Source organism: Patella vulgata, chromosome 2, assembly GCF_932274485.2.
Source record: "Patella vulgata chromosome 2, xgPatVulg1.2, whole genome shotgun sequence".
Classification (NCBI taxonomy): Eukaryota; Metazoa; Mollusca; class Gastropoda; family Patellidae; genus Patella; species Patella vulgata.
Window position 1 is genome coordinate 13,021,427 of NC_065880.2, and position 72,089 is coordinate 13,093,515.

General features: G+C 36.1%; 4 protein-coding genes and 1 long non-coding RNA gene across 5 annotated transcripts in view; 1 reads left to right on the top strand and 4 right to left on the bottom strand.

The window, feature by feature from the left end:
- The window catches only part of LOC126812067 (uncharacterized), a 9,256-nt gene extending 831 nt beyond the window's left edge, over positions 1–8,425 (bottom strand). The window contains exons 1-5 of the long non-coding RNA XR_007675807.2: positions 8,402–8,425; positions 3,769–4,032; positions 2,472–2,499; positions 786–989; positions 128–243 (exon numbers count right to left, since the gene is read on the bottom strand). This is a non-coding gene — a long non-coding RNA (uncharacterized LOC126812067). The remainder of the gene's footprint in view (positions 1–127; positions 244–785; positions 990–2,471; positions 2,500–3,768; positions 4,033–8,401) is intronic.
- An 11,517-nt stretch (positions 8,426–19,942) lies between these two features.
- On the bottom strand, positions 19,943–21,478 carry LOC126810626 (uncharacterized). Its single transcript, XM_056098929.1, has 3 exons — positions 21,263–21,478; positions 20,525–20,989; positions 19,943–20,029 (listed from the first exon to the last, which is right to left on the bottom strand). Exons 1-3 carry the CDS (start codon positions 21,476–21,478, stop codon positions 19,943–19,945), a joined length of 768 nt encoding a protein of 255 aa, XP_055954904.1.
- A 2,606-nt stretch (positions 21,479–24,084) lies between these two features.
- Positions 24,085–31,147, bottom strand: LOC126812053 (mitochondrial amidoxime-reducing component 1). The gene is made up of 7 exons (XM_050538225.2): positions 30,792–31,147; positions 29,481–29,654; positions 28,165–28,339; positions 26,537–26,677; positions 26,278–26,342; positions 24,892–24,966; positions 24,085–24,339 (listed from the first exon to the last, which is right to left on the bottom strand). The coding sequence occupies exons 1-7, from the start codon at positions 31,016–31,018 to the stop codon at positions 24,228–24,230; spliced, it is 969 nt and encodes a 322-aa protein (XP_050394182.2). The 5' UTR covers positions 31,019–31,147; the 3' UTR covers positions 24,085–24,227.
- A 1,471-nt stretch (positions 31,148–32,618) lies between these two features.
- On the bottom strand, positions 32,619–44,195 carry LOC126812051 (quinone oxidoreductase-like protein 1). The gene is made up of 11 exons (XM_050538223.2): positions 43,986–44,195; positions 43,764–43,841; positions 43,007–43,130; positions 42,580–42,648; positions 42,014–42,195; positions 41,328–41,391; positions 39,727–39,825; positions 39,009–39,142; positions 38,254–38,359; positions 37,246–37,291; positions 32,619–36,070 (listed from the first exon to the last, which is right to left on the bottom strand). The coding sequence occupies exons 1-11, from the start codon at positions 44,049–44,051 to the stop codon at positions 35,974–35,976; spliced, it is 1,065 nt and encodes a 354-aa protein (XP_050394180.2). The 5' UTR covers positions 44,052–44,195; the 3' UTR covers positions 32,619–35,973.
- LOC126809742 (intersectin-1) lies at positions 44,194–60,188 on the top strand. Its single transcript, XM_050534492.2, has 13 exons — positions 44,194–44,475; positions 45,902–45,976; positions 46,793–46,885; positions 47,888–47,951; positions 49,345–49,562; positions 50,229–50,363; positions 50,739–50,778; positions 51,513–51,616; positions 52,797–52,860; positions 53,550–53,875; positions 54,595–54,857; positions 55,610–55,766; positions 60,172–60,188. Exons 2-13 carry the CDS (start codon positions 45,961–45,963, stop codon positions 60,186–60,188), a joined length of 1,497 nt encoding a protein of 498 aa, XP_050390449.2. The 5' UTR covers positions 44,194–44,475; positions 45,902–45,960.
- The last annotated feature ends 11,901 nt before the right edge of the window (positions 60,189–72,089 follow it).

Genomic DNA, 72,089 nt, shown 5'->3' on the forward strand with positions numbered 1-72,089 from the left:
AGAAAAGTCACGTGAATCAAATTTTTTGCTGGAAGTTCTGAATATATTTATGTAGCTATGAATCGTATTTCTGTACAACGCGTGACGGCAAACTGACAGTAGAAAAATCACGTGAAGAAATACCCACCCTATTAGGGATAACAGACAGGTGTTTATAGGCGTCCATGATAATACCAGCTGCTCTCAGTCTTAAAACTTCCGTAGTATAGTTTTTCATTACTTCAGTATAAGCACTTAATTCACCTGAAAATAAATTAAGAAAAACCTTTCAAACAGAGGTTACGGATATTGGGAAAAAATAGTTCAACGAACGATAGCCGCGCAAAGCGTGAAAATATATCTGATAATTAAGATGTTCACAAGCTTAAAATAAATCTGTTAAACACTGTAGAATCTATCATGTTCGCAAGGTTTTCGGAAAAACGGGAAGTTGTGTTTTTGGAGGGGGGGGGGGGAGGGCTTTAGAGAGGAAGGTCAGTGGTTTAACGTTCACTCGAAACAAACTAGGTCATTTCGTGACTAACATATGGTTTAATTTTATTTCAATAATTCGCTTGCGCATAGGGGTCTTTAGCAGTGGGGGGAAACCGGAGGACCTGGAGAAATCCACGAGGTTGGACAGGCGGCCCTACTCCTTGTCACGTACAACCGGGGATTCGAAACCACGCCAGTCGACTCAATGACAGACTTTATGATACAGCGCGCGCACGCTAACCATTCAGCCATCCACCCCCCACCCCCCACCCCCAACGATTTAATCAGACTGTATGGAGTATCTTACTTACCGGGTGACTCAACAACTGTTTCAAACATATAAACACGGGAACATGGTAGAGCTCGTAAAGGAGTGTAAGTTAAATCCCGCTGAACACCCACAAATGTGGCGAAAGCTTCAAAGGCATACATCGGGATGGTTTCTATTTCTAATCCAAAATTAGTTACTCCCATTGCAATGTCACACAATGCACCAGGTGCGGAGGCTTTTACAACTGAAAACAAATGTCAAAATTAATTTAAAATATTAATCAAGGAAAACATTAACTGGCTATCTTTTTTAATACATGTAAGGTAGGCGTAGCTGAATTAAAAACTCTCACAATTTCCGGCTCCTCCAATCAATTGGCCGTCTCCTGCTGTGAAACAGTCAATATAATTCGTTTGTGTGGTTTTAATGAATTAGATATTTAACACAATCAAAATTCTGTCCTGAACTCTAGTTTCAGGGCCGAAACTAGCTCAGAGCAACGAGGGGGGCGGGGGGCGGAAGTGTTCTCACGGGTGCTGTAAAATTGACGGACAATGTATATCTATTGTTTGTTTATGGTCGAACTTTTTTTTTACAGGGGTGCCCCCCCCCCCCCCCTTTAGTTATGGGCCTGACTAGTCTCTATCATTCAGACAAATTTTGTACGAATATTAGTCTAGATGGGCTGTCAATATTTGAGAAAAACTAGGTCATTGGCTAGATTATCCGGTCTTTTAAGCTATCGTGTATAAATATAGTCTCGGTCACCCAGAACCTCCAAGTCTTCAACGTATAGAGAGTCTTATATCTGAGAACGTTGTCAATATTTAACGAAAAGTTCCATTGCCCATGCGTAACCGGGAGTTTGGTTTTTAATGTGGTTGATTATCCATTATCTTAGGCCAAGTCAAGTAAGAGTTGCGACTCCTCCCCGCAATAAATCCCATAATTCTTGCATTAATATAAACAAACATGAATCGGACGACGAATTAGGATTAATTAAAAAATCATAGATATGACCCACGAAGAGAGAAATTTTAGAATAAAAGAAATAAGAGTGTTGGATATTAAATTGGCAATGCAATCAAATGGATTTTCTCAAAATGGCATTCTTGAATTAATTTAGCGGGGGTAAATATCTTGTTTTAGGACTAGTTACCCCCCTTAGACTTTGTTTATGATAATGTAAAAGACTGGATAATCTAGCCAATAGTGACCGAGACTCTCAAATGCTGACAACAACGCATCCAGACTAATATTTGTAGAATATTTTTGTTCTGGGTGATAGAGACTAGTATAAATCTTCTTTTTTCAGTCAGAAAGCATAATAAGGGAGATAAATACCCCTAAAACAAGATGTTGATGCCCATGCAATTAATTTAAGAATAGCCATTTCAGAAAAAATATACTTGCATTGTCTGTTCAATATCAAACACTCTTTAATTTGTTATAGTAAAATTTCACCCTTCAAGGACGGTATCTTTGATTTTTATTAATCCTAATTTGCGTCTGTTTATAATAATGCATGGATTGTGTGATTTATTTCAGGAATGGACACAACTCTTTCTTCACTAAAACCAATGTGCTAAAACTGACCAGACCCTCCGTAAGTTGAAGACTAGGCGGTTCTGGGTGTCCGAGACTAGTCCCGAACAAGTTCTGAACAAATGCACACGGACAAACGGAACAGTTGTTCACATTATATTTCAACAACGAGCATACTTACTTGCCATAATTCTTGGTTCTCCAGCAACCTAAAATGAAAGAAGAAATTAATAACTTATATGTTTGAATAAATACAAAATGTTAAAAAGAAATGGCTCTTGTTTGCGATAATACTAGAGTTGAAAGCGGTTGTGAATCTCTATACTTAATAAATATTCATTAGTGATATGAATGTAAGCTGATAAAGTTTGTCATTTAAAGGAGCTAAGTCACCAACTCAATATTTTCCATAATATTCGAAATTAAAAGCACAAATGAGAATTCAATATTGGTCCATTTCAATCCATCAAGATGTTGTTTTGTTGCCGTGAAAATGTGGGATCATAATATCCAATATTTGAGCCACCATAAACGTTTTAAAATATGGTACACGAATCGTGTACCATGTCGTTTCGGACACAAAATCAACGAGAAAAGAAAAACATATCTTAAATTACAAGACGACACTAAATATTGTAATGGCCGATTCACAAATGTTAAAATAATAAAAAAAAAACAGTTTTGAACGGACGAAGCAGGCGTAAACGACTGTCGTTCAGTTTGGACTGTTCAAGTATTTTATCGAACATAACTGATTAGAAATTACAACTTATTAAAAAAAATTGAATATAAATTACTTTATATACACTCATATAACATTAAACATACATTATGCAAGAGCTAAATCTGCCTATTTCAGGTCTTTCTTTAGGTCCGAAATGCTATCTAAATTATTAATTAGACATTAATTAACCTATCCAGGCCATAATCAACTCTAGATGGCAGCGCTAGCCTGCGATCTTTAGTGGATTGTAAGCCGATTTACTGCATAACTTTCCTTCTCTATTAAACGATTAAATGGATAATCGAGACTATGCTGTTTATCGTACTGACTTAAGTAATGATGACAGAGGCTTATGGGAATTTCCGTTGCTTAGTTCTCGGTTCATAGTGGATCAATTTAAATGAAAATTTCACCAAATTGCCTTTACATTATTTAGTTTTTAATTATTATAGTGAGAACTGCCAACTCCTTACCGAATCTCCCATAATGTATCTTTAATATGTGCTTTTAGACCCATTTATGGTTTCAAAAAATAAAGTCACACGCCCTTTAACCAGGTCCCTAAAATTACCATACGAAACTTAGGTTGACTGTCTACAATCTGGTCCGCTCGAGAACAGACACGACGCTGGCTGGCCGACATTTTAATTTCTAAATTGCCGAAAACACTATACGACGAGAAGTTTTAGAATTAATTAGTCTGCTTTCATTTAATAAAATGGAAAATGTTTATGAAAGTGTGAAACTTTCTTACCTTAAATGTGTGAATCGGTTGTACTTTAGGAGCATAATTAAATAAAAGTTGAGCCGCTGCAACATATGATGGTCTAGCATAAAGAGGCATTCCCTGTACAGGATAACTAATTGTAATCATATAATATTCCCAATCAGCGTCAATAGTAGGGGGAATAACCTGGCCGTAGCCGCCACAATTTAGGAGAATAATAAAAGATAGCGTGGTACCGATTAAAATAACTGCGGACGGCATATTAAAATGTTGGTGGTGCCAGTCGTAAACCTAGAAAAGAGAATCACATACATAAATACATGCTTATAAACCTAAAATGCTTAAAGGCGGGGGGGGGGGGGAGACAAATGGGGTTTAACGTCCACTCGACACAAACTAGTCAATGTTATTTCAAAAATTCGCTAGCGCGTAGGGGTCTTTAGCAGTTGAAGGAAACCGGGGGGTCCGGAGAAAACCCACGAGGTTGGAAAGGCGACCTCTTCTCCTTGTCACGTACAAGCTGGGAATCGAAACCATGCCACTTGACCCAATGACAGACCTTATGATCAAATGCGCACGCGTTAACCATTCGGCTACCCTCCCCCACCCCGCTTAAAGGAATCCAGATACATTTAGTAAATCTTCATTTGTGATTTGAAGCTAATGTCTAAAATTGAAACCCCAAAGAAATCTCAAGACGCCGCAATACTGTATTGTATTGAAAAATATATTATTATAAAAATTGTAAATATGCTCTACGATGTTTAAAAGTAGATACCATACATAATAAGTGCTTAACAATAAAAAAGAAACAAAACAAAAACAAAACAAAAAAAAAACCCAAAAAACAATTACTATTCACAGAGCTAAATATTTTAAGTTAATTTCGTTTCAGAAAGTTTGATCGCGGCCTATATTAATTAAAATTTTATACTATGAATAATAAAATATTGACAAATAAAAACAATGACGTGTCATCAACGTTATAAAACTCTTAAGTTTTAATCTAAATGGTCATGACAACCTTTCGATGACGTCTGTTAATTTCGTTTCAGAAAGTTTTATAGCAGCCTATAATATTAATTACCGCCGCTAAACATTTGAGGTGACGTGGTACTAATTAGGCTGGTTTAAACACGATAAATCAACCTACGGATTAAACAAGACACGTGCGGACCTATATTAGTAATACATAAAATAGAAATAAAAACTGTAAACACGTATATTGACCATTTATAAATACAAAAATAAAAACATCCTATGGCCTTAAATGTACTAATTAACCTATGGTCTGGTCATTTAGATGTGACGTCATTGGGAGTGGGGGGGGGGAAGGACACTGATTCTTTTAAAATTTAGCTTTCTGTCTGTTTGTATACACATTACAATGGGCAAATCTACCGTTTTAACATTTTTATATATAATATTTTACATTAATAAATCAATAATTTTACATTGTTTTTTTTTGTTTTTTCGTTTCGTTGAGTTCAGAACATATCATGTGAAGGGTGGCTAATATATCACCACCAATGTTGATATAATTAGTAAAGATTTAAACGATAATTAATAATAATTAGACTGATTAGCCCGAGGTAGATGTCACGTATAATTCAGGTAGCTAATGTTTATGATAGAGATCAACTGAGATTTATAATAGCAAATCTGAAATGATATTTCTTGATCAGGAACTGTTCCCTAAGCGCTTCTCATCTTCTTTTTGTTGGGGGTGACCCTCTTCAAAAAAAAAAAAAAAAAAAAAAAAAGCCTTAGACTCTCTGCCGATGAAAGTAAGATTGACATGATTGTTCCTTGGACAATTGCGCATTCTTGTCTTCTTAAAGATACATTATGGAAGATTAGATAGAACTGGCAGTTCTCACTATAATAGTTAATCAAATTGCTTCACTCTAAGTGGAGAAAACCTCATTTTAAAATTATTGAAGCCTCTATTGCCATTGTTACTTTTGTCACGATCATAAACAAAGTCTCGATTATCCATTTTTGTGTTTAATCAACAACGGACGTTGAACAGCAGATCGGATTCAAATCCAATGAAATTCAGACACATAAGTTGGCACCTTGAGTTGATTATGGTTTTTTCATGTTATTAAATGTCTAATTAATAGTTTATTTAACATTTCAAACCCAAAGAAAGACCTGCAATAAGCAAATTTACCTCTTGCATAATGCATGTTTAAATACTGAAATCACGGAGTTTGGAAAGTGAACTTCAGATAAAACAAAATGATAATAAATCGATCAAGAGCTTATGGTATCTGAACCGAAAAGTTACCCCCACCCCACCGAATTCTTATAAAATAAACAGTGTTAGCGAATACGACACAAAAATACAGAACATATAATGTTTGGTAATTCGCGAGCTACATTTATACAAAAGAAAAACCCATGAAATTGTTCTAAACGATACGAATAGAAATGAAATGAAATGAGGTTTAACGTCCTACTGTTCTGCTCCTAACCTGGGCTAATGAAGACGGGCATACGCCATACAGTGTGCTATGAGGGAAATTTTGCCCGGACAGCGGCACTACGGCCTACTCTTATATCGAATTCCAACTGCCAAGGGATCTTTTACGTGCACGCCAATGTGTACACGGGACCTCGGTTTTTCCTCCCATCCGAACGACTAGACAGCTTTCCTTGTCAGCCCCTCCGTCCTGCATCACTGAAAAGGGAGAACCACGCCGGAAAATCTGGATGAACTTTCTCGGCCAATGCAGGGATCGAACACCCGACCTCCAGGCTAGTGAGCTAGCGTCTTACCAACTTAGCCACGTGATCCCCGATACGAATAGAGGCTTCAGAAGAGTTGCACAATAAAACATAGTCAAACAAATAAGAACGCATTATATGAAATAGCAACCGACCATGACGTCATCTCAGCATCTTGGATTATGAGATTTAAGTCCGCCGATGACGAATTTTCCAAAGCACAAGTTTTATTTTGAGACCGCTCGGAATGGCGGAGCATTTGACATTTTTCAAAGAGCGTCGCCGTAAGAATAACAAGAACGACATTACGGAGTACACGGAACAGGTTTCCTGTTCAATGATGATATACAATTAAATACACAAAAAAGACATTTTTCAAAGAGCGTCGCCGTAAGAGGGGGGGGGGGTCTATAGGCTTCTGCCTGTTCTCCAATCCAGTTTCTGTGATAAATATTGTTTAGAAAAAAAAAAGATGAACAAGAGCGACATTACCGAGTACACGGAACCTTTTTCTGGCTCAAATATGATATACAATTAAACATACATTATGCAAGAGCTAAATCTGCCTATTGCAGGTATTTCTTTAGGCCTGAAATGTTATCTAAATTATTAATTAGACATTTATTAAATCCACTCTCGATGACATCGAATACTTGAGATTTTAACTAGATTAGAACGGTTCGCCATCTAAAAATTTAATTTAAAAATAGGAAAGTGAGACGAAGTCTCGAATATACCAGTACCCTGGTTACACTATGCAGAATGAAGTAATTGAATGAAATTTTCAATATTTCCATTTTACGTTATCTATTTTAGTGCTATTATAGCAAGAACGGTCAGCACTTTATCCAAATCTTACATAATGTATCTTTAAATACACAAATAGGAGTTAGTCCATTCTGTCTACTGATTAAAATGAAATAATCATACTAGAATAATCTACAGAACAGAAAATTAAGATAATATCGTGAGGCTGGTCGTAGCTTGTAATTATATTCAAAAAGTATTCATTTCCGAAAACTATCCATTTGAACAAAGATACTAAAGTTCAAGAAAAAAGGCACGTCGCTGACGCAGTTTTGACAAATTAATGGAGGGAATGTCATTAGTATTTTAAAACGATTTAATATATTTTATCAAATTATCTTTCTTTTTTTTCGTCTTTTGATTAATGCCAATTCTCTTTGAAATTAAAATATTTTCTATGAGATATTGCAAATGATGCTACAGAATAATATTAGATAACTGTAATATAACTGACTATAAAAACTGCCTTCCTACCGTAATTAATATACAGGTATCTGCTAATCCTTTTAAAGGTAAATCGGCTAATGAATAAATGAAAATGAAATGAAATGGGGTTTAACGTCCTACTGGTTAGTCAATAAATAAAATAATGAATTTAATATAACTTCTTACCAATCACACAGATCGCGAATAGTAGACGCCCCTGTTTTATATGTGTATTAAAGGGTTCGCTACCTTAATGGTAAAAGTCCTATAAATCTGTCAGTAATTAAAATAATCAATTACTTATACTTAAGTAACCTTATGGACATTAACACGCGAATCGTTTTACGTTTAGAAATTACGTAACGGTAATAAGCTCGTTAAGCCGAAATATACCGGAAATATACCGGGAATACTGATATTTGTAGATTGTAAAGATTCGAAGTATTGCAAATTACACTAACACTCGAATTTAACTTGAAAAATTATAATGCATTTCCTCTCATCCCCTTTGTGCTGTCGAATTTTTTTCTATTACCATTATGATGCTGTTTGTGCGCATTTGACTGTGCCCCCTATTAATATCAGTTACGGTATTTTTTTTAAAAAATGGCGTGTTGCCATCAACTTCCTTTAACCATACGTGCACACCAGTCCTGGTTTAGTCCTCGATAATTTTCTATTAGAAATTCCTTACCTGTTAGATCAAGGTGCGAAAAATCTGTGACGACGATGAAAGGCAAATCGCGAATTTAAGCATTCAATGATGTGACCTTTTTGACACAAACCAACCCGTCAAACGATTGATGTATGAGTTTTTCCTGATTTGTATATTACCGTGGGCATAATCTAACACTTTTATTATTCACTTATCGACACATGTTCTTTAATAAACCTGTGTAATTTTTCTTCAGGTCATTCATTTGGCTGAAGATTACCAATAATCCGTATAATCCAGTATGTCTGCATACAAGCTATTATTATGAACAACTATTTCTGTCTTACCGAATCGCCCCAGACACGGTTAACCTAGGTCGACTAGTCTAAAGGTTCAAATCATGATTTGGTTTTAACATTTCAGGTAAATTAATTTCTGTTCTGACATAAGGATTTCCGGCGGCGTGACATTTTTTCTATACTATATATATATTTCTTATTAGCTTAAAGTAGCTTCCGGTTTCCTCCCACTGCTAAAGATCCCTGCGCGCAAGCGAATTATTAAAATAAAATTGAACCATGTGTTAGTCCCGAAATGACCTAGTTTGTGTCGAGTGGACGTTAAACCTCATTTCCCTCTCCCTTAAAGTAGCTAATTCTCTAATTCAATATCACCCAAAGTCTTCGACATTGAAAACACGAATTATTTGTCAATTTAAATCAACATTGATGTTGTTATCGTATCGTGAAAAGATGGGCTTCTGATATCCAATATTTAAGACAAAATAAACATTTTACCATTGGTACACGAATCGTGTAACATAATGCGTTTCAGCGCCATTTGTAATAAGGGACTTGAAGAACGGGGCTAGACATATTCCACAAGTCATGTCAAACGGCGAGGCCATATTCTAACAGTGTATACTGGAATAACCAGACGCTAGAGATTGCCATTCGATTGACACTTCTGAAAACAATTGAATGCAAATCAGTTTATATACATTCATATTACCTTCGTCCCGTCTTCAATTAGCCCAGGTTAGGTGCAGAAGAGTAGGACGTTAAACCCCATTTCATTTCATTTCATATTACCTTCGTGGGTTTTCTCCGGGTCCTCCGGTTTCTTACCACTGCTAAAGACACCTACGCGCAAGCAAATTATGGAAATAAAATTGAACCATATGTTAGTCCCGAAATGACCTAGTTTGTGTCGAGTGGACGTTAAACCCATCTCTCTCTCTCTCTCTCTCTCTCTCTCAAATTCATATTTTATTTTATGCGTTGCGACTCATTTGTGTCAATTTCTAGGTCCCAAATAATAGCGATTTAGCTCCTTTAACATCGTTTTTTTTTGCATGTTTATTAATATTTACTAGACATGTGTATGTAATTTAAGCTAGCTCATTATTAAAAAAAAAACATTTAAAGTAGAGCAATTACTAATATTAAATTATATAATTAAGGATGGAATAAAAATGACGTATTACGTAAAATTTAAAAATATGGTTAGTTACATATACATCAAAGTTACGCCCATTTGTTAACGATTACCGATCAATATTAAACTGTTTGGGTTTTTTACATATTCTCCGTGACGTTAATTCTTAAAAGGGGCAATGAACTTCAATAAATCCAATAATTTGACATAATCTGAATGGATGGAAACAGACGAATGAATAAATACATATGTATTTCCAACATAAGAATTAATATGAAATAATACACATCTTCGTCAGAGAACAAATATTATAATAATGCAAAAGAGATATATTTTGCTCCATGGATGTCATAGGGAGAGAGAGAGAGAGAGTAATGGGGTTTAACGTCCACTCGACACAAACTAGGTCAATTCTGGAATAACACCTGGTTCAATTTTATTTAAATAATTTGCATGCACGTAGGGATCTTTAGCAGTGGGAGGAAACCCAAGGACCCGGAGAAAACCCACGAGGTTGGACAGGCGACCCTACTCCTTGTCACGTACAACCGGGGATTCGAAAGCACGGCAGTTGACTCAATCACAGACCTTACGATACGATGTCATAGGAGGGTTGTGTGCATGAAACTGGGATTGTGGCTTGTTAGATCCCATATATGTTATCAAGAAACCAATCTGATTAAAATACAGATCTATATCTCGTTTCGTTTTCTTTTATACTTTCTGTGGCCTACACTGCATGAAGATCTGAACAGTTGTATTGGGAGGTCAATCAGCGTTGACGTTTCTAGTGGTTTACCCACAGTTCCGTGCATCGCACGCCAAAAGAAGTCGCCGAAACAGATGGTTTCACTGGTTAATCCCTCACGCTATCGACCAGATCCTAGTATAGTACAAACAAATAAAACGAAATTTTGAAATATAAAAAACCCGAAACGAAATAGGATCTGTGTTTTAATCAGATTGTCAAGTAACGAAGTGTGTTGACACTCTTTCGAAGATTAAATAAAAACAAATTGAGGCTGATGTCCTAAATCGCCAAAAAGAAAGATGTCACTCATTAAATACTTGCATATTTATTTATGGATCAGGGAATGGTCCACAAGCGTTACTCATCTTGTTTTACCTCGGGCGACGCTCTTCCAAAAAAGCCTAAGGCTCCACTAATTCAAGTACGATCGACATAAAACTTGGCGTACTCGATTGAAGTACGTCAATTTTTGATATTCAAGGATGGCTAGATCCATTTGTTAAGGCCAGCTCTATTTTTGCCATGGTCGCCTAGATGTAAATAAGGTTAGGGCACGTGATTGTAGGTTAGGATAAGCATTAGGGCTAGGTTCAGGGTTAGGTTTAAGTATTTGGGGGAGAGATTGGGTCTCCACATAAGCACTGACCTAGGCTGATGAAAATTCAGTTCGTAATATTTCCTGTTAGGGTTAGCTATAGGGTTAGACCCAGGGTTAGAGTTAGGTTTGGGATTAGCGCTAGCCCTGTTTACATCTCGTGATCTATGACTAAAAATTGAGCTGGCCTTATCATTTAGCATTAACTATTCCAGGATGGCTGTGATGACGTCACACTCTCTTCCTCGCCCATAATAGTACGTTCACACTAATATCTAAACCCGAAAAACCATTATAAAATGTATTTAAAATTTTATAAAAAATAAAATGCGGTTTAATGTCCCACTGGTCTCCCCAGACTTGGCTAATGAAGACAACAGTCAAACAGTGTGCTATGAGGGAAATTTTGCCCGGGCAGCGGTACTATGGTATACTCTGCCAAGGGATCTTTTACGTACACACCAACATATACAAGGGACATCGATTTTTCGTCCCATCCGAACGACTAGACAGCTGCCCGTGTCAGGCTTTCTATTGTGCATTGTTTTTATAAAGCATCGACCAATCACATTGCTAATTACCACCCTGCGTAACTGGTGCTGAAAATGCTCATGATTGAAATTAGTCAAAGTATTGATCTAATGAAACCATATACAAAGTTTCACCACTCTCACTCCTTTCGAATCGCAGTTCCAAAACATCAATAGATCAACTCGCTGATCTCTGCTTAAACTACACATCTACTGCACCAAGTCTGAAATTTCTACCCCTTTAACTTTTTTTTCAGTGTCGCTTACAACCGGGGAATCGAAACCACTCAATGACAGACCTTATGATGCAGCACGCACACGCTAACCATTCGGCCACCTAACCCCGCCTCACTGATAGTGAAAATAGTTCTCCTGAGTAACAGAGAAAGTTAAGAATCATCGAATCATAACTGGTAGCCTGATAGGTTTATTTCCAAAATACAGTTTTTATGTCCAACCTGGTTTATAATTATAATGTTAGTCACCCTGTTTAAAACCTCTGATTGAAGGGATATTTATATTTATATTGTCTGATCAAACTGTCCCTTTGAAATCTAAACAAAACTGGACGTGGCTAGAATTGCCTGCCTCCCTTTTGCCATAGGAATTAACACTCATACATTTACACATTGTCACCAAATATCAAAAGCTCACAAGAATCAGGTTTTATACACCTTGAGTGGTTTTATGTCGGGGATTATTATTTCTAATCCTGCTAGAGGTTTCACATAATACGTCAAAAATGTTCTAGCAACATAGCCTAACAATGCCATCATCCTCAGCGGCCCAGATATACATGCGCAGTAAAGATTTTCTAATTAAGACACCGTTTCGTGTACAATTGAACGTGCGTACACGCTGGTCAATTGATGGACAGAGATCAGACCAGTGGCGGCGCCAGCCGTCATTGATTGGAGGGGCAAAGCTGGGGCAAAGTCCAAGGTTAAGGGGGCAAAGGCACGATCTTCAACTAGGGGTAGGAGGCCTCCCCCAGAAAATTTTGAAAAACAGGTTGCCGGAAATGCAGCCTGGCAGTATTTCAGGCACTGATCGATGAGGTAAAGTGTCAAACGAACGGACTTGCGAATCACGACGAAGCCCACTCACGAGCGTCAAAGTAGGGAGTCCTCCCCCAGAAAATTTTGAAAAATAGACTGCCGGAAATGCTGTTATACAGTATTCTGTCAGGCACCGATCGTCGAGATAAATATATCTGCCCAGATACCGTTCGTCGCCTGATCACAAGTTTATCCGACTAGAGAACAAAATGTCAAACGAACGGACTTGCGAACCTCAACGAATTCCCCTTGTGAGCGCCAAAGTAGCGAGTCCATTGGGGACCTCGCCAAGAAAATTTTGAAAAATAGACTGTCGGAAATGCTCTACCGTTCGTCGCCTGATCACTAGTTTATCCGACTAGAGAACAAAATGTCAAACGAACGGACTTGCAAATCTCAACGAATTCCCCTTGTGAGCGCCAAAGTAGCGAGTCCATAGGGGACCTCGCCAAGAAAATTTTGAAAAATAGACTGTCGGAAATGCTCTACAATATGCAAGTTTATGACTGAGTGGGGATGTGGGATTTATTCACCGTAGAAGGTATTGATTACCGAAACGTATCGCAAATACTTTTTTTTATTTTCTAAAATTATTGGGGGGGGGGGGCAAACAGAGGGCAGACCAGATTAGCTTTAGCTTTAGATCATAAGGTCTGGCATTGGGTCAAATGGTTTCGATTCCCAGTTTAAACACCTACGCACAAGTGAATTATTGAAATGAAATTGAACCCATGTTAAATCCGAAATGACCTAGTTTGTGTCGATTGGACGTTAACCCCACCCACCACTCCTCCCTCCCTCTCTCTCTCTACCTCTATCCCTCTCTACCTCTATCCCTCTCTACCCCCTCACTCTCTCTCTCTCTCTCTCATTTGGCACAATTAGATTGAACTGATTTTTTGTTCTGCAGATTGATTTGATTTTTACCATAAAGTTTTCTTCATTCGAAAAATATTAATCATAAACACTCTGGAAATCTGAAACGTTCAAATATTTCAACATGTCGTATCTTATACAGTTTGTCAAAAACGACCAGCGGTAATATTTAAATTAAAAAACATATTCCTACACATTTAAGCGAAAGTAAATCAGATTACTATTCATCTAGTGAGGAATCTCCCACATATCGGAATAAAAACGGCGTTTACGACGCAATTAACTGATCGATTGCAGTCGACCTACGCGTTCGGCGCTCATATCACCGCGGGTACATCGATGTCAGTGAATCAGAAAAAATAGGTGCTTCATAAGGACATGTGATTTTTTCAAAATGGCTGCCCAAGTTATCAGCTTTTAGAAAATATCAATTTTGTCCATGTGTGATAAGCCGTATAATATTTTTACTGCGAACCTTGCGTTAATTATCTCATATACCTCAAAATAGTCTTATAAATAATAAATTTCCATAGTCGGGGGATCACGTGGCTAAGTGGGTAAGACGCTGGCTCGCTAGCCTGGAGGTCGGCTGTTCGATCCCTGCATTGGCCGAGAAAGTTCATCCAGATTATCCGGCGTGGTTTCCCCTTGTCAGTGATGCAGGACGGAGGGCCTGACAAGGGCAGCGGTCTAGTCGTTCTGATGGGACGAGGTCTCGTGTACAAATTGGCGTGCACGTAAAAGATCCCTTGGCAGTTGGAATTCGATATAAGAGTAGACCGTAGCGCCGCTGCCCGGGCAAAATTTCCCTCATAGCACACTGTGTGGCGTATGCCCGTCTTCATTAGCCAAGTTTAGGAGCAAAACAGTAGGACGTTAAACCCCATTTCATTTCATTTCATTTCATTTTATATCTGACAATCTCTTGCTGTTTTAGTTCAAGAAGGATTAAGCTGAAATTTTGCAAAACTATTGGTAGTCATGTGCTGGTAGGTACACTGTGAAGTATACAGGAGGAGAGAAGGGGACTAGTGGAGATGCTGCCTGTTCTGAACAAAACACAATTCCCTATTCCGGGTAAACGAATGGTTCCAGTGCATAATTCAATCGAACAATAATAAATGACCCTCCCTTTGCAGCATCTCAATTTTAATGGCAAGACAAAATACGTATGTGATGGCGATGCGTAACCAGGAAATCAGTGATCGGAAAGCCTCCCGAATTTCGGAGGGGTGTCACCAGTGTAAAATAGTTAAGTTTAAGAGGGTGGAAGCAGGGGTGTTTCCGTGTGGGGGGGGGGGGCACCCAGCTCGGCTGCATAAAAAAAATTTGCAATACAACACTTTATGATTTCAAAGTTTTTTTTGCAATATTTTCACCGATATTCGCCGTGAAATAAAGCGACACCAGGAACCTGGCAACCCCCCTCCTGCAATAATTCCTGGATCCGCCCCTGTGATGAGAATTTTATTGGCCTTTCAATCAACATGCAACATCAATCTATATTGCAATAGTTGTGATCACTCACTGGGTGGCAATATCAATCATTCATTGCAAATACTACACTGAAGTACAGAGCGTACACTTCGGCTCCAGTGATAACCAAGTCACCCTACATACCTTAATGGTTTATACCCTAACGTGAGCTAGAACCCTAGGCAGAGACCATTGTCGTTTATTCGGATCAGTGGACTGGGAACAAGACAACTTAACACCGATGCTTTCTCTGAAATAAACATTTGTGGAAACTTATGGAGCGATTATTACAAGAAATATTCGACAGGAAATCGTCTGAACAATCTTCGACAGTGTGTCAACTTCACGATCTTGAGATCAGTTTCTCTGGTTCGCAGATAAATATGTTATGTTCCCACACCCCCGATTTGTATCTCCTATTGATCTTCAATGCCAATAATATAAGAGTTCGGTCATAGCCTCTAAAATGCGATTTTTATTTTCAATGCCAACTCCGCTCCCCGTGTACAATTGTTTTGTTTTCAACGGAGCATTATCAAAAGTTGTAAAATTTTTTCTCTCACCCGTACCCTCAGGATGGAAGTAAATAGAATCAGTCTTGCCCATAAATTAATTCCACCAGTTAACCGTAATGGTTCCTATTATCATGTGTCTTTCAAGATTTTTACTTGCTTCACCCACCCACGTGTATAATGTGAAGGTGTCCCTCAAATATATATTTCAGGTAATGTATTAATAATATATTCCAACAACTAAATGTACAGTAATATACATTATTTTAGTTACATTGATATGTATTTCGATCTCGCGGTCTTGACATATATGACGAGTCACCCAGGGGGTAAATTCAAAAATATATTAATTAATACTGGTTTGGACATGATATATACATAACACAATAAGACAACGGGCGAATTAAAAAAAGGTTACATTTTATATTTAACTTCTCACTCCTAAAAGTTCACCGAATTGGTAGAATCACCTTACTAGCGAACACGAACATGTTCGCTCGTTAGCCACTGTGCGATAAGGGCAGCACGAAGTAATTCTTGGACTATTATAAATGGATGGCGATAACTATATGGAAGCTAAATTCAGGAGAGGTGTTATATTCTGTATGGTGTTAGCAAGTTTTACTGGGCAAATAACGGAAGTGATTTAAATCTAGACAAAGATAGAGTATGGTGAAAGGTGTCAAGTGATCTTGCCGAAATGAATGAATAGGGGAGGTAATTAGTCTCACAAGAAGACGTCGACGCCCATAAAAATATTTTCAAGAATTGTCATTTTAAACAATTCTATTTGCATTGCTTATTCACAATCCGACACCTCTAAGGTTTATTGTATTGTATAATTTCTCCCTTTAAGGGTAATATTCGTGGATTTCCTTTATTTTAATTCGTCGTGACGAGAAGGGATGCAACTCTTTCTTGACTTAAGTTATTTTAATGCCCATGCGTGACCGGGAGTTTGGTTATTTATGTGATAAATTATCCAGTCACCTTTCCTGCGAAATACCGATGTAACCATGATTTTTACAATATCGCGTAGCAGCCTGTGAGATATTACGGGAAATTTGGAACCATTAGGCCTACCGAGTTTTTCAGACGATGGGATAGTCTTCTGTTTATAGAAGTATAGAAGGGTCTCGCTAGCTGGGCGGTTAGGTCCCGGTGTTAGCCGAGAAAGGTGCAGGCTGGAGGCCATGACAAGGACAGCTGTCTAGTCGTTCGGATGGCACGAAAACCGAATCCCGTTAACGCATTAGTGTGAACGTAAAAGATCCCCTAGCAGTTGGAATTCGATATAAGAGTAGGCCATAGAACCGCTGTCCGGGCAAAATTTCAATCATAGCACACCGTATACCCGTCGTCATTAGCCCAGTCAGAGCAGAACAGTAGGACAGTAAACCCCATTTCTTTTAGAAGGGTAACTTACCTGTTGTATTATAGCCGACAACACTACCCCTTTAGCATTACTTGGAGTTATTTCCCTTATAACCATTCTTTAGATTTCTTGAAGGGTCCTAGATCCTTGTGCACCTTTGTCGAAAACCTTTTTAACACGATAGAGGCTGCATTTTTAAACTGATCCGTTTTTCAAACAAAATATAAGGCTCATTGAAGGACGAACCCTATTGACCGTTCTGCGACCTCCCGTTCCCGAATTATAAGTTTGTTTTAAATAGATTTTCTTCAAATTTGTTGTGAAGCATTAGGGTCATGGGGGTGTTTGTCGGGGGGGGGGGGGGGGCACTTTCAGTATTCAGCGCTCCGCAACGTTCGGTTCTACAGTAACCTTCATTATTTCTGAAATCTTTTTTAGTGCGATAGAAACATTGTTGTCAAAAGAGGGCGATCTCTCTATCGATTGTCTACGGTCCGCGACCGCCTCTTAACACATCCTTGTTAGGCTATCGTTTTGTGGGATGATTAACTTTATTGATTTTCAAATTTAATGTGACGCACAGGAATCGAAGAGGATGAATCGCGTTGATGTTTAGCATTCTATGACTTTTTACTCCAGGAGTGTGTGCGTGTTTGTGTGTGTGTGTGGGGGGGGGGGCTGAATGGTTAGCGCGTGCGCGATGTATCATAAGGTCTGTCATTGAGTCAACTGGTGTGGTTTCGATTCCCCAGTTGTACGTGGCAAGGAGTAGGGTGGCCTATCCAACCTCGTGGGTTTTCTCCGGGTGCACCGGTTTCCTCCCACTGCTAAAGACCCCTACGCGCAAGCGAATTATTAAAAGTAAATTGAACCACATGTTAGTCCCGAAATGACCTAGTTTATGTCGAGTGGACTTTACCCCTCCCCCCCTCTCTCTCTCTCTCTCTCTCTCTTAGGAAAGCTTGTGAACACGACAGAAATAAGATATCATGAAGACATAATGGATCCGATCAGTAATCAAGTTTCCGTATAGTTTATTCGAGACAAAGCTGCTGTGTGGGTGCATTTCAACGCATTGTGTGGCTATCTTTGGATAAAATGTTTGAAACCTACACAATTACATAAATAACAGCTGTGTCATAAGATTAGAAACATTTTGTCTTTTTACTAAAGAAACTGTGTGGTTTGAATAAGCTTCTCATATTCTTATTAGGCCTATCATCTGATTCACCTCTACATATACTTTTGCCACGGCGAAAAAATCAGATGCTTTGTGTACAATCAATATGTCGCCCTTGTTTTTCGCCGTGAGTATAAATCAAATAGGGTTAAATGTCATACTTTTGTGTACCAACCGGGCTAGTGAAGCCAGACACACGCCATACAGTTGGCTATGAAGGAAATTTTGCTTGGCTATGATTTACTGTTATTTTGATTTCCTACTATCAAGACCGTATTGGCGTTCTCCGAGCATAATTTCCCTCATAGCACACTGTATGGCGCATGCCCATCTTCATTAGGACGTTAACCCATTTAATTTCCGGTTATACTGATTTGTGCATCTCAGCGCAGAGGAGGAGTTGGGGGTATTCGAACGGTCATGCATTGGGCTCTAGATTGGACGAGAAATCGGTGTTCTTCCTCATATACATTGTTGAAATCGAGGGAGAAGTAGACGGAAGCGCCGATGTCCAAGGAAAATGGAAAATTATCCCATCTCACGCTGCACATAAATCCATAGGTCAAAACTCTGACGGTACAGAAATGATTTTCCGGCGTGGTTCCCCCTTGTCAGTGATGCAGGAAGGAGGGCCTGACAAGGACAGCTGTCTAGTCCTTCGGATGTGACGAAAAACCGAGGTCCCGTGTATACATTAGAATGCACGTAAAAGATCCCTTGGCAGTTGGAATTCGATATAAGAGTAGGCGATAGTGCCGCTGCCCGGGCAAAATTTCCCTCATAGCACACTGTATGGCGTATGCCCGTCTTCATTAGCCCAGCATAGGAGCAGAACAGTAGGACGTTAAACCCCATTTCATTTCATTTCATTTCTGTTATTATAGAGAAAGCGTCTGTCAAACGTTTATAAATCTTGACGTCCCTCCCGACTAAAGGTTTTTAAAACAGAGAGTCATTCAATGCACATTACGAACAATTGTGAAGACATTATCAACATCAATATAATTTCTTGTAATATTAAACGCACAATATTCCAGACTAAAATTGGAAATATAGACGATCGGTTCATGAACATTAGAATGTAGTCTTATCAAAATGCATATATTAAAATCGACCAACCCATCGTCGACAGCCAATGTAATATTTTTTTTTATAAAAAAAATACTCATTACTTGGCTTATTTATATTTATAAAATTAAACATATATTATGCAAGAGCTAAATCTGCCTATTGCCGGTCTTTCTTTAGGCTTGGAATGTTATATAAACTATTAATTAGACATTAATTAACTTATCCAGACCATAATCAGCTCTCGATGTCAACGCTAGCCTGTGATATTTATTGGATTTTGATCCGATTTGCTGCTCAACTTTCATTCATGATTTAATAATGAAATTGATAATCGAGACTATGTTTTATATCGCATCGACTTTAGTATTGATTTTCGAGGCTAGGTCGAAATTTCAATCGCTTAATATCTCGGTTCATAGTGGATCAATTTGACTGAAATTGTCAACAAATTGCCTTTACATTATCTAGCTTTTAACTATTATAGTGAGAACTGCCAGCTCTTTATCTAATCTCCCATAATGTATCTTTAAATGATATTACTTTGAGAAATCTCACCGAGAAGTTCACTTTGCTAAATCTACTGATCCTTAACCCTTATTGAATACATTTCAATATTTGATTAGATCTTTGGATCCATAACGTGTGCATTTTGTATATTCCGTTTTAACAACTATACATTATCTGATGAACAGTTTCCGAATTAAACGCCTGTAACCAAATTAGATTTTTCCCACAGCGAAAGCCATGCGCTGTCTCCATCGATTCATTTGCAAATCTCTATCTTCATCGTTTTCTTTTGATCGGCGAACGAAAGTCAACATATCGTGATGGCTGACCCTCCTAGGAGACGAGCCTTGTGAATGGAAACCAGACTGAATTGTTGGTGGTCTCATGGACAATTCACTCCTCGGACTATCTTTAAGTCGCAATAGCGGTGTCCCATAGATTCGTTGACTTTCCGATTTGCTCAAAACGTTCCTGTTTCTGTTTTCTCTGAAACTTAGTATTTTTTCATTCTGGTTTTGATCTGAATGTTTATTAATGGTTTCATTGCCAGTAAGATAATCAACGGAATCTACTGTTTTATTTTGTGGAACGTCTGCCACTATTGACACCCGTCTCTTGTTCATCTTATGTGCATCTTCTTTGGAGTCCTGGTCCCTCTTCTCCAAGGAATTGGTCATCATGATGACAGTGTTTCTTAACTTTTCTATTGCTTGTTTCTGCAAGTCCATTTCCATTCTTGCTAAATTTTGTCTAGTCAATCTTGGAGAAGAAGCTTTGGAACTTGAACTTTTTACCTGAGGAAAGTAATTATTTCGTTTCGGGCTTTTAATATCCATGTCGGACGGTTTAGCTTCGATGTGATCATTTGTTAACTGAATCCGAAAGAGTCTCGATCGACGCTCTCTAGCACTAAGCATCACATCTCCAACAGATAGTCTGGGTGTGGAATCGTCCCCTAGCAATGATTTCTTAATTGCAACAATATTGTTCACTTTCAAGTCATGCGATAACGTTGGAGATTTATAATTCGTTTTTTCGCGTACAACAGCTAATCTCTCGGACACACTAGACCTGTCTACATCTTTGGGCATTAGGTGACTTGTACGGGACTCTGAAAGAGGGTGCATCACATATCCATTGTCTTTATTCAAAACTCTAATCTTTGCTTTACCACTAACAAGTCGCGAGAAAGCCCTTGGATTCATTTTGATCATCCTACTGCTTGCATAATCCGATTTGCTTTCCACAATTGCATCGTGCTGCTCTAATGGAAGTCGGGGAATTGTTTTATCATTCACAGAATGGATGCGCTCATTCGTCGACTTCGATTCACAATTTGCATCAGTAGAGTCCTTTCTTCGACTTTCTGCTACAGACTTAGGTCTTGGTTTACTAATTTTAATACTGCCACACGGATGTTTATTTTTGGGTCCGACATGATCATCACCAGCAGCATTATTTATGCTACTTCGAAAGCACGCCGAACTTCTGCTACTCGACATGCTGCTGTAAGAATCCCGATTTCTATTTGCAAATGCTGGATCATCGTGAATTTTACCAAGTTCCTGCTTTACCTGTTCTTCTTGGAATATATAATCCCGCATATTGAGTAGAAATTCACTATAAATTTTCCGACATTCTGTCTTATATAGCCGGTTACTAGCGGCAGATGAGAGTATTCCACCATTTGGAACCGTGACGTCAAAACCATAGTCTTTTGCCAGATCATGATCTGTAGCATTCTCCATTATTGCAGGATGTTTTCTTCGTAGAATTTTATACTTTTTACATCGAAGGGCACCCCGTTTTCGAATCTGAATCCGTATAAGGAACTTAGCATGCTGTAACTGATCTTTGGATATTTTTTGTTTATTTTAGAATCCGTATTTTCCAGCTCTCTTTGTTGACGTCTTTCTTGGTTTACGTGTATCTTACAAGCTTACCGAATACCTGCGTATGTACTTGTCCAATGTAGCAGTGTGTAACTAGAAGTGTTAAATGACATAGGATTATATATCTGTAAACGAGTCTTGCCAATGTTTTTCTTGATTCCCTTAAATCTCTAATCTTTTTGTTAATCTAGATTATCCCTAATTATTTATAACTGTTATCGTACGTTATGATCATTTTGGATAATTATTTTGCGATTTTCTCGTAATAGGGCAGTCATATATTCGGTTCTGGGTGCTTCAATCTAACCTATTATGTCATGGTTAGGAGATTTACTCTGGGCTCCCTATTGATTTCTATCGATGGATCATATGTTCATTTAATACGATTTCCTGTTTTAATTGTAAATAAATAAACACCTGTATTTAAACATCCGCCAATAAACAAAAATCCATTATACCAATTAAAACATAAGTATGGACTGAAAAGTGTTATTGAGTTAGTAATTATTATTATTATTATTATATCTAAACATTGCACTCCAAGAAATGTATATATGTTTGTAACTCACTACCTATACGTATGTCCACCATTGTTTACTGTAAACATAAGATTAAATTATTTTATATGTTTGGAGAGAACTTATATAGGCCTTTGCCTGTTGTTCAATCGATTTCAGTTTATTGAATAAAATATTGTTTAAACTAAACTAAAACTGAAGCAATATACGTATGTTTAATCTCTTGACTTGGTTCAGTGATTAAAGCGCTGACTCAATAACCAGGGGACCGGGCATCGATCCCGGTGTTAGCCGAGAAAGTTGTCCGTGGCTTCCCTTTGTCAGTGGCGTTGGACCGGGGCCTGGTAAGGACCAGCGCCTAGTTGTTCGGATGGGACGAAAAACCCAAGTCCCATGTATACGTTGGCGTTCACGAAAAATTCATTTGGAATTCAATTTCTGTTCGGGATGGAGGGGAGGGGTTAACGCGTGCGCGTTGGTCGTAAGGTCTGGCATTGAGTTAAGTGGCGTGGTTTCGATTCCCCGCTTGTCCAACCTCGTGGGTTTTCCCCGGGTTCTCCGGTTTCCTCCCACTGCTAAAGACCCCTCCGAGCTAGCGAATTGCTGAAATAAAATTGAACCATATGTTAGCCAAGAAATAACCTAGATTGTTTCGAATGGACGTTAACCCCCGCCCCCTCTCTCTCTCTCTCTCTCTCTCTCTGTGTGTCGGGCTAAATTTCCTTCATAGCACACTGTATGGCATATTCCCGTCTTCATTGGGTATAATCCCATAAAAAAAAATATATGGAAAACAATCACGAATTAGAATTCAATATTGATCAATTTCAATCAATTTTGTCATCTTGTCGTGGATCTATAGGATCCTAATATCCAATATGTAAGACACAATTAAAATTATGGTTTCGGGAGCCATTTTGTAATGAACAAATAAAAACATATCCTACGACACAATATGGAAGTAATTAGAAAAGGCTGATACACAAACTGACAAATACTAATTTAAAAAACGTATAGAATGTACGAAGCAGTTCAATTTGAATTTTTCACGTATTTCACCGAACATAATTGATTAGAAATCACTATACTGTTTTCTAAAATTGAATATAAATCACTTTACATAATGTACATTTATATTTTATTAATATGTGCTTTTAGAAGAGAGAGAGACCCTGAGAAAACCCACGAGGTTGGACATATGAACCTACTCCTTGTCACATACAACCGGGGATTCGAAACCACGCCAGTCGACTCAATGACAGACTTTATGATACAGCGCGTGCACGCTGACCATTCAGCCACCCAACCCAAAATAGAGCCATGCGCCCTTTAAGGAAAAATAAATAGGATTAAAGTAAATAACAGGATTAAAGTAAATAGTGTAATCAAAAACTGACAAACTGACATAAAGGATTAAACAATAATATAATAAATGAACAAAACAATAGATAGGACGTCGCCACCCAATGTCAGTTAGTGCACACTCTTGTTTTCTTGTCATCCAGATGTTCCTAGTGACACATGAAAGTTCAGCCAAAACAAGTTCATGTAATTCGGTAAATTCAGATGAATGATATAATATTCTAGACTGATTTAGTATTAATATCCAAAGTCTTCGACATTGAACACACGAGTTATTTGTCAACATTGATGTTGTGATATCCAGTATTTAAGACAAAATAAACATTTTACCATCGGTACACGAATCGTGTACCATAATGCGGTTCAGTGCCATTTGTAACAAGGGACTATAAGAACGAGGCTAGACATATTCCACAAGTCCTGTCAAACGGCGACGCCATATTCCTATCAGGAGAGCATGCGTAGTAAATACTATCGGTGTAGACTGGAATAACCAGACGCTAGAGATTGCCATTCGATTGAGACTTCTGGCGTATATCGCCGAACATAACTGATTAAAAATTACAGTAAAAACAGAAACGATTGAATGTAAATCAGTTTATATACATACATATTACATTAAATTTGTGTCAATATCTAGGTGCCAAAGAATAGCGATTTAGCTCCTTGAAATCAACAGTATACATTTTGTTCATTTGTTCTGGTTGGTGATCGTGTCTATTTTATTATTTTCGTAATGCACAAACTGGTTGACCTATTTGTATCAATCCCGGTTTCTCTAGCGCCACGTAAACTCCAAACAACGGTGATGTTCCATAGGGTGCAATACAGCGAAAACTAAAAAAACATATATTAAATAATACATAATAGATTAATCATATGGACACTACAGTTAAAGCTCCTGGTAATTTTATTTAAAAAAACAAAAAAACATGTAATTTTTGTATTCCATAATTTAAACAAAAGTAACTAAAGATAGCTAAATTGTACACATGTGTCATTCAGCTTGAGCTATATGTTAGCTCGGTAAATGATTTAGATAGAACTCAAATTTACGTTTCCCTGTAACTTTTTGGCGATGGGAATTTAGGATTGATACTAGAATCTATTAGCGTTTGCATAACACATACTACACATTAGAAATAAGGGAGAGGTGGTTTGGTGTAATAACATTTAGTGGACATGGTTTTAAATCGCCCAGTAGAAAGATTCATTAATGTAGTATTTACCTTCGTTAAGTGGCATTTAGTAATTGAACAGTAACACACTAACACTATTTATGGAATAACAATTACTGGTTTATTAACATGCAACGTTTCGACGATGATACTCTTGTTTTTATCAAGCAAATGGTTATTCCATAAATAGTGTTAGTGTGTTAGTATTTACCTTCTAAGATGTTTAAGAGGTTGGAAACCTTTCTCTTTGATGCCAGTTGCTGGATCAATTGTAGTTATAATACACCTGGTAATATAAATTATATGTTAACACTTTTACAACAATAACACCAAATGTATTTTGTGGCTAAGTCACTAGCCACACTTAACTTAACATTTATAGTTTTTCTGGGGTTATATTGAGAGAGAGAGAGAGAGCGAGAGAGAGAGAGAGAGAGAGCGAGAGAGAGAGAGAGGGAAATGGGGTTTAACGTCCACCCCACACAAACTAGATCATTTCGGGACTTTATTTCAACAAGTCGCTTGCGCGTAGGGGTCTTTAGCAGTGGGAGGAAACTGGGATACCCGGAGAAAACCCACGATGTTGGACAGGCGTCCCAACTCCTTGTCACGTACAACCGGGTAATTGAAACCACACCAGGTGACTCATTGACAGACCTTATGATACAGCGCGCATACGCTAGCCATTCGGCCATCCAACACCCCTGTTATATTTAGTGTCAAGTTCGTTTTGAGAAAAGGTTCTCGTCACATACAACGTAAATAAAAATTTGGCTAGAGGACGAAGTTGATTCTCCAGCAGCTGGTTATCATTGGGCTCTAGTTTTCGGCTAAATCTATTTGTTAAGGCCAGCTCAATTTTTGTCAAGGTCGTTGAGACGTAAACAAGGTTAGGGCACGTGATTGCTGGCGAGATTGTAGGTTAGGGTTAGGGTAAGCATTGGGGCTAGGTCCGGGGTTAGGATTAGGGTTGGGATTAGCGCTATACCTGTTTACATCTCGTGACCTATGACGAAAAATTGACCTGGCCTTATCATTTAGCACTAACTCTAGGTTGTTGCTGATTGATATGTCTATATCATGAGATTCAATTTTTATAAAACCGTTTTTTAATTTAATGCCACACAAAAAAAGAAAACAACACGGAGAACGGGCTGGTTTCACGTGGCTTGTACAAAAATGACACCCGAATTATTATTACTTTATGTATCTATTTATAAAGATGGCCTTAAATTCTGTAGATATAATTTCAGAACTGATCGACTTTCTCACAAAATTGATTTGATGGTATATGGTTTTAAACCTTATTTTAAAAGATACATTATGTAAGATTTACATAAAGAGCTAGCCATTCTTGCTATAATAGTTCGAAAATAGAACTGTTCTAATCTATTTAATATCGGAGAAATCAGATAAAACCGAGAGTTGATTATGGCCTGGATAAGTTAATTAATGTCTAATTAATAATTTAGAAAACATTTCAGGCCTAACGAAAGACCTTTGAGCTCTTGCATAATGTATGTTTAATATTTATATCCTTATATTTGATTTTAATAACATAAGTTAAATATTATGTGTTTATTTAATGGTTAATTACCGGCGACAAGGTTCTACAATTCGGAACTGAATGTCATTTCCAATCTTAACATATTGCCATTCATCCTGAAAATAAGATTTAAAAACCAACAAAGTGCATTTATACATCAATTTATTATTATCACCAAATTGACCTCTTTACTTTAATGATATAAAACATTCCTCTTACCAAAAATAAGTCCATAACAAAAAACATTTATAGTAAAAAATACAACCCTTATTAAACCTTATTAAAAAACAAAGTAAATATATAACTTTACCTCGTCAAAAGGAATGGTTCCGTCAATAACAATGTTAGGTCTAAATCGGAGGATTGGTACTGGTTTATCTAATCCGTTGTTTACTTCGTGTAGCGAGGATGACGATACTAGTAAGTAAGGCGTAGAATAGGTAAACACGGCCTAAAAGAAAATCATTTATTTTTTATTTATCAACAACCCTACCGACTCCTTCAAAGTACACAATACAGCAATTTATATGAACACATCAAACTTATCGACTAATATTCACAAATCAAAAGAGTTCACATCAAAAATACTGTTAAATTAATTACAGCCCTTGGCATGTAAAAGTCGTTTAATATTAATTAGTTTGTTTACATTGGAAACGTTTAGTTTAATACATGTACTAGTGTGCATTTAAGAAAAATACGATTAGATTCCGTTTCGCAATGTCTTCTAATAATGCACACGGTTCTTGCATAATTACGACCTTAGAATGATGTATCACGTGATAATTGTTAGTGATTGACTCATCCCAAAATTAGGCTGCCTCTCTACAGTTAGCCCCGCCTGAGAATAGGTATGAAGTAGATTCATCGCTGTGTGCAGTATTTGATTGATTTTTCGCTTCCGGCATTTTAATGGGATCTGAAGCACTGGGGCAATAGTAGGGTCCGAGAGAGTGAGTGGGGAGAACCGGGACGAGATAAATGTTTTGACATTTCGGCACACCTTAGAGTGAATATGGCGTATACATGTGTTTGACAAGGGCGGAGAGAATGGGACTCACTCAACGTAAACTGTCCTGTCCATAAAAATCACAAACACGACAGACACCAGAGTTAACGTAAACTAATAAGTGATAATTGCTGCATCTATCTTTTCTGACAAAGCCACGTGGCATTTTTTTCAATTTAAGTCCTACTACTTCAATCAAAATATTTGTCTACGTGACTTTGCTGCACTAAAAGAATCAATGATGTCCTAAAAGTCCAATTCCTGGACACAGTCACCTTTAATGCTTAGCAATTCCAAATTGTTCAATCTCCATCGTCACGATGGAACGCAAAATTGATTTAATTGGTCGCACATTACCGAAGGAACGTTTATCTGAGTTGAGGCTGGGGTGGGTACGTTAAAGAGAACCGCAGGTGCGCCACGTGACCCATGGTTATTCCGCCACTGTTCGCAGCTTGCGATACCGAGGACGGTCCAGGGTTGGTGATAACAGAACGGTGTAGGATGATGTGGAATTGCTGTCCACTGAGTCGCCTATTCTTGTCCTGTTCCGTCCCACCTCGTATTTGTATTATCTTTTCTGTGGTCGAACGCATTCCTTTCAGACCTAACACCTGTATAAAGCCAGGTACATTGATGAGAGAAGCAAATGACTTATGTCCGTACTTCCTGGACCTGGTCAGGGTGAATGCACAATAGACTTATGGAATATGTGTGTTCTAAAGAAATATAAGAGTAGTACATAATATTTATGGATATTTGGCCTTTTGGACCGTTTTAAATTATTAGGGACTTGTATCATTTACACACATCAAGCGCCCTGGAATAAGGATTATTTAAATCTGAATTTCACCAAATATGTACATAACACATGTGTGCTCCAAGCCATCGATATACTAAAAGACAATGATTAAAATTGCAATACTCACAGCATCGCCTTCTTCTCCATTATATGGCCAGGATCGTGATATCTGGGACATATCTCGTTTTGGTAAATCTGGCGGTGAGAAACCTATTCGTATATCTGATCTATCTAGAAATTCTGATATCCATTTGGATGCTGATTCACCACAGTCAACAACATCTCTCAATTCACCATAGATACTACAAACATAACAGAAATTATGCCTTTCCGAGAAGAAAAAAAAACGATGTACAGCTATTTTGTGCTATTAAATTATATTTATCAAAACACATATTTCTTAACAAATCGAATAGGAATGGACACACCCCTATGGATGCCGATCAGAAACAGTTTAAGAAGTAGAGTAGTGTTTCTATGTTGTATTATGATAGAGTAGAGAATTGCTATTATATGTTGGGTTGTTGATATAAATCATCTGTGATTATTCTGAGAGTAAAGGCGAATATTATAGCTTTGGGTAGTTCAGAAAGGTGAATACTGTTTAAGCTGAGAGAACCGCAAATCAGAGTAAAATACTCATTGAAAATAGTAGATTAACGGCGTCCTTGAAATTTCTACAGTATTTATCACTTATTGGTTTCTTTACCTCCTCTAAAGTATGCCAAAATTCAAAGATTTTCTCGCATCCGGGGGAGACATCCCCTCGGACAGTCCTATGCCCCAGTACTTCAGATTCCTTTACAAAATGCCCCATTTCTAAGATTGCAACAATCATTTTCAGACTAGCATATTGTAATTTTCTTATCTATAGTTCTATTTGTTATATGACAACGGCGTTTCCACCTATTCTACATCGAATTCTTACTTCAAATGTTTTTCTACGGACATGTCAGTATACACATGGATGGACGCCTAGGTTGGTACATCCGAGGAAACATCCCTTGACATCCCTGACAATTCGGAGCCGGGTCGGACCACACGTCATCAGCCGATAATTAACTAGTACTATCCATAAAATTGTAGTTCTGGGGAAAATGTGTTTGAAGTTTCGGAATTCTGTATTTCTGTCGACCCATATAATTAGTTACGTGCAAATAACCAGACCACAATCTCTAACTGTAACAGAAATATGGAATCCAGAAACATCAAACTAGAAACATAATGAAATGAAATGGGGTTTAACGTCCTACTGTTCTGCTCCTACCGGGCTAATGAAGACTGGCATATGACATACAGTGTGCTATGATGGAAATTTTGCCCGGGCAGTGGCACTATGGAAACTAGAAACAAATGTTAGATAGAACAAGTTAATTCTCGACAGACGACAACTCATTTTCTAAGAGAATGGTATCATTAAAGATGGAGCTTTTAAAATATTACTTGGCTTGTATTATGTTTTCTTTTGTAGGTGGTAATAGTTTTGGAAGCCTCAAGTTTTCTCTGTTAGGAACGCTAATAATAATATCGTCTTTGTCGATGGTGATGTTCATTAAACACAGCCTTGGTTCCGCCTTTAACGTCAGAATTTCACCATTATGTAAACATATCCAGTGCCTTAAAAACAAAAAATTAATTTTGATAATATTATGTAGTATATATTTCTGCTATAAAATAAGACAATAATATCTAAATATATCTACATCTTTCCTACACCTTCAAAAGTTCCCATGTACAAACTGTGTGATTTGATGATATATTTGGACCCAAAACATTTTCAAACTAATTAATCTATCTATTAATCTATATTTAGAAGCATGTTTGTCACGTAATTTGGTATAGGAGGGCCCATTTTCAGAATTTATTTGTTGTTACTTACTGTCCGTTTACCCTACATATTGAAGCCTAAGTAAATTCTTGGATTATCTTCTGTCAAGTTCTTTTTGCGGAGTTTAATTGCAGTCTGTTGTTCATTTAAACCCTTCAATGTTCCCAAGGGTTTAAGAAATAAGAAATAATTTCGATTAAGAAATAACAACCGCTCCCTAAGTAAAGCTGTATCTCTACTTTCCATATATACCAAATTGTACATACTTTTATTGGAAATAACTACCCTATAAATACTTTCGAGGGAATGTATCTTTAACGTTGCTTTTCTTTTTCTTATTTCTTAACTTTGTAGGGAAGAGAGCTTGCATCACACCGAAATACAATGACGTTTATTGCATTTTTCCGGTCTAGTAACTGTCCTAATAAAATAAAAATAAGGAGTTTCATAACAACCCGATTATAATACACAAAAATAAACAAATAAACACAAAAAAATTTAGACAGTTGGGTGGAAGGGTTGACGACAATATTGACCCCATTAGAATTTGTTTGAAGATGCATTATATATTATGTCTATTGCAGGTCTTTTTTTTCTCGCTTCATATCTTATATAAACTATTATTTAGACATTTATTCACATGCCAACCCTATAATCGACTCTCTAGACTATTGGGTGGCCAACATTTAAATGGATTTGAACACAATAAAAAGCATAATCGAGACTTAGCCTGGGTGTTAAGTACCGTTGCTAAACGATCTACACCACATCTTCTAACAGATCTAACTTCGCTCAGAATAAAGTAATTTGAATGAAATTTTCAATACATTCATTTTTCAGTATCTTAAGCTATTATAGCATGAGCGGTCAACTCTTTATCTTAATCTTAAATAATACATCTTTAAGTAATGATAATGTAGGCCTACCTGTCGGTAACGCCTTCATCTTTTAAACCATGTTTGGTACAGTCGGCAGATTTCAACGGCATGGCCATGCATGATTTAATGGGGTAGCTGTATATTTTTTGAACTCTACCGACAAGTTCATAGTCCCGTTTTCTTTTACTCAACCATCGTAAAATTATATATTTCACAGAAGAAGACACTAAAAAATATCCAAAAATGTGTAGACCTGTATCGTTCAATGTCCCCATTTTTCCACTTCAGCTGTGAATATTATTTGTCACTATTATGTATACAAGATAACCAAATGTCATTGGATTAAAGTGGCGACTGTTAGTGTTACAGAATTTTACGAATATTCAGCCATTGGTGTGCAGGCATACTCATTCCGGCGTTTTGTTTGGGGTTTTTCCGCTCTACACCAGGCCAGCATTCATATTGTATTATATGTTACGTCCCTTGGTTAAAGAACGGCTTTATGTGGCCCAATATAGCTAAAGAACAGAAATGAAATGGGGTTTAACGTCCTACTGTTCTGCTCCTACCGGGCTAATGAAGACGTACATACGCCATACAATGTGCATGCTATGAGGGAAATCTTGCCCGGACAGCAGTGCTACGACCTACTCATATCGAACTGCAACTGCCAGGGGATCTTTTACAATGTGTACAAGGGACCTCGGTTTTTCGAACCATCCAAACGACTAGACAGCTATCCTTGTCGGGCCCTCCGTCCTGCACCACTAACAAGGGGAAACCACGCCAGAAAATCCCGATGAACTTTCTCGACCAAAACCGGGAGCGAACCCTGACCTCCAGGCTAGCGAGCCAGCGTCTTATTCACTTAGCCAACGTGTCTCCGATAAAGAACAGGAGTTTAACGTCTTACTTTTCAGCACCGACTGGGATAATGAAGACCCCATTCTGTAACTGGTAGCCGAGTGGTCAGAGCATAATTGGATTCTCGACTAGAACGTTCCAGGTCCATATTCTGACACGGGTGGCGCCGGCGGGGCTGCCAGGGAAAGGTTTCTAGTCGTTGGGCTGGGACCAAAAACTTCGGCCCACCTGTCGATACATTGGTGATCATGCAAAAGAGCTCTTAACAGTGTTGAACATCGAAGATGAGTAGATGGAAACTCTGCTGGCCGAGAATAGTTCCCCTACCTCGCATTGTACATTCAACCATAGAAATAAAAATGACCAAAGTATTGGTGAGACATTAAACCGCAATCCGCCCCACTCCTTTTCTTGTTATTTCTGTTTATTAAAAATGCACTATGTAAGATTTAGATAAGTAGCTGGCCGTTCTTGCAATAATAATTCAGACAATTTTATTAAAATTACTTTATTCTGAGCGAAGTTATCACTATTTGAAGTTTTGTCAAGATGTGGCATAGATTTTTTATTATCGTAACAACGGTACTTGCTATTCGAGTCTAGGCCTCACTTAGCAATTTTTAAATTAAATCATTAAATGGCGGTATTGTTTTCATCGGTTCAAATCTCCCTCAACCCATGGTCTAGATAGTTTGTTTTAAGCTTGACATGTGAATAAATGTCTAAATAATGGTTTTCATCAATTTTGAAGCCAGAATAAAGACCTGGGCCCTTATTCACGAAAACTTAAACTAAGTTACACCCAAAATTTTAAGAAATACTGCAACTTCATTGGATATATGCAAATCGATTTTACTGGTCAGCCAATCGAATTGCAGTTTTTCTTAAAATTTCGATTATATCTTAGTTTAAGTTTTCGTGAATAAGGGCCCTGCAATACTAGGCAGATCTACATAATGCATCTTTAAACGTTTATGTAATACACCCTGTTTTATATGCATATGGCTACTCACGTTTTATTCGTAATTTGACACACAAAACTTTGTTCAATCTAGGCTCATGTTGATCTTTCGTGAACAAGGACACTTATCATTGACAAAAGAAGATGCCCCAATAGTGATTTTCTGCGTTCAGAATGACCTTTTTAATATTTATTGGATGATTTTAACAACTGAGCTCTTTTTAAAATTAATATATTTAAATCCTTTATTATACACATAAGCCACAAGAACGATGATATAGCACAAAAATACTATAGTATTCTAAATTGAATTTTGCATCAAGACATCATGGCGACAGTTTCTATATGCTTCTGATGGACGGGTTAACATGTTTTAAGGCGGACTCCCCACTTTAAAATTATTAACCAGTGGGTCATTCTATGGAAATATATAAATAGTCTATTTATATTATTTGTATGGGTCATACTATATACTATATACAACATTACCAAGATACATTGACCCATATATGTTTTAATCTCAAATATTTTTACAGGTCATGTTATCTATACGTCTACACCTACTTAGAGAGAGAGAGAGAGAGAGAGAGAGAGAGAATGGGGTTTAACGTCCACTCGACACAAACTAGGTCATTTCGGACCTAACATATGGTTTCATTTTTATTTTAATAATTCGCTTGCGCGTAGGGGTCTTTAGCAGTGGGAGGAAACCGGAGGACCCGGAGAAAACCCACGAGGTTGGGCAAGCGACCCTACTCCTTGTCACGTACAACCGGGGATTCGAAACCATGCCAGTTGACTCAATGACAGGCTTTATGACACAGCGCGCACGTGCTAACCATTCGGCCATCCAACTCCCCACACCTACTTATAATTTTAATAGCACTAGAATCAATGAACCGCAGCGGTTCTAATGGGTGCCATAGAACGAGTTATACGCATATACCGCATATACATCTTAGCTGTAATAACTATTTGTTACAAATTTAACAATTGTTCTAAAAATTCAAGTCCTTTTGTATGTCAGTAGACGATACTAAAGGATGTACTTTCTAGGGCAACAGCAAATCCCACAGTAAATACTCGAAGATTCGGGACGTGATGACCGCCGATTTTGCATGAGAAACTAAATCCTGTTCGGGCACAAACACTCAATATTTAGTTGGGCAGATGGGAACAGCCGTGATATTTTGGTCTACGGGGTGACACTGCCTTTTCGACTTAATATTAATAATAATAATAATATATCTTTATTTTCAAAGGTGAAGAATTAGGCTTAAAGCCTGTTTACAATTTTGCCCTTTATAACAAAGAAATGTAAAAGACAGTAACAGAACAAGACACTTAACAAATACTCACACACAAAACATTCAAATATATACTGATAAGCTAAATAGTTTAACTTCAAAACTAACTTGATGGACTGCCTTCAAATTTGGAAGGTGTTAGGCCTACTTGCGTGGTTCTTATTCAGAGTTATTAAAATTAAGCGGATCTGTAACATGGCGACAACTTAAAGATATCTTAAAGGAGCAAATTTAGACATTTTCAATTTCTTCTCCAAAGCGAAAATTTGATAGGTCACGCTGTCGGTCGCAAAAGTCGCAATTCGAGATAAAAATATGAAAGTGGTGATTAAAATTTTTATTTTGGCCATAACATTTTGGGGTACTGGGAATTCTTTTTGAGAACTGGCGGAAAAAAATCTTAAAATTCTGATCATAGATTAACCATTAATATTGAGTGCGGCGGCATTACTCGCTGATAATCCGGATCGTGTCAATGAGTAATTTACCAATTGTCTCGGATTAATGATTAGTTGATTGATAATTGCCAACGGTATATGTAAAGCCTATCTCAAGTCATTATTTAGTCCTAATGATTAATCCAAGCAGTGATTATTTGATGTTTCGTTTCGTCTTAAAAACAAAATGGAAATAATTAAAAATGGCCGACAGTTCTTTCCGAAGAGAATTAAATATTCCGTTTACTGTGGCTTCATACGGCATGTAACATATACAAGCATGCCTAATCGGATATTTTTATTTCAAATTATATTATCACCATTGGTCGGAAAAGCAAGAACGAGTCGAATAGCAACGATTCTCGAGTGAGAAAACGGTCCGCCATTTGCTTTATATTACCGCCGCCAAAATGGTCTAAAGTGAACGACGAGTACAATTTAAGAATCTCTTACAATTAAGATTGAAATTTATATCATTCTATCAGGGATTCACACATTTTTGGCAGATAAAAAATTCCAGTTAAAGGAAAAAAAATATGAACATTTTTGGCAGATAAAAAATTCCAGTTAAAGCAAAAAAATATGAACATTTTTGTTGATAAAAATTATCATCCATTTTGGCGGAAAGAAATTGAAAGACAATGTGAGCATTGGGGATTATTCACTATGTTCAAATGAAGCTGAACATTCTACCTCCATTAGAAGCAGCGTTATTTTAAAGTCTCGGTCAATCAAATTGTTATATCTACTTAGTCTGTGCAGAATATCCTCATCATCGACTTCAGTCAAGACAGTCACCTAACATTCTACACCTAACGTTTAAATATACCAGCTCAGTTTGAAGCAGAATTAGTGTGTCCAAAACAAGGGTGACGTACAGACGTACAGACGAATCCATTTTAATAGTCCCTGGTTGTACGTGACAAGGAGTAAGGTCGCCTTTCTGATCTTTCTAAGGTCCTCCGTCCGATTTCCGTCCACTGCTAAATAAAATTGAGCCGTATGTTAGTTCCGAAATAACCTAGTTTGTGTCGAGTGGACGTTAACCCCCCCACCCATTTTTTTCGAAAGGCTAGGGGTGGGGTCAATTTGACCTACGAACACGCTCCCAAAAAAACATTACTAAGTTAATTTGTTTAAAATGGCGTCTGTCAATAAAGGTTATAAAAATTACAAAATTCATACAATAAATGTAATTTAGCTTTATACAGAACAGTGAACAAATATCGATTACATTGAAAACTCCACAAAAATGTATATTATGACAGACATATTACATTGATGATCATCAAATTTTAAAACATTAGATTTATTTTAGTAATCTATCCAGTAAAGTCTTTAAAATCTTGCCATAGATTACTCATTATTCCATATATATTATAAACTATAACACATACTTATGGAAAAACATCTACTTATTTATTTGGGTGACGTTTTATAGACTATTCTCTCAGCGTTATCAAGCGAATACTCTTTATAACGTTGAGAGAATACTCTTCGAAACGTCGCCCAAATAAATCAGTAATTCTTCTTCCATAAGTATGTGTTATAGTTTACTGCTATATCCAGTTACTAAACGCTTGTCAGAGATGATTCCATATATAGCTAATACAAATTTGTAGTGTTTCTTGCAGTCAGCATTGTTGGTTAATATGTGGCGTCTAGAATTTAAGAACAACTTTTCCAACTCTCTCATCAGATAAATTATTTAGAGTTTCTATAGCATCTTCATAAGTCACTAACTTGGTTATGGCACATCTGGAATCAAAAATATAATTGTATCTTAAATAATTACTGTAGATGTTTTCTTAGAATCGGAAAATCCTAATACTTTTCATTTTAGAGAGAGAGAGAGCGAGGGGTAGAGGTTTAACGTCCACTCGACAGGTCATTTCGGGACATATGTAGCACCATAGGGCTTTCTGTCTGACGTGGAGAGCGGACACGTACTAAAAACCGGTCGCCACATCTTACATACGACCCACTCATCTTTTCTTACTACATGTACATATTTCTGTAGCCTTGTGATCGTCTAGAATTTGTCTCTAGCTGTCTTTACTTCTGCTTCACGTTGTGTATTTACTTGTTACAGTTTCTTAAGACGTCTGTCTTACCAGGAATAACAATGCGACAGTTTGCTTCTACATATTTTATATATATATATATATATATATAGCTGAATACAGGTATACAAGCATAATAGATAACAATACTAACTAAAACCATTTCTCTACCCTAGCCAGCCTCGCGGCTGTCTAAGAACTCAGATGTAAGCTTTCTGGAACCTAATAGAAGCCTGACTTAAAACTTTACTATGATTTATTTTATAAGACTCCTGGACATCACGCACAGAAAGCCTGTTCATGGCCCTGAACCTGTGCAATTAACGATATGATTGGTTACTTTAAATCAAATGATGCAATTAGAATAATTCCACTCACGTGTAATTCTGGTGGTAAATTTTTGACACGTTTTGGCTAAACAGCTCTTTTTTATATAACAATATGTCAATTACAGACTAAGTTGATTTAATACAAATTCTACATATGTGGGAACCTACCAACTTGCCAAAGATATTAATTAATGAAATATACTGCCATCATTAATCTCAAGAGCAAAAATTCTAGCAATATTATTACACAAACACATGGTTCAATTTTATTTCAATAATTCACTTGTGCGTAGGGGTCTTTACCAGTGGGAGGAAACCGGAGGACCCGGAGAAAACCCACTGCAATAAAAATAAAGTAAGTTCATAGCTGTGTTTTTCTTTATTTAGCTTAAGTCATTCTATATGTTTATAACTAGTCTCTATCTACGGTAGTTTAGCTAGTAGCGGAAATCAAAAAGGCCAGGGGAAATCAAGAAGGCCACCTGAAAGCGCGGGAACCATGGGTGTGACCTAAAAGAGTATTTGACCACTGTATACTTACTTAAGTATCCCATCTGACAGCTTCTTGATACAATCTTTTAAAACATCTGATATATTATTTGAAAGAAAATAATTATTTTCTCTTGGTAGAAATAAAGAATAAAAACAATTGCTAATACAGGTATTGATTTTAAATCGGAAAATTTCTAATTTCGGTAATAAAGTATGGATGTGTTGGGATCATTTATTCTTGTAAATGTGATCACGGTTACTGCCTTTGTTAAGGCAATGTTTTGTAGATAATATACACATAGCCATGTTTTTGGTTTATATCGTTTAAACTACCGGTACTGGGCATTTTCCTTTTAAAAGGTCTGGTGTTGCTTCTGGCCATAAAATATATTGAGACGCAAAGAAAACACATCACTGAAATGCTGGCGAGACATGATTGTGGGCTGAATATTTGCCGACACAAAGAAAAATAAGAACCCACCGGGAACATAACAACTTTACAGTGAAACATAAGCACAAGGGGTAATAAAAACAAGTCAGTAACGTGTGTGTCCACCTCAAGCAACGTTGCTGTATGGAAGAGATATAGCCTCTGAATAGCTACTCATGGTACTGGTGTCCTCTTGAAATAAGGCAATGGTGGGTTTAGGGGTCAACCTTGGCAGGGTTAGTACTATTTCTTAAGGCCACCTCCAGATTAGGTCAAAGGTCACCAGATGTAAACAGGGTTAGTGCTAACCCCAACCCTAGATCTAGCCCTAGCCCTAACCCAAACCCTAACCCACAATCTCGTCAACAATCACCTGCCCTAACCTTATTACATCTCAGCGACCTTGACCAAATCAGGAGGTGAGCTTGAGAAATAGATCTAGCAACCTTGGTATCACTGCGTCTTCCAGAGAACTGTGGGAGTTGTAACGACCCAAGCTTTCAAAAGACAGATTTTATACCCCATGTTTGCCAATCAAATCCTAATTTTGAACATTCCCATTCTGTCAAATTAAAGGTTTTTATGCTTGAGAGAACTGGTCTGTGTGACACGTTTTTAAAAGGATACGTTGATATCGACCTTGTTGACTGTAAGTAACTATCCACGCTTGGTCAAATAAAAAACATACACTACTACCTCGTAGAAATAACTGTTGACAGTCAGGTGGATCAAGCTGGCAATGTAAAAATGTTCATTTACTTGACATAGCTAGGAATTGAATTTTTTTTTGTGTAATTTGCATATTATTATGTATATTAAGTTTATGTCGAGTGTAACTAAGTCAAAATTTATCTTTAATATTTCTGGGAATCTGTTGTGCTCAGGCCAAAGTGAGATACAATTATATATTGAAATTGAGGAAGACCTATCATTTTCTGTTACTACATACCAATGTTGCTATATTAAATTTTTTCTTGTCAGACATTTTTACCGAAAAAAAGGGGCATAACTCTTAATATGAACTATTAATTATCATAATAGCATTTTCTCTTTACATTATATGTTCAGTGCAGGAACAATCTCGCTTAATCAATGAATCTTTCTTGTCGAAACTTTGGATTTAGGATTAAAAGGTTCTTTGCATGATCTATCTAGGGAACCTTTTATAAAACCAGGGGCCTGTTTCACGAAATTTGAACTAAGATAAAAATCCAAATTTGAGTAATTTGATTGGTTAATATTAGATTGATTTTAGTGCTTAGCCAATCAAAATTGAAGTATCTACTAAAATTTTGATTTTGTCTTTAGTTAAGATTTCGAGAAACAGGGCCCTGAAACATGACATGAAATATTGATGTGTCATAATAAAGAATTGCCTCTACCTGAAGATCTGGTTGAGATGTCACCCATTTACCAAATACACTGAGACAAGAGAGTACATCATGTTTATGTGGTATAGGATATTTATAGTTTTCATGGTACTGTTTGATATCTTCTTCATTTGTAAACATTCGAACTGTAAGAGAAAGAAAGAAATGGAGTTTAAAGTCCACTCAACACAAACTAGGTCATTTAGGGACTAATATATGGTTCAATTCTATTTCAATAATTTGCTTGTGCATAGGGGTCTTTAACAGTGATGGAAAGTCTGAGGAGCAGGAGCAAACCCACAGGGTTGGGCAGGCGACCCTTCTCCTTGTCAAGTGGGGAATCGAAATCGTGCCATGTGACTCAACGACAGATCTTATGATGCAACATGCACGCGTTAACCATTCAGCCATCCAAGCCCCTTCGAACTGTAAGAGTCCTGTTGGTAGTACATATAAAAGGTGGAAATTATGTTAACAAAGCGCGAGATAATGATTCAGGCATATGTGATATCACAATTAATGATTTGCATCAATGAAATTTAATCACAATGTCATTGTATTAATTCATAATAAAAATTGACCCGGGTTCGAACTGTAAAATAATAAGAGTTATTGTTATTATGTTAATAAAAGAAGGATGGGATGGGGTCCAGAGATTTGTATGACCTTCCAGGGATAATACTTATACTCTATATCAAATTTTATTTTGTATTAATAACAATATCTTTACCTCCATTATCAATAAAACAATCAACACCTAGACCACCTGTTTCTTCCATAACACTACTTAATAACACATTATTCTTATTACTTACTTCTGTCATATGTGCTGAAATATACAATAGTAATATTAACACCATTTAAAGTAGCTAAATAAAAATAGATACATCTCTACGATCAAGACGTTCCATTACTTGGAGTTCACAGTCATACACGAAATATGCAGATGTACGTGGAATATTGAAAAGATAAGTGGGATAAATCAAGGCAGTGGACCAATGAAAGTTTAAAGTAGCTAAGTCTCTAATTCAAAATCATCCAAAGTCTTCCACGAGTTATTAGTCAATTTAAATCAACATTGATGTTGTGATCTTGCTGATATCCAATTTTTAAGACAAAATAAATATTTGTAACATTTGTAACAAGTGACTCAAAGAACCTGGCTAGATATATTCCACTAGTCATGTCAAACGGTGACGCCGTATTCTTATCTGGAGAGCATGTGCAATAAATACTATCAGTGTAGACTGAAATAACCATATCCTAGAGATTGCCATTCGATCGAGACTTCTGGCGTATTTCGCCAAACATAACTGATTAAAAATTATGGTAATATCAGAAACGATTGAATGTAAATTAGTTTATATACATTCATATTAAATTATCATAAACGTTGCGACCCTTTTGTGTCAATTTCTAGGTCCCAAATATTAGCGATTTAGACAGTATTCTTCTAACTCAAGTGACAGTGACCCTAACAGTTTAAAATCAGTATATAACAGATGGTTACCTCTTGTCTAGTTATTATTAAATCATTAAAAGTTGATTACAGGTTACACAGGTTGATTTTATAACTTAACTGGTCTATATACATAGAAAATCCAAGTAAAGGACGATAAAACCCCCACACTCGAAAAAAAAGGAGGGCGGAAGATTCCCTAATACAGTGCAGGCAAGTCTGGATCTCAGTGATACATCCGGGGATAAGCAGGAACCGATCCGTGAAAAATATCAAAAATAGAGGATCCCCGGCAACAAACTTCACAACACTGTGTAGATGGTTTAAAAAATTATAATCTAGGTCTGGAACATGTAACCAACTCTGGCTGATGAAGGGCGAAACATGTTCCAGACCTAGATTATAATTTTTTAAACCATCTACACAGTGTTGTGAAGTTTGTTGCCGGGGATCCTCTATTTTTGGTCTATATACACATGACCAGAAAATCTGATGAACCTAAGTTAGAAACTTTCATTTTCGAGCCAAGAAGTTTACATGTAGGCCTACCACTGAAAATTAATTTTAGTGTATAGTCCTTCAGATGGCACAAACAGTTAAAAGTAGTGTTGGTAGTACATATAAAAGGTGATAATTATGTTACCACCGTTAGAAGCTAATCTTTTGCCAGGGCAGTGGTTTTTATTAATCAGTGCTAGAATTTGTACAACTGCACTCCCTGTCATTTCTGCTTACATTTTATCAAATGGATACTGAACCAAAGGTTTGTAAATTGTGTCTGCTGTTTTCATTAAGAAAAACTAGTCACATTAAGGTTTTGAAAGATGATAACAAAATCTATTTATTGCAATTACATGACCACATAAACTTACCAACTGGTGGTTGAATTTTTTCTAAGTATCTTTTTTCAGCTTGAGTACAATAAGTTGTTAAAACCTGAAATCATTCAATATATGACTTGTTTAAAAAAAGTTGTGTGGGTGTGTTTTTAATATCATAGTGAATGGAGAGAGAGAGAGGTGGGGTTTAACACCCACTCCACACAAACTAGGTCATTTCAGGACTAACATATGGTTCAATTTTATTTCAATAATACACAGTAATTGTATTCCATATAATTGTATCCTTGGTATTTTATCATAGTCGACCTTTAAACAATCTGATTAAAATACAGATCTATATTTTGTTTTGTTTTGTTATACTTTCAATGGTCTACGTTACATGAAGATCTCTCATACGAGAGGCTTTTGACCCTATGACATCGGACATTTGGTTTACCAATCAGCATTGCTGTTTCTAGTGGGTTACCCACAGTTCTGTGCACCTCACACCAAAAACTTGCTGTAACAGACCGTTTCATTGGCTAATTCCTCACATCATCCACAACGCGGGTTATATAGCAACGTTGCCCGATCCTAGTGTAGTAAAGACAAGTAAAATGAAATTTTGAACTATAAAAAAACGAAAGAAAATAGTATCTGTGTTTTAACAAGTCAATTTTATGAATATTGTTTTTTACTTAAACAAGATGAAGGAATATGAATAAATATAGACGTACCTTAGCTCCCCAGTGTTGTGCTAACTGTATAGCAATACTACCAGCATGAGAAGCACCATCCATAATAAGCATTGTATCACCAACACAGATTTTAGCATGATAGAATAGAGCAGTATAAGACCTCACGCAATCACCAATAGATGCTGCTGCTTCCTCAAAACTTATATTGTCTGGCTTCTTTACTGAAAATTAAAATCAAACAGGTATTATTATAATCGATCAATAAGAGTCGGTGCCAAATGTAAGGTACCTGGAATCTGATTTTAAAATTTTTCAGGGCAGTGACAGACATCGCAATAAATATGACAATATTTTTAAGACACTCCATATTTTCTATTCCTCTGAAACAAGTGGATACCATATCTTTACCTCTTTTTGAGGGTTTTCCCCATCTTCCCTATAATTAAAGACTAAGAGTCTTATAATTGTGCAGTACATGTCACGGACAGAATGTAAGGAGACAGTTGGAAAAATCTTTGACTCAAATGACGTAATTCATCTAAATAAAAATAAAATACAATAAATTCAGTTCTCTTCACATAACACTTGCTCAGGTGTATACTTACCTACATCATATTGTTGAAAGACACAATATTCCCCACATCCTGAATATATACTATCTAAGGGTAAAACACCTGAAATACGGTCCGTATATCATAAGTTAGTATGAGGTACGAAAATGAAATGAAATGAAAAGGGGTTTAACGTCCTACTGTTCACATGATTAGACAGCTGTCCTTGTCAGGCCCTCTGTCCTGCACCATGTCAGAAAATCCTGATGAACTTTCTCAGCCAATGCCGAGATCAAGCACACAACCTCCAGGCTAGAGAGCCAGCGTCTTACCCACTTAGCCACTGTGACTCCTGTATGAAGTATGTATATTGAACCTTGTCAAGTTGTCACATTTTGATTATTATTCTTGTAGAAATTCTATATTCTCATTAAGTATCAACCAGATTAAAAATAATTCTATGAATTAAAATCTATCTCACCAACAACAGGATCACCCACTTTGATCTGTGTTACACCTTCACCAACTTGAGTCACTAAACCACAAACATCTTGTCCTACTGGATATTCTTTCTTTATTTGTTTTTTAAACAGTTCATTGTATACCTGTCATATAGATAACAATTTAATTAATATCTTTAGACCAATTATATCCGAAGGATCAAAAGGTATCCCTTTCAGGAAGTAGATAATGAAACTACTGGCGTATTGTCAAACTGTCAAAGTGAATATTATTGCTTACTAATATCTCCTAATATGTCATAGACGTACACACAATATGGCTTTAAATTGCGATATAAAACAAATTAAATAACTTTCCGTTGGGAAACCATGGAGCAACACAAATTGGACTGATGCCCACGACCTCACATATGTGTAAGCAGCTCATGGCAACATTTTCATCTACATCCAGGGGGTGGGGGGTTGGATGGCCGAATAATTAGTGCGTGCGTGTCGTATCATAAGGTCTTCCACTGAGTCAACTGCCGTAGTATCGATTCCCGGCTGTACATGACAATTTAAGGAGTAGGCCTATATAGGGTTGACTGTTCATGAACCTCATGGGTTTTCTCCGGGTCCTTCGGTTTCCTCCCACTGCTAAAGACCCCTACTTACAAGCAAATTATTGAAATAAAATTAAACCATATGTTTGTCCTGAAATGACCTAGTTTGTGTCGAATGGACGTTAAACCCTATTTCTCTCTTTCTATCATAAACTCTGCAAAAAGTAAATCAAACCTTGTAGTCTATTAAAGACAGTCCACATGCCTTTATTTTCACAATTATTTCATTTGGCTTTGTTTCAGATGGTGGATCCTGAAATTAGATTATATAAATTATTTTTCATTCAGAATTTTTTAAGAATTATCACTTTAATAAATAATATTTAATTTTTACATTATTTATTTTTGTTCAATGAAAAATTGCTAAATGTAGTTGTCTCCCTTTAATACTACTTACACATTCATGTTTAATAAACTTTGACGTAATACCATCATCGCATGTCAATCTTTTAATACATTTCATATCCGCAGGATAATCATTGACACAAAAATTTATAAAACGACTGTCAGTTATTCTGTTGAAGAAACTCTGATCTAATATTATCTGGGAAGCAGATTAATTCCCTCTTTTCACTCCTCTTTTGAAGTTGGAAACGCCCACCGTACCCACAATTCAACGCGAAAAATCCGATGGAGACTGATCTGGTGATTGATATTCAGACAAGAAAAACGGTATTTATTTAACAACATGCGCCCAAAAAATATCCTGTTACGCAGTCGTCAATATATTTAGCAAACAGAGAATCACATTGCAAGAGCAGATTGTTACAATATTAGGAGTTACTCGAAGAATTCTGCGGTTAGAAGAACAGCCTTCAAGAAAATATGGCCGCCCACTGCATTTTGTGGTGATTTTTCGCCTTACATTGATTTGTTCAAAGAGAGAAGTATGCTTACATTTTCATCTTATCTGGGGTTGATTGATAATATGTCTTTTGTAGATCATAAAAGAGGGCATTAATAGGGAGAAAGTATTTGAGAAGGCCTAGATGCTGTCCTTTCTGTATTAATTATTGAATTTTGGAAAAATAATTATATAAATGAATGTGTGCTCCTACCGGTACATTTGATAAAATATAGGATAGCTTGGCATTTTAAACCAGTTCTAATGCTCAACTAAGTACATTATGCAGGTAGAAAATTATTAGAGATCCCAGATTATTTGGTCATATTAAATTTTGTAAATGGATATTGATTGTGGACTGCCAGGCGAATAACAACAGAACAATAATATTTTAAAAGTCTTAATGAATGACAGTTTATTTGATTGTTGATTTTCTTAAAATATATGATTAATATAAAGGATTCATAGCTGTGTTTGAGCATTTTGAAAAAGCTTGATTATGGTCAATAATTTGTCTTTCCAAAAATGTAGCCAAAGCATTATGTCGGAAGTGGTCCAAAACATTTCCACCATGTAAACTGTAGTCACAGTAGAGGTAGGCTACACAACATTAAATGCTATACCAGTAGCCTACTGGTAAATCGGTAGCATGGTTTACCCAAATCCACTTTTATTTCAACTCATGTAATAATAATTTATAGCTGTATTTAATAATATACTGTCATTCATGCCAAGTTGGCATTTTTAATTTTAAATCGTAATGTTTTTGTTTCAAAGATATCCCTCAAAATGCAGTTTCCAAGCAAATGATTTCATAGAATAGAATACACGAGTTATGAACCTTGGTGACAACTTCCAAACTTGTATGAATACATTTGTATGAATAATTCCAGGTAACATTCTCCCTATCAGGTAATAAAGCCCTAAAAAGTAATCTAGTATTAAGGAATCTGAATCTAATGGTATAAGAAGTGTCAGGTTAGATAAGAACTTAAGAAAATTACTTTGGGTTTAATTTTCAGTTTGCTATTTCATTAACTATGGCGTTCATAGTGACATGGTTTGGCTTAATTAAAGTAGAATTTATTACTCAGAATAGACTAGCATTAGAAGTATTTTATATTTGCATTTTACAAGATTCCTATCCTAAACCATTGCTGACTTGATGTGCTTGTGACCTTCTGAATTCAGATATTTTATACTGGCTGTCTGTAGAGATTTTTATTCTAATTTTAAAATAGTGTCTAGACCTGACAATCAGCCGGAAACTAAGGATCCAAGGCTTGTTATATTATGAATATGATGGCATGATTATTGATATATTTGGAGATATCATTATATTGTAGGGCAGTCTACTATGTACAGTTTCTTCATTTTTGACCGATAAAATGTTCTTGTACCTTATATGAGATATTGTTATTAATACATGTACGCAGTCTACATATTCATATTAAATTTTTTTTTCTCAGAGCTAATGAAACTAGAAAACCATCAAGAATCCAATAGATTGAAGATATAATATTTTACAATGGCGGGAACAGCAGGTAATGAATAAAGTTTATATTAGTCACATGTTCTGAATGTCATTTTTAAAATTATACTTTGAAATATTTAATGCAATTTTGGTACACTGTGGAGTTAACTTATAGCAGAGATACAGACCGAGTTGACATTTCAAGGGAACATTATTGTCCTTTATTGCTTAAAATCAATATAAATTCTGATTTCCGGAATTATTTCAGATTAAACTTTGAAGTACATGTATGTGATTGAATGTTGGTACACATTGTACACTATAGTTACAGATCTAATTTTCGTTTTTGTGGGATTCAGTTCAATTTTTATAAGCCCTGGTTGATTTTATACACAGATTTGATTAATAATGATATTGATTTTCAATGAATTTTGATAACTTGAACAGCTAAACCCATGATATTAACTAGAAGCCAAACAAATTCTAATGATTTCTGATAATTACTTAGTGAGATGTTACTCTTAACTGCTGTGGGTATATGTTTCTTTGCCAGGCAACCTATCTTTAATCCTGTTTTCCGGAATTTTTTGAGGTTAAACTTCCTAAGCTGTAACAGAAAAATTCAGTTTTACAGAATTTGTTCCATCTATACCTATTTGGATATTCACAGTATCATTCTTGTATGCATTGTAAAACTTGTAGGGGCTAGTTTATTGTTTGACAAAAATATTTATACTTTTATGAGCCTGTCTTCATTAGCCCAGTCAGAACAAAACAGTAGGACGTTAAACCCCAGTAGGATGTTAAACCCCATTTCATTTTGAACATACTTTTATGAGTTGAAGACTTATACTGTAAACTATAAAAAGTATTGATTGTTTTTTAGGTCGTGATGATCCTTGGAGAATATCTGGTGAGGATCGTGCTAAACATGATTCACAGTTCTTTCAACTCAAACCCGTCAATGGATTTGTCACAGGTAAATAATACAATTGGGGAAAAATATTGTACATTCATATTGGATTTTCTGATTTCTTAATTTATTAATAGACAACTTAGCAATTACTGCCTTACAAAACAAAGAATAAACAGTATATAAACTCTACACATGCATTCTAAAATTTGAAAGCGACAAGACCACTGCTACATGTAGTTGGCTAGGGTTATACATGTATGTACTTATAATTGCATATTATACACAATTAACCAGGAATTAGGATCATACATGTTCATTTAGAAATAGGGAGCCATGGTGGCTAAGTAGGTAAGACGCTGGCTCGCTAGCTTGGAAGTCGCGTGTTCGATCCCTGCATTGGCCGAGAAAGTTCATCAGGATTTTCCGACATGGTTTCCCCTTGTCAGTAGTGCAGGTAGGAGGACCTGATAAGGACAGCTGTCTAGTTGTTCACATGGGAGGAAAAACCAAAGTCCTGTGTATACATTGGCGGTGCACAAAAAGTATCCCTCGGCAGTTGTAATTCGATATAAAAGTAGGCCATAGTGCCACTGCCTGGGCAAAATTTCCCTCATAGCACACTGTATGGCGTATTTGCCCGTATTCATTAGCCCAGTCGGAGCAGAACAGTAGGACGTTAAACCCCATTTCATTTCATATTCATTTAGAAATATAAAATGTGATAATTACATGTACTTATTGTCAAGAGACTAGAATGGGAAATGTAAACCTAAAATAGCCTTACAAGCTTACCTACAATTTCAGATAAAATTCATGATTGAAACAAAAGACAACTGTAATTGTTTTTTAAATTATCTGCATATTTTTTATTCATTATGAAACCTATTGTAAATTTTAATTGTGGTCTTTTTTTTTTGTAACAAATCATGCTAATTTTACTGAGCATGGCTAAAAAAACACATTTAATAATAGTTTTATGTTTTTAGCTGTGTAATTTAATAATTTGAGAAGTTAGAGTTGTGTTATTTGGTTATATAATCATATTTTATATATAAATTATTTTAGGTGACCAAGCTAGAGGTTTCTTTTTACAGTCGGGTTTACCCAATCAAGTATTAGGACAAATATGGTAAGACTACAAAAATAAAACCTTATTCAATTAATCTTTAAGTGGCATTTAAACTCATTAACAGAACACAGTTTTTATACGCCCCATTGAAATGTGGTCGTATTTTGTTGACTTTAAATTTATACACAGTGTTTAAGATCTTGAGACGAACAAGTATATTGATTTTCAAGAATCTTTATGACTTGAACAGCTAAATTCATGATGTTAAAAGTTTTGTATACTAAACGTTAGCATGGGGCAGAATTTTATAAAAACCAAACAAATTCTAATGGTTTTCTGATAATTACTTAATGAGTTGTTACTCTTAATCAGATTTTAATGTATTATAAATGTTTCATTACCGAAAAAGTAAAAATATGTGACAAGTTGACAACTCTTGTTGACTGCCCGGATGATATAGCTGCTGTGGGCATATGTTTCGTTGCCTGGCAACCTATCTTTATGGGATATAATCACGAGTTTTATTCTAAAAGCACGATGTTTGATGTTTCAACAAGTATCCTCTTATCGCTATCAAGCACAATGATGATAAGAGGATACTTGTCGAAGCGTCGGGCTTTTAGTAAAACTAGTGATTGTATCCCATAAAAACTGTGTTCTCTTATTCCATTAAGTGAACAGAACTGACTAATCAAGATATGGAGGAGGGCGGTAGGGGGGAAATCTAGATCATAAGATCTGTAATTGACTCCAGTGGCATAGTTTTGATTAAGTTTTGCTCATGCTTAAAATCGTGGGTTTTCTGCAGGCCCCTCATTCACAAAGCATTCTTAGACTTAAGTTAAGAATATACTCAAAATTATTCGCCTTATTCTAACTAAAATATAGCCCTTTATAAAACTTTTGTTGTTTTAATGTATTAAATACATCAATAAGAATCTAGGTGCAAAGTTTTGTGTTTCTGGGTCAAAGATATTTCTCATAAACAGTTGAGTAAATTCTCAACTTAAGTCTGAGAATGTTTTGTGAACTTGGGGCCTGGTCCTCTAGGTTTCTCCTAAAGATAAATCTCCTACGCACAAGCTAATTATTTTAATAAGATATCAGGTTACTCCAAAAAGGGGGTTGAATGGCTGAAAGGTTAGTGTATGTGCGCTGCACCATAAGGTCTGTCATTGAGTCAACTGGTGTGGTTTTGATTCCCCGGTTGTACGTGAAAAGGAGTAAGGCCGTCTGTCCAACCTCACAGGTTTTTTCCGGGTCCTCCGGTTTCCTCCCACTGCTAAAGACCCCAACGCACAAGTGAATTATTAAAATAAAATTGAACCATGATAGTCCCAAAATGATCTATTTTGTGTCGAGTGGATGTTAACCCCATCTCTCTCTCTCTACCCTAAAATATAAACCAGTTTCTGTTGAATGAAGGTCTCACTGCTTTTGATGTTTATTTCAGGACAATAGCAGATATGAATGGAGATGGAAAAATGGACAAAAAAGAGTTTTCAATTGCCATGCATTTAATCAAAAAGAAACTACAGGGATATGAGCTACCACGAACAATACCCCCAAGTTTAAAAGCTGATCCTTCACCTGTGATTGGTTCTTTTGGTGCCCAACCAATGAGCATGGGAATGGGAGCACCTGCTGCTGCAGGATTTGGAATGGGCAGAGGTAAAAATCTGGGGCCTGTTTCACGAAATTTTAACTCAGATAAAATCCAAATTTTAGTAATTTGATTGGATAATATTATATTGAATTTAGTGCTTAGCCAATCAAAATTGAAGTATCTGCTAAGATTTGGATTTTATCTTTAGTTAAGATTTCGAGAAACAGGGTCCAGGATTCTTGTTTTTAATTCACTGAACTTTTGGTTTCAAAAAAAAAAAAAAAAAAAAAAAATGATTCTGTGTACAAATTGTAATTGTGTACAGTGGTAATCATGGGAGCTGCAGTGGCTCAGTGAGTAAGGTGCTGGAGTTTTTTGACTTCTATCCCGGTGATGACCAAGACAGTTCCTCAGAATTTTCGGGCATTATTACCCCTGTCAGTGATGCCGAACAGAGGGTGGGACAAGAACAGCACCTAGTTGTTTGTATGGGATGGAAATTGATGTCTTGCGTAAACATTGGCATGTGGTTGAAAGAACCCTTGGCATTTGGAATTCAGTTGCTGTCCTTGCAATATTTCCCTTGTGGCACACTGTATGGTGTATGCCTGTTTTCATTAGCCCGGTTGGATCAGAAAAGTAGGACGTTAAAGATTTCTTTCTTTCAACTTGTTTGACAATAATATACATGGCTTAAAAATGATCAAACAAATTCATTCTTGTTTATCTAGGTATGGTACCAATGAGTATGAGTATGCCAGGCGCCTCCTTACAGACTGCTACCATGACAACAGGAGCTATGGGAATGCCACTTATGGCCAATGGAATGGCAGCAGGCATGCAACAACAACAAACAGGATTCATGGGTAGGCTTTTCAGATTGATCAACCAATGAGAGGGCTTGAATAGTTAAAATCACCAGTTTTCTTCAATTTCCTACACATTTTATTTCATATAATACAAACTTTACTAATCCATAAGTGCTAGAAAAAACTTAAACTGCTAATTAATGTCTGAATTATTCCTCATAATAGAGAGAGAAAATGAGCAATACAAAGAACAAAATTCTTTACAAGCACAAATAAGTTGAAATAAAATTTTCAAGTTGTTTAGAGTGGGTAGACTTATTGCTGAGTTCATATATTCATTGCCTGTCTGTGAGATGGGTGGCTTGTTTTAAAACAATTTAAGCTTTTGTTATTATTGTTTCAATGTAATCATCTTTTATTTGTTTCATATAGCACCTGCTATGGGTGGTGTTGGCGTGCAGCCAGGTCAAAGGTAAACAAAACTTTATTTGTTAGGGTAATTTGATATCAACACTGATACACACGTTGTATGCATAATGGTTTGATTTGTTTCCATATGTCCTCATAAATTGCTATGTAAAGATGGAGAAATGTGAATGGATCGCGATAAAATTAATGCTAGGGTATCTTATCTTCATCACCAAAACTGATTGGGAAAAGACCTGATTTGCTTAGCAATAACATTAATTTCTATACCCTTTATTATTATGTAAAACAAAATGAGTAAATATCTCTATGAATTAAAGAGATGGTCTAGCACAAATGACGTCTTATGTGGGTAAGGGTAAGGTTTAAGGTTAGGTTAGGGTTAGTGCTAGTGCTAGCCCTATTTATATCTCAATACCTTGATGAAATCGGCAGCCCTAACACTTACCCTAACTCACCTTCCACATATTACGTCATATGTGCTAGACCGTCTCCGATCTAGCGTTCTCCGTAAATTAAAGATATTGTCATACAATGAAATAATGAATGGTGATTATATGTAGTTAGACAATAGGCTAGTAAATTTTAAACTAACAATGACTACCGACTTTCCAAAAGCCTCTCAGCTGTCGTAGGAAAAGAGTATGGAATAGCATTAATTTCAATACACATTTCTGACATTTCCAAGTAGATCGGATCGAATTAATATGATAATACATTATTTTCTTGTTTATATTATGTTAAAGGAAATTTTAGCAATGTTTTATTTTCTATTTATAGTGCTGGTGGAGGCACATTTAGTTGGGCTATACCACATCCTAATAAATTAAAATATACTCAATTATTTAATACAAATGATAGAAATAAGAGAGGATTTCTAACAGGTGAGTTAATAAGATACATTTTAAATCTTTGGACCAGGAACTCGGTCTAAAGCGCTACTCTTCTTCTTGTTCTTCTTATTGGGGGGGGGGGGGCAACGATCTTCGAAGAAAGTCTAAGGCTCCAATAATTCTAGTATGATTGACATGATACTGGGCATGCTTGTTTGGTTTCAAGATGGCTACAATGACGTTGAACTGCTCGGTCAAAGTCCATAGTACACAAAGTTGTTAGCCATATAAATTCCTCAACTGAGGACCAGGTGTGTGATATGCATTTATTTTTGTCTCTAGGTTACTGAAACCCCTATAAGAAACAGATACTGTAACCTGGATATCATTTAATCTTGTGTATCTAGCACTAATTTCTTTCACATTAATTCAATCAATATCAAATCTTTGTTTCAAAATTCGTAAAAATCACCAAAAATCATCTAATTTGTACTTGTGTCCTGTTTAAAGCTGACCATTAACGAATGTCCAAATTACAAGCGTTTAATTTCTCGATCACTGTTAAAAAATAAACAACCCAATTGATTATTGATGTATAATGATTAATTTTTCAACAGTGGTCAGGAAATTAAATACTTATAAATTGGACACTCATCATCAAAATTTATCAGTCAGCTTTAAACTGGACACAAGTACAAATTAGATGATTTTGGTGATTTTAAATGATTTTTACGAATTGTTAAACAAAGATTTGATCTTAAATGAATGTGAAATAAATTAGTGCTAGATACACAAGATTAAATGATACTTGGGTTACAGTTAGAAATACTAATAGGTCACATCAATGGATTGTTTAGAGTCTGTTCATATAGCCACAATACTTTGAATTGTAGTACTCAAGATAATTTTTCTCGTACAGCAATACAACATTTTTAAACTCTCCCAATTAATATGCACATTTCTGTCTAAGCTGTGTATCTCTACACCAATTAGAACTGTTCTGGGTATCATGTGTTCAAATATTGTATCTTGATTTGTTGAAATTTTGAAATGCAAAAGGTTCTATTTCTTAATCTTTAGAAATTCTTAGATACACCTTTTTGACAGTGACACTTCACCGACGATATCAGATTCATCTCTATATATCAAAGTAAACTAATTTTAGAATGTACATCTAGGTGATATGCTCTTGTCATGTAGAAAGTTTTAAAGTTTGTTGTAAATTTTACAGGTGTAGAAGCTAGAGCTATATTGGTTCAATCTGGTTTACCACAACCACTGTTAGCCCAAATATGGTATGTACTCAAACACAGGAATAAAGTTAATACATTATGCTAAATCTGTCTATTGCAGGTCTTTCTATAGGCTTGAAATGTTATATAAATAATCAACTCTCAATGTCATTGCTAGCCTGCGATATTTACTGGATTAGAATCCGAACTGCTGCTCAACGTTTATTGATGATTAAATCAAAAAATAGATACATTGTAATTAAGACTATGTTATTTTATCGTATTGACTTTAGTAATGATGATCAAGACTAGGCCTAAAATTCAATTAATAAATTGTCAGTTCAGAGTGGATCATTTTGAATGAAATTTTCAGCAAATTCCCTTTACATTATGTAGATTTTAACTATTATAGTGAGAACTGCCAACTCTTATCGAATCTCCCATAATGTATCTTTAATACAATCAAATTTGTAATCCTGATCCATCTCTGTATCTGTATCTTGTATGAAGTTAGCCAATGTGAAGAATTACATTATTTTATCAATATGGTTATTTTACAGGACGGGAGCCACGGTAGCTAAGTGGGTAAGACACTAGGGCTCTAGCCTGGAGGTTGCATGTCCGATCCCTGCAGTGGCCGAGAAAGTTCATTGTGATTTTAGGACGTGGACAGCTGTCTTGTCATTCGGATCAGTTCGGAGCAGAACAGTAGGACGTTAAACCCATTTCATTTCATTTGATTTATTTTACAGGACATTGTCTGATGTAGATAATGATGGTAAATTAACCTGTGATGAGTTCTGTATAGCTATGCATCTTTCGGATGTGGCAAGACTTGGTCGACCACTTCCACCCAGACTACCCCAAGAACTCTTTCCAGTCGGTATGAAACCACCGGCTGCTGGAGGGTTTGTGGCACCTGTTTCTGGTGTCAGTGCTCCTGGTGGACCTCCACCTCCCCAGAAAGATTCGTTTGGGGAACTTCTGGGTGGGTTTGGTATGCCCATGCCTGTTGCTGCACCAATTCAGCCACAAACTAATGGTGATGCCAAAGCTGAAGAAGAATTAAAAATGCCAGGTACGTTCAAATTAAGATTGTTGGGCAGTTGTCATTTTTGTTAAATTTATTAACAAAGGGATTACAGCAGTCGTTGATGTTTGTATTTTAGAGGAGAGCCGAAAAAAGCTCCGCTTAATTATCATGATATGTGCAATAATTTTATTCGATGTCTCATGAAATTTCATATTATTCTGTGGTAATTTAGACGGATGTTATTGATATTATTTGTACACTTCTTAAACTTACATTACGCAAGAGCTAAATCTGCCTATTGCAGGTCTTTCTTTAGGTCTGAAATGTTGTCTAAGTTATTAATTAGACATTAATTAGACATTAATTAACTTATCCAGACCAAAATCAACTCTCGATGTCATCTTATGTGTCAGATTTTCATTGGATTTGAATCTGATCTGCTGCTCAATGCTCATTGATGATTAAATCCAAAAATGGATAATTGAGACTATGTTTTTTATTGTACCGACTTTAGTAATGATGACCGAGGATAGGCCGAAAAATCAATAGCTAATATCTCAGTTCGGAGTGAAGCAATTTGACTGAAATTTTCAGCATATTCCCTTTACATTATCTAGTTTTTAACTATTATAGTGAGAACTGCCACCTCTTTTATCTGATCCTCCATAATGTAACTCATTATCTAATCTTCCATAATGTAACTCTTTATCTAATCTCCCATAATGTGTCTTTAAGTAATGAGGAAGAAAAACTTACTATTGCAGTAACATTTGAAGATAAAAGAAAAGATAATTTTGATCGAGGTCAAGCTGAATTAGAAAAACGTCGTCAGATGCTTCAAGAACAGTTGAAAAGAGAGGAAGCCGAGAGACAGGAAAAGGAAAGAAAGGAACAAGAAAAACGTGAACGTTTTAGACGAGAGCAAGAAGAGAAGAGAATGAGAGAGTTAGAGAGACAGATGGAAAGACAACGACAAATAGAACAAGAGAAAGAGGAACAGAGAAGAAAAATAATGGAACAAAGAGAGGTGAATATTGCATGTACTATGAGTCCTGTTATAGTTCTGACAGTGAGATTTGTGCTGGCTCACTAACCTGGGAGAGAGAGAGAGAAATGGGGTTTAACATCCACTCCACACAAACTAGGTCATTTCGGGACTAGGACCTGGAGGAAACCCGCAAGGTTGGACAGATGACCCTACTCCTTGTCACGTACAACTGGGGATTCGAAACCTCACTAACCTGGAGGTTCCGAGGTACGATCCTGGTGTTAGCCAAGAAAGTTCTTCAGGATTTTATGGTCTGGTTTCTCATTATCTGTAGCATTGGATTAAGAATGAGCGAGAACGAGAGAGATGGGGTTTAATGTTCGCTCGACGCAAACTAGACCATTTCGGGACTTACATATGGTTCAATTTTATTTCATTAATTCGCTTCCTTTAGCAGTGGAAGGAACCGGAGAACACAGTGAAAACCCACGAGGTTGGACGTGCGACCCTACTTGTCACGTATAAGCGGGGAATATAAACCATACCACTTAATTCAATGACAAATCTTACGAGACAACGCACACACGTTAACCCCCCTAGATTGAGGATGAAAAACGGAGGTCGGTCTGTGTACTCACTATTGTGCAACTAAAAGTACCTGTTGTAATTTGTTGAAAAAGTAGGCAGGAACACTTCTATCTGGACAAAACTTTCCTAATAGCACACTTAAATGTAGAAACCCCTATTTCATTTTGTATCAAATATTAATTATTTTAATTTTAAAATTTTAGTCTGCTAGAAGAGAATTGGAAAGGCAAAGACAGATGGAATGGGAAAGACAAAGAAAAGAACAGTTATTATCTGAAAAACAGAGGGAATATGAACAATTAGCCAATTTAAAACTTCAAGATAGTCATTTGAAAAATGAACTAGAAGCTTTGGTAAGTTGTCACTTCACAGAACTGCTGAAGAGATTCATATTACAGTCATTTCCAATCTGATTAAAATACAGATCTATATTTTGTTTCGTTTTTTTTATACTTTCGATGGCCTACACTACATGACAACCTGACCGGTTGTAGTGGAAGGTCGCTTCATGGTTCATACATGGGTCTTTTAACCCTATGACATCAGACCAATTGATCAGGGTTGACGTTTCTAATGGTTTACCCAAATTTCTGCACACAGTTCGTCAAGAACTCGCTGTAACAGACCGTTTCATTGGCTAAACCCTCACATTAACCAGATTAGTCAAATAACAAATCTTCCAGATCCTAGTGTAGTAGAGACAAGTAAAACAAAATTTTGAACTATAAAAATGAAATGAAATAGGATCTGTGTTTTAATCAGATTGAGTCATTTCATTCATTTAGAATTTTAGCATTCAGTTCTGTCAGTTGTAGAAATTTATCTCAAAATGTAACTGTAATCATTACTTTGCACTATTAAAAAGTGTCACGCTCTTAAAGAGGGAGTTGGATGGGCGAATAGTTTGTGTGTGCGCGTTTTATCATAAGACCTGTCATTGAGTCAACTGGAGTGATTTCGATTCCCTGGTTGTACGTGACAAGGAGTAGGGTTGCCTGTCTAACCTCATGGGTTTTCTACAGGTCCTCCGGTTTCCTACCACTGCTAAAGACCCCTGTGCTCAAGCGAATTATTAAAATGAAATTGAACCATATTTTAGTCCCAAAATGACCTGGTTTGTGTCGAGTGGACACTCTCTCTCTCTCTCTCTCTCTCTCTCTCTCCAATTGAAATATAATGGATAATAATGTATATTTAGGATGGTAAAAAGACTGAAATATCTATAAAAATTAGTCAAGTAAGAAATGGTATAACAGACTTTACTACAAATATAGAAAATATGAGAGTTAGTAGAGATATGAAGATGTCTGAAATTGACAGATTAAATGCTGAATCACAGGTATATATTTGTATTAAATTATATCACAACATGTTTATATGATATATTATGAATAATATTGTGTACATATAGACATATATAAGCTTATACTGTTGATGTATTAGCAATATGTATAGTATACATGATCTTTTTTCATGTAAACTAAATGACATTGATGGCAGAATTTGAAGTTTATCACCCAATAAACAACAGTTGTTGTCAAAAATATATTAATAAATAAGTGAGGTGCACTAGTTAATACATGAATTTAATGACACATGAAGTCACATGTATATCTCAAAAGTCCAATATATGTACTACATTAATGTAAAGTTTGATGACATTTATTTAAGCACATCAGAGTATGAAATAAACCACTGATATAGCAGAGTTATTATTACTTTTATTGTCAAAGATACATAAAGCTGGCAATGGAAAATAAATAGAAACCAATGCAGATTTAAATGGCCATAACTCGGTTAGAATTGACCAATGTCAATAATTTTTGAAGCTAATGTATGGTAATCTGTTTAACTGTTGTTTTTTTTTTTTATAGCAATTGTCCCAGAGATTAACCGGTTTATCACACACTAAAGATCAGTTGAATATGCAGGTTCAAAGTACACAGGCTACACCATTGTGTAAGTATAAGATATTTGATTTATTCATAAATATACATAGTACTGTGAGCTAGAAATAGTCACCTTATCTTCTCCTTGAGTATTTGGGGGATTGGAAGGCCAAATGGTTAGTACGTGCCCGCTGTATCATAAGGCCTGTCATTGAGTCAACTGGCGTGGTTTCGAATCGCCGGTTGTACCTGACAAGTAGTAGGGTCGCCTGTCCATCCTCGTGGGTTTTCTCCAGGTCTTCCGGTTTCCTCCCACTGCTAAAGACCCTTACGCGCAAGCGAATTATTGAAATAAAATTGAACTGTGTGTTAGTCCCGAAATGACCCAGTTTGTGTCGAGTGGACGTTAAACCCAATTTCTCTCTCTCTCATCAAGTGGTCTATTTAAGCTTGCAAAATTAAACAGCAATGCTGTGTTGTCTACAGGTGGAAATGCTTATTAAAACTATACAGGCTATAATTAACTTATTCAAGATTATGAGGTTTCCCCCCTTGTCGCTGGTGCAGGACAGCTGTCTAGTGGTTTGGATGGGACAAAAAACCAAGGACCCATGTATACATTGACGTGCACGTTAAAGATCCCTTGGTAGTTGGAATTTGAGTAGTAGGTCATAGTGCCGCTGCCTGGACAAAATTTCCCTCATAGCACACTGTATGGCATATACCCGTCTTCATTAGCCTAGTCGGAGCAGAACAGTAGGACACTAAACCCCATTTCATTTTCAAGATTATAAACAATGAAATTATGATAAAGTCATTCAAGCACAGTAGCTGTGTAGATGTTTGTGATATTTCCAAAGTTGTAATAACGATGTAATTTATTGAATGGATAGCGCAAGCGCGCTGCATCATAAGGTCTGTCATTGAGTCAACTGGCGTGGTTTCAATTGCCTGGTTGTACTTGACAAGGAGTAGGGTTACCTGTCCAACCTTGTGGGTTTTCTCCGGGTCTTCAGATTTCCTCCCATTGCTAAAGACATTTACGCGCAATCAGATTTTGAAATAAAATTGAACCATATGTTAGTCCCGAAATGACCTAGTTTGTGTCAAGTGACTTGTGGATAAATCTGTATGTCACTTTTAATAACTACGGATATCTTTTTGTAGCTGACACCCATCGCACAGTAATGCATAGTGTAGAACAGAAGAAAACTAATGTACAAAAAATGAAGAAAGAGTTAGAACAGATAGAAAAAGATACAGAAACCAGGCTCACGGAAATAGACCAGTTTAATATAGATTTAAAGGTAAGGTTACTTGGATTTGAAATAATGAGTTATTAATCACCAATTGATTTTAAACATCTCATCCTGTATACATACCCAAACACCCCCTAGTTGTCTTTTCAACTAAAACTCTTATTTGGGAAACTAAACATCAGAAATATAAAAATAAAGAATTTTTTTTCTAGATGTTTCATTCCTTATTTCATCATAGGCATTATGATAAACCATTAAAAGTTTAAATCAATTTATTTTTGTATACTTTCTTGTACTATATTTGTTCTTTGTCACTTTTATCATGTACGAGTCTTAATAAATATTTCTAGTCATTTCCATTACTCAAAGGGAGTCGCGGTGGCTCAGTGGTTGGAGGCTGGCTCAATAACAAGGAGAGCCATGGGGTTAGGGTTAGACACTGGTGTTTGCCAAGACAATTTGCACTGATTTTCCCGAATGGTTTACCTTTGTTAGTGGTGCAGGACTAGGCGTTCAGATGTGAAAAAAAAAAACTGAGGTCATGTGTACATGTAAAAAAACCCTTTGGCATCTGGAATTCGCAATAAGAGTATGCTGTAGCGTCAATATCTGGGCAAAATTTCATCCCTCATAGCACACTGAATGACGTAAGCTCATCTCCATTTACCCAGTAGGTGCTGAAAAGTAGAACGTTATACCCCATTTCATTTCCATTAATATAATTTGTATAATCTGACAGAAATCCAATGAACTGATACACCAGCTACAAAGAGAACTACCACAACTGCAAGCTCAACAAAAACTCAGACAAGAAGAACAGAGTGTTTTAAGGAAAGAACAAGAAATACAAGATAAAGAACTGCAGCGGCTTGAAAAAGAAAGACAAGAAGAAAAATTAAGGAAAGCAGCAGAAGCTCAAAGGAATAGGTAGGTTTTATTTTTATGTTGATGTGCTTTAAAATGGAATCACTGTTGCAGAATGGAATGTATTGAACATACATTATGCAAGAGCTAAATCTGCCTATTGTATGTCTTTATTTAAGCCTGAAATGTTATATAAACTATTAATTAGACATTAATTAACTTATCCAGACCATAATCAACTCTTGATGGCATCAGATAGTCAAGATTTTAACTATATTATAACGATTCGCCATTTAAAAATTTAATTTAGAATTGGGAAAGCGAGGCTAAGTCTCGAATATACCAGTGCTCTAGTTACCACATTGCACACATCTTGTGAAATCTACAGTGATAACTTGGCTCAGAATGAAGTAATTTCAATGAAATTTTCATTTTACATAATCTATTTTTATGCTATTATAGCAAGAATGGTCAGCTCTTTATCTAAATCTTACATAATGTATCTTTTACACTGTTTAATTGAATTAATTAATGTAGTGCATGAATTGTACTGTTAAAGTTATTTAACATCATTCAAACGTAAGGCCCCAGATAACTTATATAAAAATACAGAAGTTACTGTCAAAGACTCTATGGTGTGAGCCAATCTCTTAATATCCAAACTTAAAAGTAATTTTGATTTTGTATATAAGATATTTATACGTATTATATTACTTAAATTAATTGTGATGTATATAATTATGATATTTATAGCGTATGAAATTACTTAATTCTGATGTTGTATGTAGTTATGATATTTATAGCGTATGAAATTACTTAATTCTGATGTTGTATGTAGTTATGATATTTATAGCGTATGGAATTTTATAATTATCAGATTAAATTATGTATTGAAATTATTATTGCAGGGAAGAAACTATAACAAAACAAGCTGGTAAGATTTCATTTTTTTGTATAGTCTCCTAATTTGAACAGGGAAATATATAGATCAGCTTTAGCGTAGATTTGGGGAGGAAAGATTTCAACATCTTAAGTGGAAACCTTCTGTTCATATTTTAACATTTAAACCATGTGAATGTGACCCAAGACAGAGATTGATTGGCATTTTAAAACTATGTTGGATTTTTTAAAAAAATTGTTTGACAGAATTTGTTGACATTAATATAGATGATATTACTGCTCGTGGCATATTAGGTGGTCCGACAAGCCTTGTCCATGTTTTTAGATTTACTAAACTATTGGATACTTTCATATAAACTGTCTATTTCTATAGAACCAGCCAAGGATGATAATTGGTTTGATTTTAATTCTGCTCAACCAGCAGCATCTGGTCAAGATAACTGGGCAACAGCCTTCTCTAATTCTACTGCCACATCTAATGCAGATTCTGCATGGGCTGCAGATGCCTTCTCTAGTCAATCAACAGCAGGTACTATATTATATTTGTTGTCTTTTTTTTAAATAGAAGATTAGTCAAACTTTTAAATCATGTCTTCAGTTTTGTCACATAATTGAGAAAATGACAGTTCCACAGGTTTTGTTTTGACATGTTTTTAAAATTGTAGGAGGGATGGGTGGCCAAATGGTTAGCGTGGATGTGTTGTATCATAAGGTCTGTCATTGAGTCGACAGGCGTGGTTTCATTTCCCTGGTTGTATGTGACAAGGAGTAGGGTCATCTGTCCAACCTCGTTAATTTTCTCCGGGTCCTCGGGTTTCCTCCCACTGCTAAAGATCCCTACGTGCATGCAAATTATTTAAATAAAATTGAACCATATGATAGTCCAAAAATGACGTAGGTTGTGTCCCTAAAGACTCCTATGCACAAGCATTGTATAAATAGTGGAATGATTATTGTTGTGTTTCAGCTGTATCTAAATATAGAGTATTATATGATTTTGATGCACGTGGTGATGATGAGTTAAATTTAACGGCAAATGAAACGGTTATGGTAAGTTTGAACTAGTTTTCAGTGAACTCCATAACACAATATTTGAATTATTTTCTGATTTATTGCGATTTTTGTTGCCCAGTATCTTCACTATATATTTTGATGGACTAGTACATATCCGAAACACAATGGTTAAAACATCATTGTTGTCATAATCTGATGTTGTTACATTAAGAATAGTAAGATTAAAGTGTATCTTTCAAATGAGATTTGCAATCATCTATTTATGACAGTGGTTCGTTTTCATTGCGTTTCAGCATATAACCTTCAAAGACACTTGTTACCTCATTTAGTTATGGTGTTAACTGTGTTATGGCCTGACAAGGACAGCTGTTGATTCGTTCGGATGTGACGAAAATCTGAGGTCTCATGTACACATTAGCGTGCTCGTAAATGATGCCTTGACAGTTGGACGCCGTAGTGTACGCCGTAGTGCCGCTGTCCTGGCAAAATTTCTCAAATACACACTGCACGGCGTATACCCGTCTTCATTAGCCCTGTCGAACGTCAAACCCAATTTCATTTCATTTCGTTAACTGTTTTAAATCAATGTATTGTAGGTAGCTGATGAGCAAGGCCAGCCTGTAGCTGGTATGGAAGAATGGTTTAAAGGTGAAAAAGATGGTAAAGTGGGATGGTTCCCTAAAGCCTATGTGGAAAAAGTTGAAGAAGCAGTTGTTGCATCTAAAAATTTTGGGTAAAATGCCTCCTCTTTTTTTAAACTGCTTTAATAATAAATGTCGTTTTGATCTCTGTTTTAATGGGTGTTACAAATTAAAGTGTTTAAACATGAAAATTTTTATTTAAACATGCATTATGCAAGAGCTAAATCTGCCTATTGCAGGTCTTTCTGTAGGCCTGAAATGTTATATAAACTTAATTAGACATTTATTAACATGAAAAGACCTTAATCAACTCTCGATGGCATCTTATGTGTAGGATTTTCATTGGATTTGAATCCGTTCTGCTGCTCAGCACTCATTCATGATTAAATCCAAAAATGGATAACAGAGACTATGTTGTTATCGTACCAACTTTAGTTTAGTAATGATGATTGAGTTTAGGCACAAATTTCAATCTCTTGTAATTATGTTCAGAGTGGAGCAATTTGACTGAAATTATCAGCATATCCCCTTTATATTATCCCCTCTTTAAGAAAAAATAGTGATAACATTTGTTTTTTGGGGTTTTTTTTTTTTACAATCTTTTGATTTAGTTAGATATAAAAAAAAGTTTAATATATACCTGTGTGTATATGCAGATATTATAATCAAGTAGTTAGAGAAGGAATCGTATTTAGAAACGGTTTGTAAATAAAATGTTTTATTGTCTTTTAGAAGTGTATTTGAAAATCCTGTTGTAGAAAATCAGAGTAATAATACAGGTGTAGGTCTACCTACATCTTTAGATTCATCATTTACAGCTGTATCTCCTACACCTGGTCAGGTATTTATCTTCATTTATTTTAGTACACTGCCACAATTTTTACCAAGTTTTAGTTCATTACGTACATGTAGGGGATGCTCGATTCACAGTCCAGAACGTCCCAAATTGACAGAATTGCAATCAAGTGACGCAGAATTCAGTCCTGTCACAGTTCTGTCAGTCCCGACTATGGAGTTGGATGGCCGAATGGTTAGTGTGTGCGCGCTGTATCAAATAGTCTGTCATTGAGTCAACTGGTGTGGTTTCAATTCCCCAGTTGTATGTGGCAAGGAGTAGGGTCGTCTCTTCAACATCGTGGGTTTTCTCCAGTTCCTCTGGTTTCCTCCCTCTGCTAAAGACCCCTATACACTATCGAAATATTGAAATAAAATAGGACCATATGTTAGTTCCGAAATGACCTAGTTTGTGTAGAGTGGACATTAAACCCCATTTCTCTCTCTCTCTCTCTTTCTCTCTTTCTCTCTCTTTCTCTCTCTCTCTCTCTCTTTCTCTCTTTCTCTCTCTCTTTCTCTCTCTCTCTCTGCTCAGGTTAAAGGGTATGATAAACTATTTGATAGCTAGATGTTTTATAAAGATATAAACATACAATTAATGGTTGTCATCTATATATTTTGAGATACAGGCGAGGTGGGGCATATCATTGCCTTGCAGCTCAAATTTAAACATTGTATTAATTAATTAATTCCCCACTATACTGACTATTTTTGATATCTGTAGTATTACACCGTTAGAATTGTGAAAAGTTTTGGTAACAAAAATTAGCATGACAGTCTTTGTGATCAAGAAATATATAATTATTTGCTTTTGTTGTAGGGTCAGATAGCACCAGAAGGTTTAACAGCTAAAGCTACATATCCATGGAAAGCTAGACAAGAGAATCATCTTACCTTTAATAAAGATGATACCATTATAGTTAAAGAACAGCAAGATATGTGGTGGTTAGGTGAATTAAATGGCAAGGTTAGTTTACGGATCCAAAATCTAAAGCCTGAATGTGAAGAAGACAAATTTGTTGATCGAACTAATAACATTTTAAATGAAATGAAATGAAATGTGGTTTAACGTCCTACTGTTCTGCTCCGAATTGAGCTAATGAAGACGGACATACGCATACATTGTGCTATGAGGGAAATTTTTTCCTGGACAGCGGCCATAAATCTAACTGTCAAGGTATTTTTTACATGCACGCCAATTTGTGCACTGGACCTTGTTTTTTTTTATCCCATCCGAACGACTAGACAGCTGTCATTGTTGGGCCCTATCTCCTGCATCACTGACATGGGGAAACCACGTCGTAAAATCTGGATGAACTTTCTCAGCCAATGTAGGGATCGAACACCGGACCTCCAGGCTAAATAACATTTTAAAACTTATAAAGTAACATAATATTGGGCATAGATAGGCATGTGACAAGTAACGCAGGCGCAATCTCCATCAAATTCTGAGGTCAATCTGTTACATGTTAAAGCATTTGTTTTTTTGAATCTTGGTTGACCTTTACCCAGATGTATAATGCATTTTTCTGGTCTTTATCTTTTCAGACGGGTTGGTTTCCAAAAGCTTATGTAAAATTAGTAAGTGTTGGTGGAGCTAAAGAAAGGTTAGTTAAGTCTTTGTGAATTGATAACATATTATGAATAACAAAGTTAGAAAGTTTCAATCAGATAAATGAAATGAATTGGGGTTTAACGTCCCACTGTTTTGCTCCAACTGGGCTAATGAAGTCGGGCATATGCCATACAGTGTGCAATGAGGGAAATTTTGCCCGGGCAGCGACATTATGTCCTACTCTTACATCAAATTCTAACTGCCAAGGGAGCTTTTACGCAAATCTATACACAGGGACCCATTTTTTTCGTTCCATCTGAATGACTAGACAGCTGCTCTTGTCGGGCCCTCTATTCTGCACCACTGACAAGGGGAAACCATGTTTGAGATTTCAATCAGTGTCTTTACTGTCAACTTAAAAGCCATTAGGAACTGTTATATCTGTAGCCAGAAATCTGATGGTAGTTGCTGAGAAATGTTTTATTTTAAATTCTAGTGAGTGGCCTATTAAAAACATTAATAAGCTAACTATTTTTAATTTCAGTACTATTACACCTGTACCTAATTTAACATTTGATACTCCTGATAGTACGAGTAATTCACCTGCACCAGATAAAAGAGATGGAGGTAAGTATAAACATGTATAATATACATACACTGTAAACCGGGTATCATTTAATTTTGTGTATTTAGCACTAATTTCTTTCATATTCATTCAATATCCAATCAATATCAAACATGTATACTATACATGCACTGTAAACCAGGTATCATTTAATCTTGTGTATTTAGCACTAATTTCTTCCACATTCATTCAATATCCAATCAATATCAAACATGTATAATATACATGCACTGTAAACCAGGTATCATTCAATCTTGTGTATTTAGCACTAATTTCTTTCACATTCATTCAATATCAAATCTTTGTTTATAAACTTGTAAAAATTTAAAATCACCAAAAATCATCTAAATTGTACTTGTGTCCAGTTTAAAGCTGACTGATTAATTTTGATGAGTGTCCAATTTACAAGCATTTAATTTCCTGACCACAGTTCAAAAATGAATCCTTATACATCAATAATTAATTGGGTTTTTTATTTTTTAACAACAGTGATCGAGAAATTAAACACTGACAATGGGAAACCACGTCGGAAAATCCAGTGAACTTTCTTGTCCAATGCAGGGATCGAACATGCATTCTCCAGGGTAGCAAGCCAGCTCCTTACCCGCTTAACCACCGTGGCTCCCTCCTTGATGTGTAGAAATGTGATGTAATATTATTTGCGGATTTTTATTTTCCAGAATATTATATTGCCATGTATAGCTATTCATCTGGTGAAGCAACAGATTTAAAATTTAATGAAGGAGAGATGATTCTAGTCACACAGGCAGATGGGGATTGGTGGACTGGCACAGTTAATGATAAAACTGGCGTCTTCCCTGCTAACTATGTTAAAAAAGTTGAAATCCAGGTATGTATAAACTTTGTCTTCGTGTGTTGTGATATTGTTTTCTTACTCTAGATAAAAACATCTGTGGCGGTAAACTACTTTTTGTTGTATAATTTGATCTTGTTACAAAAAAACAGAGTTAAAATTAATTGCTCAAATGTCTAATCAGAATGATATATGAAGAGCCCAGGGGAAGAACGATCTAAGTCACATTTTTGTCACTTCGCATAAAAGGCAGAACAGACTTTTGGAGGAGAATGTTTGACGCAAACAGAACAACGAGTGGGTTTAATTGCAACTTCAAAATGATGTTTAATACGAACCATAATTACCATCACAACTAACTTCAACTTTTCAGGCAAATTAAGGTTAAATAAAGGGTACGATGGACTTGTATTTGTCCGGGAGGCCATTTCAGAAGAGCCTTGGTTCAATCGTTTTACCTGAAATAGATTGTTCCACAGAAAGCTTATACAATTTGCTACCAGATGGCGCCATTAACTGGGGTTTGTTGAAAAAGTGAATTAGATCGTTCTTCCCCGGGGCTCTTCATACATTCTGTTTCAAAAACAAATTTTGAATTATGTTTATATGAAAGAAAAGTTAACCAAATCTTTTTTCTGTATAAATGTAGCTAACCATTTTTTTTCTCTGTGCTATATTTATTCTTTATAGACTTATTTAGTTAGATGTTGTATTGTAACGCATGTGTAGCTTATTTTATGGTTTACCATACTGCATGACTGTTTAATTCTTTAGATGTTAATTCTTTTATTTCTTCCTGTATATGTGTGGTGTAGGATGCTGCTGGCATGATGTTTGCTGCTTCTTCTTTTAACACTAACCAAAATGACTTTTTAAGTGAAAAAAATGACACTAATGTTAGCGTGATAGAATTTTCATCCACTAGTACTACACCGAGTCAATTACAGAAGCCAATAAGCAAAGCAAAATCTATGGATGACTTACTATCAGACTTCAACCTTGATTTTGGGAACACTACTGCAAAGCCATCTGTTATGTCCTCAGCACCAAGAGCTCAGTCTGCAGATATTCTATCTGCTAACTCTCTTTTCAATTCAGATGAACTATCTGCTACCAGACCCAACTCAACAACACCTTTTACTAACGCTACCCTAGATACAACAGCTCAGATTACCTCAGATCATTTTGCAGATTTTGGGGCACCAAATACAGTATCTGGTCTAGATTCTTCCACTTTTAGTGATGCTTCAGGAACAAGAGCTAAGTCTGCAGATATCTTCTCGGCTACAGCCCAAATGGAGGTAGATAAAACGTCTACTTCTAGGCCCAACTCAACAACCTTGTTTACACACACAACATTAGATTCCTCATCAAAGATAACATCTGATCTGTTCTCAGATTTTAGTTTTAGTGTTTCTTCTAGTATGACAAAAAATACAGCATCAACAGCACCTTCAACAAATACTGCATTAGATACCACATCAAGGATTACATCTGATCTTTTTTCGGATTTGAGTTTAAGTGTTCCTTCGAGTAATGCTGGAAAACTAGATTCATCAATAAATAACAATGGATTTGGAGGAGCCCAACCATCAAAGTCATCTGCACCAAGAGCTCATTCTGCTGACATATTCTCTGCTGCTGCTCACTTAAAGGTAGATGAAATATCTGCTTCTAGGCCAAACTCAACAACACCACTTACAAGCTCTACATTAGATACCACATCAAAGATAACATCTGATCTGTTCTCAGATTTGAGTTTTAGTGTTTCTTCTAGTATGACACAAAATACAGCATCATTGACCATTAATGATCCATTTGGTGGTGTTCAAAGAGATTCATTTGGTACACATACTTCTGCATCTTTTATTACTAGTAATCAAGAACAAAATGCTAAACAGGATCCATTTGGTACAGTACCATCAACATTTGTTACTGCTCCTGATGAAAAAGAATCTAATGCACGTGGTGACTTTGAAGTTGACCCATTTGGTGGCACCCAATCAACCAATGCTGGTTTCAGTAGTTTGGCCTCATCAGAGAAGTCAGCTATTCGTATTGATTCGTTAGGGTTTGATGCTTTTACATCCTCATCATCGAAACAGTCATTTGGCTTTGATTTCACAGATTTTGGATCATCTGTTACAAATGCATCATCAGCAGCATCAGTATATGAAAATATTCCTGGTTCTGTAAGTGGCAGTGCCAAAACCGTTGATGTTGTCTCGTCAACTATCTATGCTAATGTACCAAACACACTGTCTAATCAGAAGATAGACTTACTGGCATCAAGTACTGATACTAATAGAGCAAAAAGTCAAATACCAGATGTAATCATTGAGACACCTGCCCTGTCAGCAGAAGTCAGTAATATTTTGAGTGGGGCTGCATCTGATACTAACAATTTGGAGGTGTGGTCTCTTTCTGTATTATCTTATCTTATCTTCTACTTATATAGGTATTATAACATTTCTGTGATTAGCTTTTAAAGTTTTATATTTTGTGTATTCTGCTTTCATGTGTTTTGCATGTTTATCTAGTTAGATCGAGTATTAGTTTTTTGTATTATTTTTTGTTATCTGTATCTAACTTATAATGATTAAGCTTGTGTTTGATCTTAAATGTTTGAATATATTTATACTGTTATTTTTTATTCTTTTGGTAGCCTGGACAGAAAACTTCTAAAAAACCAGGTAAGACCCTTTTACTTGATGTTTCCCATATTTTCTTAAATATTTGAATTAGTGGTAGTTGAATTTAAGCCAGATAAACAAAATATTTTTAATAGCTTATTATGCAAATAACCTGATATTTCTACATATTCAGCTGAAGTGTATTGATTCTTATATTGTAATTGAATTTTTTTGTAGAAATTGCCATGGTTATTGCTCCCTACACTGCTACTGGTGCTGGTCAGTTATCATTAGAATCTGGTAATTTAATACAAGTTAGACAGAAGAGTCCTCGTGGTTGGTGGGAGGGCGAGTTACAGGTTAGTTATTTATAAGTGGGGGAGGGTTGAATGGCCGAATGGTTAGCACGCGCACGCTGTATCATAAGGTCTGACATTGAGTCAACTGGCAGGGTTTCGATTCCCCGGTTGTATGTGACAAGGAGTTGGGTCGCCTGTCCAACCTCGTGGGTTTTCTCCGGGTCTTCCGGTTTCCTCTCACTGCTAAAGACCCCTACGCGCAAGGGGATGATTGAAATAAAATTGAACCCTGTGTTAGTCCCGAAATGACCCAGTTTGTGTTGAGTGGACGTTAAACCCCTTTTCTCTCTCTCTCTCTATTTATAAGTTTACATGCAAGGAAGTAATACATTGGAAACTTCATTTATAAGTGTACATGCAGGGTATTAATTTATTGTAAAGCTTATTCATGAACTATTCCCATGGAAAAGCCTTAAAATAAACTTCATTTGGGACATAAATCAGGTCCAACAGTTTCTTTTACGAATACAACTAATAGCAATACAGATATAGCAAGATCAGATTTATTGCAGAACCTTGTTTTAACGATGAGAGGTTTATTCTTACTTGTTTATCCACAGGCTCGAGGTCAGAAGAAAAAGATTGGTTGGTTTCCAGCTAACTATGTGAAATTATTAGGTCCTTCTAGTGCTAGATCTACACCAGATACAGGTTTATCTAGTACTATAGCTGCTGTGGTATGTAATAATCTGACATTTTTTTCAGAATAAGAAAATGATTTGAAAATTGACCCAAGATCTAAATAAATATCTGTAAAAATGGTTTACCATTGATATTAATTAGACATTATTCAAATACTAAGCAGAAAAATTTGATCTTGTTGAATGTTAATAATAATTTTGAACATTTCAGTCTCAACAGAATAGTCGATCAGCTACTCCCGTTTCCCAATCTTCTACTACTTCACAACCCCCTGTTACCACCGCACCTGCTAGTAAGTCAAGTTTTCCTACATCCAATAAATATTATTATACAATTACATTTAAATTATCATCATTTACATGGATAATTAGAAGGTTATAAGGAAAGTTATAACATTTAGAATATTTCTGCAACAAGGCAGATATCTCCATCTGATTAAAATACAGATCTATATTTTGTTTCATTTTTTTTTATGCTTTTGATGGCCTCCACTACATGAAGGTCAGAGGTCATACAAGCGGCTTTTGACCCTATGACATCAGATATTTCATTAAATTAACCAATCAGCGTTGATGTTTCTAGTGGGTTACCCACAGTTCTGTGTACCTCACGCCGAAAACACGCCATAACAGACCGTTTCACTGGCTATGCCCGCACATCATCTAGAATGTGGGTTATATAACATCTCTTCCATATCATAGTGTAGTAAAGACAACTAAAACAAAATTTTAAACTATAAAAAAACGAAACTAAATAGGATCTGTGTTTTAATCAGATTGCAGACATTTTATATGCTTGTAGATTTCTGTTTATACAGAGTTTGATGTTACTTAAACAATAATATTTTTCTTTATTCTGGTAATGCTTGATGGCTTGTTTACTTCTTTATGTGCCCATATGGACATGTAATTATGTATTATTGTGTACAGTTTCATGTGGACATTTAATATCCAATCTTTTAGAAAAATTTATTTTCATTAATGAGAGAAAAAAAAACTATTGAATTCCAACAATTTCTGTCATTTTCCTGCCGGGACTCGATGTTATGGAATGTTACGAACATTTTTAAAACAAAAGTTATCACCCTTAATCAAGCTGCAGAATGATGTTATTTTGATTATATTTACGTAAAGAATAATTATACCTGAGAACCTATTTCAGGTGAAAAAGTACAAGCAATATATGCATACACTTCTCAAAATGATGATGAACTGACATTCCAAAAAGATGCTGTGATTACTGTTCTTAATAAAGAAGCCAATGATTGGTGGCAAGGAGAGATTGATGGTGTCGTTGGCATGTTTCCAGCCAATTATGTTACTCCCTACAACAGTTCTTCTTGTAAGTAAATCTCAATTTTATATTCACTCACCTTTTCAAGTCACAACTTTAAATTACAGGTTATATTTTAGATGAATTTGAAGTAGGCACATGGTTTTAATTGAGTGAATCATCAATGGATGATTAGTCAGAACCACGCACTGTAACCTGGGTATCAGTGATAGAGAAATTAAACAGTTGTAAATTGGACACTCATTATCAAAATTGAATGGTCAGCTTTAAACTGGACACAAGTACAAATTAGATGATTTTTGGTGATTTAAATGACTTTTTCAAGTTTTTGAATAAAGATTTGATATTGAATGAATGTGAAAGAAGTTAGTGCTAAATACACAAGATTAAATGATACCCAAATTACAGTGATGGTTGATAATCTATGATAGATCTTAAGTTGATCTTTCTTTAGCACAGGAAGTATATGTGTAAGAATATGGATGAATAATGTTGAAGTTTTCTTTGACATGTACCTTTGAAATGTGCAGTTTCTTCTTGATATGACCGATTTGGAGTACTGTTCTTTTCATAACTTACTAGTATTTTTTGGAGACTGTTACAGGTATACTAATATACCTGATTAGCCATTTGCATTCTTTGCTAAAATATCAAATTTCTCACCGCTTCCTCAACGCTAATATGTACTCAGATTGAATATTTATTTAAGAAAACAAAATCAAAATACCAAAGCTAGATAACATCCCAGCTTTGATTCAGTCAGATTTAAAAAAGGCCCATCAATAAATATTTGTGGCAAGAAAATGGCGTTGGATGAAATCCCAATTCCACATATCTTTGTAAATACTGAATGGAAATGAACTATTTTGGACTGATATTCCTATTTCTGCTAAACAGCCCTATGCGCAAGCGAATTAAGGAAATAAAATTGAACCATATGTTAGTCCAAAAATGGCCTAGTTTGTGTCAAGTGTACGTTAAACCCCATTTCTCTCTCTCCCCCGTTTGAAACAAAGTTATCAAAAGAAATAATAGCCAGCAAAATGGCACATAGATGTTTTAACAGCAAAGCAAGCGTTCCATGCACCTCTGACCCATAATGGACCCCAGGTTAACTTAATTTAATTACCCAGAAACAGGTATATTGACTGTTGTCTTCATGTTCAGGACAATAATTCTCTCTCTCTCTCTTTCTCTCTCTCTCTTTCTCTGACATCCTGTTAGAGATTCATCTTTCACAATATTGTAGTCTGCAAGGGATTCTATAGGGCTAAAATGACACATCAGGTCTTTAAGAATATCCTTTTCAATCTTTTAACTTGAGCAGGGAATAATAACAAAGGTATGTGTATTTATTTAAT

Excerpts from the sequence above, each read along its gene's own strand:
- LOC126809742 (XM_050534492.2), top strand. Across the intron at positions 47,952-49,344 it reads CAAGTATTAGGACAAATATG|GACAATAGCAGATATGAATG; the intron begins GTAAGACTACAA and ends TGTTTATTTCAG. Across the intron at positions 49,563-50,228 it reads AGGATTTGGAATGGGCAGAG|GTATGGTACCAATGAGTATG; the intron begins GTAAAAATCTGG and ends TTGTTTATCTAG.
- LOC126810626 (XM_056098929.1), bottom strand. The coding sequence starts at position 21,478 with ATGGAGAATGCTACAGATCATGATCTGGCAAAAGACTATGGTTTTGAC. Across the intron at positions 20,990-21,262 it reads TTCACGATGATCCAGCATTT|CACGATGCAATTGTGGAAAG; the intron begins GCAAATAGAAAT and ends CCATTAGAGCAG. Across the intron at positions 20,030-20,524 it reads GAAATAATTACTTTCCTCAG|CGCCGATCAAAAGAAAACGA; the intron begins GTAAAAAGTTCA and ends TTGACTTTCGTT.
- LOC126812053 (XM_050538225.2), bottom strand. The coding sequence starts at position 31,018 with ATGGGGACATTGAACGATACAGGTCTACACATTTTTGGATATTTTTTA. Across the intron at positions 28,340-29,480 it reads GAAAACATAATACAAGCCAA|TATCTATGGTGAATTGAGAG; the intron begins GTAATATTTTAA and ends TTATGTTTGTAG. Across the intron at positions 26,343-26,536 it reads GAACCATTCCTTTTGACGAG|GATGAATGGCAATATGTTAA; the intron begins GTAAAGTTATAT and ends TCTTATTTTCAG.
- LOC126812051 (XM_050538223.2), bottom strand. The coding sequence starts at position 44,051 with ATGAAATGTATTAAAAGATTGACATGCGATGATGGTATTACGTCAAAG. Across the intron at positions 43,842-43,985 it reads AGTTTATTAAACATGAATGT|GATCCACCATCTGAAACAAA; the intron begins GTAAGTAGTATT and ends ATCTAATTTCAG. Across the intron at positions 39,826-41,327 it reads AAAAATTCAACCACCAGTTG|CACATATGACAGAAGTAAGT; the intron begins GTAAGTTTATGT and ends TGTATATTTCAG.